At 41.8% G+C, this 72,089-nt stretch overlaps 2 protein-coding genes across 2 annotated transcripts; both read right to left on the reverse strand.

Annotated features, from left to right (window-relative positions):
* Nucleotides 1-5,185: 5,185 nt before the first annotated feature.
* Nucleotides 5,186-10,678, reverse strand: LOC139916842 (uncharacterized). The gene is made up of 6 exons (XM_071905853.2): nt 10,370-10,678; nt 9,909-10,016; nt 9,281-9,411; nt 8,329-8,490; nt 7,770-7,996; nt 5,186-5,634 (listed from the first exon to the last, which is right to left on the reverse strand). The coding sequence occupies exons 1-6, from the start codon at nt 10,434-10,436 to the stop codon at nt 5,532-5,534; spliced, it is 798 nt and encodes a 265-aa protein (XP_071761954.1). The 5' UTR covers nt 10,437-10,678; the 3' UTR covers nt 5,186-5,531.
* Nucleotides 10,679-13,690: 3,012 nt separating this feature from the next.
* On the reverse strand, nt 13,691-44,500 carry LOC139916841 (FERM and PDZ domain-containing protein 4-like). Its single transcript, XM_071905852.2, has 16 exons — nt 44,479-44,500; nt 43,205-43,355; nt 35,621-35,772; nt 32,144-32,246; nt 30,977-31,022; nt 29,721-29,825; nt 29,314-29,421; nt 26,226-26,357; nt 24,655-24,774; nt 23,969-24,105; nt 23,066-23,192; nt 21,027-21,116; nt 20,707-20,889; nt 20,380-20,518; nt 17,594-18,616; nt 13,691-17,046 (listed from the first exon to the last, which is right to left on the reverse strand). Exons 1-16 carry the CDS (start codon nt 44,498-44,500, stop codon nt 13,691-13,693), a joined length of 5,994 nt encoding a protein of 1,997 aa, XP_071761953.2.
* Nucleotides 44,501-72,089: the final 27,589 nt, after the last annotated feature.

The raw sequence follows: 72,089 nt of genomic DNA on the forward strand, positions 1-72,089 counted from the left end.
CATCAACAAGACTCGAGATATAGAGCTTCTCCAGTGACAATGAATTAGACGCTGTTTTAATAGACTCATATAATGTTTGACACCCTGACAAGTTTTACATCCTTGTAGTGCTCAGAGTTCTGAACCAGAAACACTGTGACGGTGTTCACAAAATCAGTCTCTTATTGTTGCTGTCCTGTAAAAACCGTTCACCTCCAAAATGTCAGCTTTTCAGGAGCTAGGACTCATTTTTTAACTTGACCGCCATGCAATTTTGAGTTTATCCAATGGGTTTTTAAAGGGTTTAATATGCACCGAGGGTTGTAGAATTCCCTCAACCCATAGAGGAGCATGTAGTCCTCCAACTGAAATAAAAAAATTAAGAAAACCAAATCGATATTAGAGGTTTCCACGTGACAGCAGCAATATTCATAAAGCGTCAGTCCTAAGGAGGTCCTCTTTTAGTCGACGTTTATTTCCTTTCGAAACAAGCCAAAGAAAACAATAAAAGGTACTTCTTCTTGAAGCTCTGAGAATACATTCCCCTCCAATCTCCCTACAACAGCTTTGTTCAGCCTCCTCAGGAAGTTACCGAAAGAACTGCACAGAGCGAGTGAGTCAGCGTTTGTACATGACTGGAATAGTCTTACACATCAACTCATCTTTTCCCATAGACATCTGTACTGACATTCAAACATCTGTCGCGACAACGCGGGCAAGCCGAGCTGAAAGAAAGCGAAAGAGAGCGTTTTGATGACATGTATCCAGAATGATAATGACGATTCCAAAAGACCCGCGGTGACAGAGCGGGTACCAAGGACGCCGATAAGGACGGCAAGGACGCAGCGTGCTGTCATGATACTGGAGACGACCTTTACAGTCTTGTAAGGCTGTGGGCTTGTATTGCTTGGAGAATGTGGAAGTATAAGCTCCTATATTGTTAGTATTTACACAAATGATGGCTTAAATGCACACATGCTATAAGTTGTATTGATTTTCCTGGCTCTAATCGTTTTCTATCTGTGACCTGGTCGCTCCCACCACACAGCTCCAGAAAAAAATTCACACCTTTAAAGGAAATACCACTAATTCTCAATATTCAAATATGTCTTTCCCATGCCCTTGAAATGTTCAGTTTGCTGCAGTGAATATTCACAACTGTCCGGGTTTAAACCAGGAGGGCTGTGGAATTCCCTGGGATGGGTTGTTGCAGTGCAACATCAAAAACCAAGGGCTGGAACAATTTGTTTTCATGTAAAACCTGCATTCAGTAAACCAGAAGGAGTGATGATTCCAAAATAGAACTTAAAGGAAAAATTCCACTGTTCTATATCATCAATCTGCAATGTTCAATGCATTCCAGGAGTTCTTTGGTAATTTACTTTGTCGTCTACTTTTACTTCAGTTAGTGATTTCCTACATTTCCCAGAATACCTTTTTGACAACCCCTCAAAAATGGAGCTGCATTCCCACTTTGAACTTGTTGCATTCAGCTGTGGGTAATATGAGTAGGTGGAGAGAGTGATAGCGATAGAGGAGCGAGAGTTTTTCCAGTCGGCCGTGCCCCTTATTCAAAATATAACATGCATTCTGGTCTATTGAGGCTGCTGTCTGTGGAGAAATTGGTCTCTCTGCCTCTTCTACGATTGATTTCTCTCTGTTTGGTTGTTAAACATCGGTGCAAAATGGAGAGTCTGGAAAGAAGCCCTCGCTCTTTGATTCTGAGTGATTGGCAGCAAAACCTGACGTTTACCATTGATGTTTTAGAAAGTTGAAAGTTGAAAGTTTTCTGCTTATCATTGTAGCTGTGTTGGAAATATCTCGCAGTGACATCAAGTAATCTATGTTTGGCCAGTTATAGAAAAATACACCACCAAACAACAACATGGGCCCAGAAATGCCTGTTTTTCAATGGTGTCAAAATGTTTTCAGGTGGATTTTTCTTTTAACATCGGAGAAAAACCCATTAGCCTGCATCTCTCATGTAATACAGATGATTAATGTATACTGAAAACATGGCTGACTAAATAACAAGACAATATGTAGGTTAATGAATGAACTGGATAGCTGTCTATGCTGCCGGTGGGGAGATAACAATGCAAAGACTGAAACCTTTGAGCAAAATAGTTATCCTTACATTCTCTCATTGGGCTAACTTCTAGTGAATGGAAGACTAGAGACATTACACTATTCTTTGATTTTGGAAAACTTCTTCTTGGGTTGTTTATAGTCTATGTGTAAAATACATAATCAGGCGCTCTTCAGAATGGGGCAACGATTATGCAGAGAAGCAAACAAACAAGTCTTTGTAGTAGGTATAGCTTGCTGATCTCGGAGCTGAACAACATCCAAGGCACAGGAGAGCTGCAGCATATTGGTAGTTTTTATCTTTGCCTAGCCGTGCCATAATAAAGGCTTTTTAACTTCTAGACCACTTCAGTGAGCCTCAGATGTCTCTTCAAGGTTGTTTTCTCTACAAGATCAGTACTTACTACTAAACAGACCTACGTGTTTGTTTAATTTTATGTATTCCTGATTTTGCGAAGGACCCCTTGGTACCCCTTAAAGGACCCCTGGGCATCCCTCGATCCCACTTCGGAAACCATTTGCATAGAGGACTAATCTTGGGTGGGAGCCAGATCATGCATTTATATGTGGGATAGCCTCTAGTGGTACTATTGAACATTTATAGAAGGAACAATTTCGCAGTGGTAATTTTTGACACCATTGCCATGAAATTTCTGTCATGTTCAGAGCTATCTAAGGAAGATCATTTGTTTTAAGGGCTCAAACAAACCCTCCATGGTATTACTCTTTCTTTCTTGAGACAACAAGAGGGTGCAGAGTGAGACAGAGACACAAAAGAGGCTCTGGATGGATTTGATCCTAGGCCAGCAGGGGAAGCCTACAGCACTGTACATGTGGGCTCAAATGTGGGGGTCCTCCTAACCACTAACCACTTTAATCCCATCTCCCATTCAGATTATAGCTTTGGTCCCCATGTAGGCTAATCTATAGGAGACAGCGGTTCATGTTAATATTGAGTTACCTTAGGCTGTAAAAAAAAATTGAATTTCTCAAATTGAGTTGCATTCCAATTACAGTGCACACTATTGCCTTTTTGACTTCCATTCTGTGTAATACTCTTACAGTAATCCTATAATAAAGTTTTAAAGGATACTGTGCAAACCTCACAGTAAAACTACAAGTCCCTATAGGAATGTTACAGAAATATTATATGACAGTGATACCATAGGAGAAAAATACCATAAAGGACAATAAGGTGACTTTAAACTCACTATTGAGTATAACAGACAGTAGAAGTCACAATATGAATATTACAGGAATATTACAGCAATTTGTTTAGGGTATTTCCTACAGAGAAACTGTACAGCAGGAAGTCTGCTGGTCAGCCAACAGCCTCTCACCCATCAGGCTCTCATTCATAAACTTAATGTTTGACTCCCAAATGGCATTTAAATATTCACTAGCTCAATATTCAGTCTACAGAGTACCATGGCAATAGCTGTGTTTTCAGCAGTATGCCATTTTTTCTCCAGTCAGACAGAAGCCTTACTTCAGTTACAGTGATCCTGGATGCAGGAAAATGGTGCAACATGGGCTCCACCTAGTGATATAACATGGTAACCTAAAACTACAGTCTGTAAGTACACACTCCAGGAATGGTCAGTCAGTCAATCAATATTTGATCAAATAAAAAATAAAAAAACCATGTTCAAATTAAGATAAACCATAAGCATTTGCATCTCTTTTAAGTTTTGAAAATAAATTCAGAAAAAGCCCAGTATTCACATTTACAGCAATTCATACTACAAAAAAAAAAAGGTCATCGAAGACAGATTGTATTTTGCAACTCTGAAATAAACCCAAGACCAGTAGAACAGCCATTTGCAATCTTATAAAAAAAAAACCTATCTAAATCTTACCCGTTATTATACGTCTTATGAAAAGCTGTATTGTGAGCAGACACATTGAGAGTTTCAACCAGTCCGTTATTCATTCATCCACTATGAGTTGCTGGGAAAGGACTCACCTATTTTACTGACACATAAGGGTTGGACACAGACTGTACAAGTGTAAAACGAGCAGCACATGCACCAAATGTAAAATGTGTCCTGACGCCTCTAAGTGTTAAGACGCACCTCTCTACGAAATTGTAGGTTCAAATCAAATCAAACTGACAACTTCTCCCTGAGCGGTTAAAGACCGTCTTGTGAGTTTCTATCTCCACAACTAATGTGTTAAAACAGCATGCATCTTGTCAAAGTGTCTTGAAATAGACCCTGAAATGCTACCTGCTCACTTATTGCAAGTCCTTCAGGGTTAGCCCATCACATATATGCCTAAAATGTAGGATTAAAAACAGTAACATGGAAAGCTGGCAGATGGAAAGTACATCTCAACTGTTTCAAGACTTAAAAATCCCTTTTCTACCAATCTCCTCCTCTTCCTCTACTACTAGTCCTTCCGAGACTGAAGTGAATATCATATAGGTGAAAACAATCTTTTCTTCTATTTCATTAAAAAAGCAGGCATTTGTGATATTTTGTGTGGACTGTATACAAAGATACAGGAAATACAAGTGAAGCAAACACACACTCAACAATAGATGCACAACCTCTGCAGTACAAAGTAATGACTTTATTTAAATTAGGGGTCTATTTTATCAAAATTTTCAAGTTTTCAGGTCAAACACCAACAGTGCAAACAGTAATGACAGAAAATACTCTCTAAAGACATATATACAAAACAGGTAGTACTAAGCAAAGATGAGAAAGGCCGCAGTTTCAAGTATTGTGAACAGTAACACACACAGACATACACACACACCCATATAAAGCAACAAGAAAAGGTCATTTCATTATTTGAATTCTTTTAACATTTCAATGGTCGATGCAAAAAGTTATTCTATACAAAATATATAACAAATATCTTAAATGTATCTGCCTGTAGCAACTGATAATGTAATATCTGGCGGATAGTGTAATAACCTTTAAAATATAATAAAATATCACTATAAATGGGTTGAAAATGCTATAAAATTATTGCTATTACGATTATTACTTAAGGGGTGTAACAATTTTTAACTGGATACAATAATGACTAATGCAATAACTCTATACTCTAATAATAATGTAATAATTCAAGTTATTTCATTAGTCAAGTCAAAAATGTTGCACCCCTTCTAAAGTAATAATTGCCTGTTAATGTACATCATGTGACATGATTACATTATCCAGCAAATTTTTTTTAATAACTTAAGTTTTATTGTATTTTTGACCCATTTAGATGGATGTTTTTATTACATTTTGATTACATTATCTGGCAGTTATTTTTTTATCGGTTGCTACACTGCCCTTTGATAACTTTGGAAGAATACTGTAGTGGTTTTTCTAAACAAACACTACCATGTAAAAATGTCTTTTTTGGCCCCTTATCCACACAAATCATTGAGTTCATCCATATAACCAATGAAGCACCGTGTTCACTGGGGATTGTAGCCAGCTGGTGAGATAGTGTTGTTCCTCATTTCATTGCGTGTCCATGGAGGAATCCTCGGCATGTCCCAGAATCCCCTGCAGCTCCTGAATACAGGGCCCGATGGCCTGACTGTGCACCTGAGCCATCTTCAACCTGGAGGGGGAAAGAGAGGAGCGAGTTGTAAGACAAGTTTCACCTTGGAGGTTCCTTGGTTATAATAAAGTTAGGAGCGCACCGATTAGGTTTTCTGGTGGTGATTCCAACTGCCGATTCTTGAAAAGCTTTTATCCAAACATACTAATTACATGTTAGTGTGGGCTTGATGACTGAAATGCGGCTTAGTCACCTATTGCCACTGGCAGCGCATGACATTACATACTGCAACAGCGGTATCATCATGTATCATATTTAGAAAAATTGGCAGATGGACGACATGCCTACTCTGCCAATGTGCTGCGGACTGACGCAAACTGACTCATACTATTTATAGCATACGTTTGACCGCTTTCCGGATCCGGCAGTTTAAATTATTTTTTTTTTGATCAGGTAGTTGAAACAGTGATACAGCCGCTCATACCTGACCGTTTAGAACATTTATCTGCAATAACTTGTATAAGTAAGAATGTAATAATTCAAGTTACTGCATTAGCCAAGATTCAGAATTCTCTTTCCCAATTCCAAAATGAATCAGCCTGTTCAGCAAACTCATCAGGCCAGCAGCAGCACTTTATTGCTCGGGTTGCTCTTCTTGCCTTTTTTTCCCCCACCCAGTCCTTTGTTTTTTTGCCTACTCCAACTTTACAGATGAAAACGGAAAAGAATCCCAACCTCGTTTCCCCTCAAAATGCCCAAACAACATTTTTAGTCATTTTGCTCCAGAATAGACTTATGCTGGTATCAATTTACTGATCAAAATGAACCCATTAGTCCCTGATGCATAGTTGTTTACACTACGTGAGTTTCACGCATTTAAAAAAAAAAACTTCCCCCCACTGGGCACATTACCACCTGCATCTCACTAGTGTGGCTTTGCACATTTAGCCTGTTTATGCACTGCTACATGCAGGACCTAACAGGCATTTCCACACTGTGGCTTGTGGTGTAGCCTATAATCCTCAACAACGTCAGCAAACTGGCTGTCTATGTTACCTATGAAAGACTGAAACATTAATGTGATTTGCTACTGGCTACCAGGCTGGCCAACTCATGAGTTTAGCCTCCAAGCTAACCTGCGTTGCCACCTGTTTTCAGCAATGCTAGCGCATACTGCTGCTATGTAGAACTAGCCAACAGCAAATTGTCATTAATGGAGTGCTTAATGGGCACAAAACTTTGGAATGTAAATACGCATTTGATCAAAGCTTTCCTTCCTCTCATTTACCTTGGCATAATGAGAGTGTCTATGTGAGATGAACAAAGGAATTGCACAGTAAAACAAGCACATGCAGTAGGCAGGCTTGCTAGAGCTGGGCAGGGGCGACAGGAGGCCTGCTGCGTGACATTATGAAATTGTCTATCGCCCATTGTCTAACATGCTTTGGCCTGGAAGGCTGTTTCAAAGTGTAGTTAAAGGTTCTATTCTGTATTTTAAGGTAACGACACTCAGTGGAGTAATTTGATATTAAAATGCATGCATATTAAGGAAAAATTGTCCAGGTTGCCAGGACTGCAATATGCCCAATACCCATGTGGAAATGTAAACACTGGGACTGTGAAAACTATAACCAACATATTGGAGAACCAATTTTGAGGCCCTATTCTAAATATCTCTGGCTGGTAAATGTCAGAATCCACCAACAACAATTGCCAGTGCATACATTTTCTATGCTGCCCTGTTTGTGAATGCAATATACTCTCAACTCTCCATGTAAAACACAAAGAGTGTACAGGCTCCATTTGTCCACAGTCCCGTTGAAGAGTAGAAATCTTATAAATTCTAATTTTGAAAACCCCAACTTGCATGCACTCTGCTGACAACAGTGAAAAATAAAAGCCCCGGCACCTGGTGGTTTCACACAATCAATAAAAACTCCATTTCAAATTCTTTCTACCCCTCCTCCTGGCATTTAACAAGGTAGGACAAAACTTCTTCAATTCAAGCAATTACCGTCTGTTCAGAGTTAAGTGTCTAACTCTGAGAGCGGCATTCTAGCTCAGCTCCTTGAAGTCACAGACTGCATATGCCTGACTCCTGCTGTGTTAGTACATTTTTCACCCCTCAATTCTTTGACCGCTGTTAATGTACCGTCTGGAAATACAGTACATGCCGTCAAAAACAGAATGGTTACCTTCTGAGCAGCTCGCGTCCTCTGCTGGGCTCTGGGCGGTAGTGCTGGAGAGCGGCGAGGCAGTGCGCTGCCAGAGTGCTGTAACACTGTTCCCTGAGAGCGTTGTGGCTCACCGTGTCCCACTGCGGCAGCTCGCTGGTGTAGCGCCACGCCATCAGTGCATGCTCCAACACAGAGTCCCACTCTTTGTTCCTGAGGAGTACTTGGCCCCACTCCTGGCACGAAACCTGAGGAGGAGGATAAGGAGGTGGGTGATCAGGATGGCACCAAACAAGACAAGACCAGGGGATCAAGGCAAACACTTGGCCCACAAAGAGGCATCTGTGAGGACGTTTTAAATATTTAGTCAGTCAGTGACCAAAATCCCCTGTAGCAAAAACAAGAAAGTCAGGGAGGGGTGACTGGAAGCTCCATTAGAAAAGGATGGGAAGGGTGTGACCAAACAGTAAAATACTAAAATCACTTCCCTGCTACTGAAAATTGACAGATTTCTGAAGGTTTCCAAACTTCCAGATAGCCACTATTTCCTCAAACATGTCATGACACCACTGGTACTCACTTCGAATGCCACCAGGTGAGGATATGCCTTTCTGTAACAGTGAGCGTCCCTGTTGGAGCCAAACCGCGAGTAGGGGATGGATCTGTAAACATTTGTCTTCTTCAGCTGCAGGTCTTCCTGGAGATACTTTAAGTCTGAGGTAAGGATTCTGGGCTCCTGGCTCTGGGGACAGACGATACGATACAGCACATCACACTTCATGTTGCATTACAGACAGTGGGCGCGCAGAGTTGAGTTGTGCACTTGTTCACATGCATGGTACATATAAGACAAGTAAAGCTGGGGGTTTAATTATGGTTACATCATCCAAACCATGCATCCCAAGACAAAAAAAGTTCCTTTGATTCAAACTTAAAGAAAGCATTTCCTCGAGTGTTTAATACTCACTCTAATCCTAATACTTATGCATGACGTGATATTGTCTCACCTGTTATTCATAGGTTATTGTGATGTGTCAAACCTTTTAACCAAAAGTGTTTCTGTGATTAAACCCCATTGTAGCTGCACTGGAAATATCTCAATGTGACGTGATGTTGTCTACGTTTGGCCAATTATCCGTGGAATAAGAAAAATACAACAAAAAGTGATACCCTTTGCCTGCACAAGAGGGCATTAACCCCACTCCACATGCTCTTTCCCATGAGTGCTGGAACGGCCGCAGACAAGCATGCTTCATGCCAATGCTATCAAGTGTGTTTGTTCAAAACCCAATTATGGCTATTATGCATTTTTTGCCTCAGAAAGCCAACACCACTTCAAGTTAGTGGAGAATTTGGCCCAAATTTGCCTCAGTTGTTGACAGAGGATACCAGCAGGAGGCTGCACTGCTCAACTTTCCCCCATTTAATACATTCAGTAACAATTATCCATTCAGACAATAGAGTTTTTGCATCCTCCTCATCTGTTACCCATGCTTGTTTCTTGCCTTGCAATGAAAAAATCCTGTTAATACCTGTTCAACTAAGATGAGGGATCTGATCAGCTGTACCAGCTGCTGTTTGGAGAGCGGGGTCTGGTGCTCCTCCATCTTCTCACACTGCTCCTCTAGCCTCCCACTCCACAACCCGCTGATGGAGGAGTCCACTGCAAAACACAAGGATGTGATGAGTACAATAATAGAGCACAGCAAGTAAGGGGGTGGGGGGGAACAGGCAAGATAATTAAACCAATCACTGGAACGCTGCATGTCCAAATAACTAAGCTAAATGGGATTAGCCATCAGCTTGTGAATGGCCATCTTTCCTCCACAAATGTTTCTCAGTAGGGAGGAAAGCTAAACAGTATTTATACCATGCAATAATAAAACTCTCCTTTGAAACAAATTGAAAGCTTTGAGGTGGGCTGACAGCTTCCCTACTATTCAATTGTAGAGGAAATAGGATTGTTCCAGGAGAAACGTCGTCTCCAGGTTGAAAATTATCCCTCCTCTCTCTCTCCCTCTCTCACACACTAATCATTCTAATGTAAGTGTCCTTTTTTCATTTCACATCAGCCTTTACTAAAGAGCTCCCTTTTGAAAACCAACCCTGCTGACAATTTGTCAGTGGGTAAATGGAAGATGGTTTGTTTTTTGTACTTACATGACTGCCCACGCCTCGAGCTTGCAGTTGTGCTTCTTCCTCTTGGGATGGGAGATGATGGGGCCAAGCGGGCGCTTAGAATTTCCAAATAGGACCTTCTCATCCGGGCTGAAACAACATGTTTGAGATTAGAACATTAAATTAGTACTTTGTCAAGTGTAACTCAGTCACAGTGGCTAATGTTACTGATTTTAATATTTCCTCTTGGTACAACGTTACACACAACTTTAAGCACACTTCATCCATTGCCTCTGAAAAGCATTTTGCTATATACACATGCCACCCCAACTTTTGATGCTCTTTTCCACACAACAATAACAGCTAACGTTAATCATATGCTAACTAACCTTGGAGGCGCGCACTTATTACTAGTGATAGCAAACTGGCGCCAGCTGCACGAACCAAAGAAAACACAACAAGCTACGGCGGTGGCCAAAATAGTCATCAAATTTCAGACCTACCTGCAATTTTGGGTTGCGGAGCAGGAATTTCCATCAAGGCACGTCGTGTTTGGCAGATGGCTGCCATTATAACCAAGCTATCTGGGTAAGATATGTAGCTAACTACCTGCTAAATTAGCCAGTGGAGCTACTGTTAGCTGAACTTTAAACCAAACTGGGTAGCCTATGCAACAATAAGTTTCCCTGGCTGCTACTGCTAACCAGGCAAGCAGTAGCTTCTTCAAACGCGCCAATGTAGTTTTCAAGCTCGCATATATCAAGTGCAACGACAAACTATTCGCATTAAACAAACTAAGCGCTACATAAAGTCCTTGCACTTGTGAACGCTGCTGGAGTGGGGGAAAGAAGTGGGCACAAACTTTTGTTCGCACCACCACCAACACAATGCTGATGAGGCGCGCGCGACACGAGTTGCCGCGCGGGCGTGGTTTGGTGCATCTGTCAACCTGATAGGTCTACGTAGGAGCATGCGTCAAACAGGCGCCCAATATGCAAATACTGAACACACTGAAAACACATACGCACACACATATATGTGTTTGTGCGCGCGCAGTCTTCTTTCAGGTTCTTTCAGAATCAGGTTTATTGCCAAGTAAGTTTTCACAATACAAGGAATTTGCCTTGGTATGTAGGTGCATACAATAAACATAAACATGGAGAAAAATAATAGGGATAGGTTAGGGTTAGGGGAGGGGGCAGGAGGAAATCCCTGACCTGGGCCTTTCACTCCTGTTTTTAGTATGGGGGAGGAGGAGGTACTGCAAGTCAAGAAAGTCAAGAAACATAAATAATACAGAATATGAAAAAAATATTATAAAAATATAATAAAAAATATGTGCAATATATCTGTTTTTTAAAGTGAAATGAAAAAGCTGTACAGTTTGTGCAGGAATGTGCAAAACACAACAAGTGTTTGTGTTGCCTTCATTCACAATAAATATTCACCTTGCATGGATAGATGTTTGATCCTTCTCAGACATACAGTATAAAGCTATTCAAGCGTACCATAGGGTCACCCAGGAAACTTATTTTGGAATGTGTTTAAACCCACCCTATATTCCTACTTTTTAAACATTTTTTATTATTACCTAACATCTTCTCAGGGCCATATAACAGACACACACAGACTTACTAGGCTGTATACTTACAGGCTTGGACTGCAGTACCATCTGCAGCCCCTCTGTTGTCATGGACCCTTGAACTGGTCAAGCAAGAAAGCACAGTATCACAGGGAAAAGGCACCTTGAACCGTCCTCTCTCCTGAGTGTACAGGCCTTGTACATGGTAGATTTCCAGGCAGTGGCCTTTCAGGTAGGTGAGCAAAACAACTGACAGTGATAAAAACGTATTGATTGAAGAAAAAAAATGTTGAAATAGCTGTATGTACTGGTTCAGTGCATAAGACTTGAAAAGTTGATGAGTTACCATGGAGAAAGCATTATTATTTCATGGATCGTTCTGACTTTGTGGGAGGTATGCACTCCCCACATAGGAACAGTGATCATTTCCATTAAAATTCTATTCATCTCCAGTGTACCACAGGACAAAGCTAGGGTAGAGAAGGAAGTATATTTTCCATCCTTTTTAAGTCTTGAACTTGATATTTAGATACTTGGGAATTGTGCAAAACTTCAATTCTTGTACTATTTTCATTCACTGTAAGTTTCTTACCTTTGAACTCCTGACGAGCCTCCCAACCAATAATGTGTGTGAAATTGATCTAATACAACATCCATAATAAATTGCCATGTTAAGAGCTTTTTGGTGATTATGAACAAGTTCTTTTTAAAAAAAATCTTATATAGCATCAGTGCTTTAGTGGAGTCCACTTCTTTGAGCAAGGCATCTAATGCTACTCTAGGAGCATACCTATATCTAGGAGTCTATACTATTTTATTAATAATCTAATATAGAATAATGTTTACAAAAATATCTCTTAGTATACACCAGTAGGCTACACACCATAGCTGTGGTACAAAGAAGCTTTGAAAACAAAGGAAACATGAAAAGAGACACACATTTATATGTAAAACGTTTTAATAGGTTGGTGGACTATTGAAAAAAATGAATTTAATGTTATTCTCAAGAGACATAAATGCATCTTGATACATGGTGTGGAATAATAAATCATTCAAGCACACAACTTATTCCAAAACAGATGATAATAAAACACAAAAACTTAAAAATAATTAGATATAATAATAACACAGTGCTCAATCTCAAATGTTCTTTAGAGCAGTGTTTCCAAGCCCGGTCCTCAAGTTCCTCCTGGCCTGCAAGTTTTAGTTCCAGCTCCAGCAGACCTGATTCATTAAGGACTTAATGCTGATTGGTTGAGCAGCAGAAACAGATCTACCTGAACAGAGCTATCATGAAAGCATGTAGCCCTTAATTGGATCAGGTGTGCAAGAGTAGAGCTGGAACAAAAACATGCTGGACAGGGGGTGCTTGAGGACTGGGTTGGGAAACACAAATATTTACTAAATTGTTTTGATACATATTTTTTGCTATTACTGTAGTTTCATATTTACGGCTTATTTATCTGTTAAAAATATTTCAAAATAATTTAAGTGTTACAATATGAAGCAGTACTAAATGCAGTGCAATTTTAGTGTCCCTGCAATTTTAACATTTGCAATAAATGTTCCTCTCAACGTCCCACAAACTGCATTGTAATGCAACAGGGTTGAAATCAGTTCACTTTATGTACAATCATTCAAAAAGTAAACTGTGATAGAATTTAGCATGTGATTTTAAACGATAGCAACCATCTCTTCAATGGACAGTGAGACAATTTTTTTTTACGATTTTTTTGAATTATAGTGAAACTGCACTTCAGAGTGAATTTAAAGTGAATTCACTCCAACCCCGTTCAGTGATATATCAAAGAGTAACTTAAGCACAATACTCCATGGCCTCCTCAAACTGCTACAGCAAATAATATATTCATATTGTATTATGTACATTTTATACATTTTTAAATAAGTTATATTATGCACAGGTAAAAGGTTATCTATTAGCTACATATCATATTACAAAGGTCTGTGACAGTATGGCTTTGCAAATGTACATTACAATATTGTCATCAGAAATTGCAAGTGCAGTCAGTGAAGATTGCCTTTCAACATCTTCCTCATCTTTTGAGTTAGAGTCTTATATAACTTTCACGTCTGACACTAAATTGATTTTGATATGGAAATAGTCCAGATCTTAAATAAGAAGAATCTGACTCTCATGAGCCTGAATCGAAAATAAAAAGATGCTTAAAGACAGACTTCTACTGACTCCGTAGGCTACACCAGAAAGTATAAGGAGTAGCCTCTACTTGCTAAGCAGCGTTTTAAGGGAGCGGGTGAGTGCGTTAGCGATGGCCGACATGGTGCTGGAGTGGCGGACCAGGGCTTTCACGCTGTGCTCTCCTGGTGCTCCCACGGTGGCCGCCTCAGCTGCTTTGAGCAGACAGATATAGTTCATCACGACCTCGTCGACCTTGGCCACCACCTCTCTCTGTTGGTGTGCGGCTGAGGCTCCGAGCCCCCGAACCAGACACATACAAGCTTCGCAGAGACAGCACAGCACCTGGAAGCTACAGGTTACGGCTAGCAGCATCTCTTCAGGACTACCGTGGGCCTGTGCCATCCTCCGGCATGCCCGGCCTAATTCTTTCGACTCAATAGAGAGGAGCTGCTTGTACTGGGGTAGGTCCTGGATCTGAGGCATCTGGACCCCGCGATCCCTGCGACCTACGCTGGATCGCACCAGTGCAATGAGCTCACTGGCGTCACGGCGGACATCTCCGAAGCCGGCGGGGAAGACGTACATGCGGTCCTTGAGCGCGTTGATGCGTGCCAGACGGTCACTGAAGCTCATGTTGTTGAGGACCTCTCCGTACAGCTGGTCCCCGACTGAATCCACTGCCGCACCACAGGGCAACACCGCTGATGCTGCGCCACCTTCAGTATCGATATCACTCCCGCCACGGCTCCGCCTGGGCCTCTCCCACTCAATCTCATCCTCTTCACCCTCACTCTTCCTCTTAAAGAAACAGTAGCTAAAAGGCCCGTTGCATCTCCAAGGACTGGTGTCCAGTTTTTGAGAGCCCTTCAAGTGTTTACTGTCTTTCTGCAGAGGAAACGCCACAGACGCCCTTCTACTGTCTCCCCTGCTGCCTGTGGACCAGCATGTGGTGTGGGAGGACACAGACCCCTGGGAGTAGCTCTTGGAGAGCCGCTTCCTCGTTGGCCTCCGTTGCACTTTGGTCTCACCTTGTTGGGCCGCAGATGGTGACAAGGGCTGCTGGCTTCGGCTTCGGCAGGGCTTGTCAAACAGAACCTCCACACTACCAGAACCAGCAGTCACGTTGCTGGAGCTCCGCCTGAGTTCCCGGCCCCGCTGGAGGCTGTTGCTGAAGGGATCTGTCTGTGGCAGAGTTGGGGTGACCGCCTGAATGTGGTTCTGATTCTGCCGGTACTGGATGGAATGGATGGAATCCTGTTTCGGCAGGGTACTTGAGTTGCCGAAGCTGGTGTTGCCTTGCACTGATAGAGACAACGGAGGTGGAGGTGGTGGAGGAGGAGGTGGAGGAGGTGGAGATTGCAGGTTGGGGGTTGGAGACGTGATGCAAGCTCTATGGCCAGTGGACGCCTGCCTGGTAAAAGCTGAAGGGTGGTCTCCCCTTCCCAGCGAGATGGTGTTGAGTTCCGCTCGTTGGCCGGCTAAACTGGGGGCAGCAGAGAAACAGAGAGAATCATTAGGGCGAGGATGAGGAGACTGGCGGACTGCATGCTTTGGCCTCAGGTCAGACTTCAACCAGTCCTCTGTGCTGCCACTGGTCTGGCTTTTCGACCGAGGTGGGGGACGGTTGGCGGTACCCCCGCCCTCACGGTTGACACTGCTCTCTCTCTTACACAGCAACAGGAAGCGCTCTGGGTCCATGATAAGCTCACTCTCCAGGCCAGAAAAGGAGCTCCTCCTCTCAGTGCCAGGCGGCCTCACCTCTAGACTGTCGTTTGGTCTCTGAGCATGCAAATCAGGACTCCTCTTGAGTTTGGCAGGAAGCGTGGCTGAGTGATATGGCCGGGGGTTTTTATTTGCCAGCAGCAAGGTGGCCGTATTGGGGTTGACTAAATTGGGGCTTAGGAAGGGGGATGACATGGAGGAAGGCATGCAGGGGCACCGGCCAATGGTGTTCCCCCTATTCTTAACCATCTCCACCAGCTGGGGGTTGCTAGTGATGTAGCGCCTGCTGTCCTTTTTTACTGCCCCTCCCATGCCTGCACTGTGCAGCTTCCCTCCCTGATGCATCTGACTGACTGTCAGGTAGTTAATCAGCTGCCTATAGGCCTCACTGCCTTCCTTCTGGTTCAGTCCCCTCAAACAGGCCTGTTGCTTAGCATGCAGATCATTGTGGAGCCTCCTGGTTGCTGTACCTGTGGTTTCTTTATGCTTAGATGGTGTAGTGGAGGAGGGGCGGCCGGGTTCAGCCCCAACAGCAGGAGGGTGGATGTTGGGCAGCATCTTCCGTAGGAGCGCTGGGTCTGCGTGCGGATGGAGGTCTTTACCCTGAACGTTGTGGCCAGGGATGCTGTGGGGGATTCCAGGCTTGTTATCTTCGTAGTTGAGCACCCTGAGCAGTGAGGAGGAGGAGCTGGAAAGCGGGTGCCGTTGGAGATGATGGTGTTTTGACTCAACTGTGCCAGGGCCAAGTGGTGAGTCAGTTGGGGTGGCACAGGCGCTACTGTTCGTGCTGCCACCAGCGTCCAGCGATGAGCACAGAGAACCCTGTAGTGAACTTTGGGCTTCTCCTTGTAAACTTGAAATCCTTTTTGCTAGATGATATTCACACAGCCGAGCCACGCTCTGCTGCCTCGAAATAGGCTGATGGTCACTTTGTATGTCTGACCCCTGGTCTGACCCCCCTGATCGGGGTTTTTTGGTTGGGGACAGCAATGATGCCACCACCAGGTGTTCATCTTGCTCAACAGCAGAAGCTCCATTATCTGCGGCGCCCTCCCCCAACTCGCCAACTTCTAACAGATGGTCAGAGGTAGAGGAGGGAGGGCGAGGGATACTGTGGTGACCTCGGGGCAGACTGTTCACCCCAAGGCCCTCAGCTACAGAATTCTCTGCCAAAAGAGAATTCTGTCTTCTTTGACTTTCCCCTCGCTCGCAGAATGAAGTGCGCTGTTCCATGTCAAGATGGCCGCTGCTGCCGCCACTCCCACCCCGGTGTCCTTCTCTTGTACTGAAGGTGTTATACTTCCCATTGGAGTCCGCAGACTTTTTATGATGTTTGCCTCCGGGAGCGGTGGAGCTGGGGCGCTGGACAGTGGAGAAGAGGTTAGTCTGGGACCTCACCTCTATGCTATCTGGCCCTGATGACGTAGGGTCCAACTGGGGGCTCCGTCTTGGAGGTACCGCTGGAGGCTGAAGGTGTCGCGAAGGACTACGGGGTTTCTTCTGCACAGTTCCTCCTGTACTGGGTGAGACAGGGAATTCTGTTTTCTCCTCAAGTAAAGGTTGGTACCCTTCCCTTGTGGCCACCAGAAGACGCATGTGGCTCTCGTTGAGCCTGTGAGCAGCAGCCAGTTCAGACACTTCAGTCATCTCGGACGAGTTGGTCTCATTGCCTGAATCTGAGGAGGACTCAGCACTGAAGTCACGAGATATCAAAACACCTAGAAGATAAGAGATAAAAAGTTAAAAAGTTGATTGCTGTAAAAAGTGTACATGAAAAAGGCTTTGAAGCTGGACTTGATATCTAAATTGAAATAGATACTGCTTCTTAATTTGATATGTACCAAAACAGAAACCACAAAAGAACATGGCAGCCAGACCATACAAAACACAACACAGTACAACACAGCACAATGCAACAACACAACACAACATAACAGCACTGAATACATTTTACATTAATGAGCGGGGGGAATAGAACAGTGGTATAACAACTCGGGATCAAATGAGTAGGGGGTTATAATCCAATAATTTTTAGCTTTATATGGCTTTATGTAGCTTTAAATGAACACAAATGAAATCCTGTTTTTTATTTGTCTAAATCATATGAAATGTGTTTTTAAAAGATTCAAACACCCTGCCTACATTGGGAGGACAGGGGCACAGATTTTATCTGGGAGAAACCACTGGTAAAGAATACATGTAAATGCTGTTGGTCAAACAACACTCATATGCATCATGTGGTGCTTGCATTAGTATGCAACAGACCTGGATTGTTACCGTGGGGCTGCGGCCGGGGAGGCCTCTGTTCAGAGACAGACAGAGCCTCCAGCGCCTGCAGAGTGTTGACCACTGCATTATCCAGCCTCCTCTCGCCTCCCCTGCTACCTTCCCCTTCCTCGTGTGTTGGTACGGCATCAATTAACGACACCGGGATATCATCATTGTCCCGCGTGCTTAATGGCCTTCCCTCGGGTGCCGTGTCCTCATCTGAGCTGTCCCGAAAGCCCGGCGGTGGAGCGGCGATTGCAAGGTTGAGCGTCTGCAACAGAGTGTCATCATCATCATCATCAAGGCCGTCGTCTCCCTCCGGGGGAGGCAGTGACGTCAGGTCGATGATATCATCGGTAGAACCAGAAAGTGTGAGGAAGGTGGCCTTGCTGGCAGCGGTGGCTAGCACTCCTCCCTGGTTACCATGGTTACCACTGTTTCCGTTGCCACCACCTCTCTCGTCGCCCACTGGTGTCCCCCCAGTGGAGTCTTCCTCATCGTCCTCATCCTCTGCGTCGTCCGTCGTGTCAGCGTAACACAGGTCTCTTAGCAGTGGCTCTTCACCACACTCCTCGCCGCCAATGTTACTGTAGACATGCGGGCGACCGCTGTACTGGAACGCCACCCCGTCTTGTGGCCGAAAGTCCATGTTGTTGTGCAAGTAGGGAGGTCTGTGCTCGGGTACATCGGGGCTCTCCAACAGTCTTTCGTAGCCTAAGTTCTTAGGGTGGTTCAGAGGTGGGTCCCCCCCAAAAATGAACGACACTTTGGCGCTCCGAGGCGAGTCCTGAGGTTTGTGTCTGGTGGAGGGGGGAGGAGGAGGGGGTAAAGGACTTCTCCTCGCCCCGAGGTCTCTGTCAGGGTGTTGGGGTTCATGGAAGTAAGGGGAGATGCTGTTTTCTCTCTGCCCGTTGTCCGAATAGTGAGAGTCCCTGTTGTAGACTTCTCCCTGGCTGGGTGACGGCTCCTCGCTGTCCCCCAGAGACGTGCTGTATGGCCACTCCAGGACACGATCCTGACCTGAAGACAGCAGGAGAGGAAGTTTTATTTATATTACTGTATGTGTTTTATATCCTATGGCAATGACAATTCAAAGGAAGGGCCTACTATTCACTAGGCATTTGAGTGCTCTAGTTCAGGATATTCTAAGTTTTACGATGCACTGCAAAAATATCCCACTTCAGTCATTTAATCTAGTCTTGAGTCTAGAGAAAATTTTATTTTTCTTAAAACAAGTAAAAAAAGCTGCCAATTCCACTTGTTTCCAATGCAAATCAACTTCTTTCAAGAGTGTTATTTGGAGTGATCTGCCTTATTTGCCTTGTTTCAAGATATTGAAAGGAGGATCAAGATACTGACATTTGTGTCTAAAACAAAATCCTGAAACAAGTGAAACTGTAGGAAAAGACTGGAATGTTCTCACCCAATTAGCAGAATATTTCACTTGTTTTAGGAAAAAGATTTTAAGACTGGTCACTTTTTGCAGTGTGGTAAAATGATGGCAAATGAACCAACTACAAACACAGCATAGCTGACAACAGCTTTTGATGTTTCATTATGTATTAAGAATAAAATGATTATACAGTTGTTTTGGTGTATTTCCACTCACTGCATGTAGTATGATATAGTGTAGTATGAGTTCTCAGACAAAGACTTAATAGATAATTATTTGATGCATGAAATACTCTATTTTTGATTATTTTATGCTATTTAATATTTATTCTTGCCAGATCATCTGCCCTTCAGACATAATTTTATTAAACTGAAATGAAGAGTGAGCAACAGCAGCAAATAATGCAAGATATTCTTGGAAAGACTAAGAGCAATTAAGAGCAAACACTAAAAGGAAATGAACAAATGGTTTAATTTCAATGAGTAGCCATTTAAAAATGCATTACATGAGATTGCATAAGAACTTTGCAAGGTGTCTGCTTATCTATGTAAGGTATCTGCATGTTTTAAATCTGCAGTGATATATTAATGGCCAAGAGGTGGGGCAGCTGGACAGTTTTAAGTTCCTGGGAACAACAATCTCCTCTCTGAAATGGGAGGCCAACTTTATCTGCATAATCAAGAAAGCACACCAGATACATTTCTTTTTAAGATAACTAAGGAAGTTTGGAGTGTCGAGAGTGGGGATGCTTCAGTTTTACAGACTCACCTTCTCAATAACAGTCTGGCACAGCAACTCTACTGCTCAACTCAGCGAAAAGGACTGCAAATTTTATATGACCCCACACACCCAGCCAACCCCCTTCCTGAACCCTTCCACTCAGGGAAAAGACTCAAGAGTATTAACACCAGAACATCTAGTTTTAGAAACAGTACATACCCTGAAACAGTCTGAATTTTAAATGCACTTTACTACACAAGACACAAGTCTGTGCAATAGAGTTAGTTTCTTCAAATGTACCTGGCACTTTTAAATTTATTTATTTTTATTTTTGAATTTTCAAGTTGTTAATGCACTTCATGCACTTGAGTGTATGCACCTTTCCATTCTATATTGTGGGATACTGAAGGAGTGGAATGATAGTTTTATGTTACCTGTGATTGATGTCTTGTCTTTTTTGTGTATGATGTTCTGTGAGCGCACTAGACAAATTCCTAACAACTGCAAGTTAATGTGGCAATAAAGCATTGAACTTGCATTTTAGTATAATTGAATGGTGTCAGTGGTCTTGACTTGTTTTTTCATGAATATCGTTCTGTCTTGACACATACACACGTGCACACAACACAAACACCCACACACACACTCTCCATTGTTAATAGTAACCCACCAGCCTCGTCCCCTCCAGTGCTGTTGCAGTGGGCCATGCTGAAGATAGACCTCCTTGAGTCCACTAGGAGGCGATAGTAGCCTGCTGTTAGACAGGCCAGGTTCATTGCATCACTGGACTCCATGATCAGCGTGATGGGCTACTCAAGAAGGAAAGGAGGGAGGGAAGGAAGGAAGGAGGGAGGGAAAGAAAGAAAGAAAGAAAGAAAGAAAGAAAAATAAAGAATGATGGCATAATTTGTATGGGACATAATACTGTTTGGTTGCAATGCTGAACTGCACTCTTGAGATTGGTCGGTGTGTTTTTTCCAGACAGCGCTGTGCTCACCCTGACATCCAGGACGTGCAGCTCCAGTCGTACGTTGGTCTCGTCCTCAGTGAGGATCTCGATGCGGTTGACGTGGCTGAAGTCGGCCAGCAGGGCCACTAGGTTGGTGCGGGCGTTGATCACATGACTGATGCCGTAACGCGGGCCCACCAACAGCATCACCTCTGTCTGTTTCTCGCCTTGCTACAGGTGTGTGTGTGAGAGAGAGAAAGTCATCCAAAAACAGCCTTTTCAGACTTTTGCCTTGTCCTCACAAGAGATCTTAGCAGTAAGTTCATAGTCAAACTTATACAAGTCATTTCCAAAACTGATGTGCTTACCAACAGTATTGATTTGAACTCTCTCCCTCCGTAGAGTCTGAGTTCACTGAGGTATCTCAGGTAATGCACCTTGGCCTGCAAAGCAGTCAACTGCAGAGAGAAATGAAACGCATTTGTAAGACATCCAAAACTAAATCACATCAACATGTAGAAGCATTTGACTTCTAAAGTCAGGATTTAAAGCATAACTCCAGCCATGTTTGACCTGGACCAATTTTCACTTCATATTCCATCATACCAATCGATTCTGACCAAAATCTCATGAATTGCTTCACTATAGAGCTACTTCTGTCTTGAATGTCATTAGGATAATCAACCTCCCATTGAATCGGACCACAAGATCTCCAGAAGGCACAACAGTAAGTTGTAGCATCCCATATCTAACTGTCTCTATACCCAATTCTCAATACTGATCAGAACTATACACAACACAGCTACACTCCCTAGACATTGTACCTACTCTTTGGATTATACTGAATCCACAATCTCATTCCAGTAATATCTCATCTCACCATCAGTTTCAGTAACAATAGGCTAATGGGACGGCTGACCCTGCTGACTGGAAACAGACGTTTTCATTAAAAAATAATTTAGTTTTATATAAAATCTTTGCCTCAATCTTTCCACGAAAAAAACGGAATGAGTCTGAGCAGCTTCTTTGATGTAGGCTGAGCGAGAACTTGGAGGCTGTAATGAGGAGGCACCGACTTTCTGAATTGAGCGATTGCATTTCAGTTAGTTGATATTGCTTGGCTGTATTTCTCTCTAATGAATAGGCTGGATATCAGCTGTCAGTCTTTGAATACAAATTATTTGCCAACTCATCACACTGCTCAGGCTTGAAGGGAAGAGATCGATCAGAAATGCCAACAATCATCAGATTGTCTGTCATGATAAATGTGTTCCCATAGCCCATTATGTTATCTATGTATATTTTATCACATGTCAGACCCCCAGTCACTCTAACTGGCAAAGCTGTCCATCTCCACCGCCTAAAAATGTTTCATCTGTCTATTCCCATGTATTTTTCCAAGTGATGTAGTGGTAAATAAAAAGGTGAAACTACGCTCTCCAGTTGGTGATCATTATGGCATCAACGGCATCACAGCTACCAATGTAAACACAGATTAATTATATTTTCAGAAAAGCAATACAATTGTTTCCTTAAAAGACCATTTACTCATATAACTTAGGTCAGTGTGATACTACTTACTATGATGTTTACCTCATAAAGATTTATTTATGTCAGCCTATAAAGGTGGGTAAACTTTAACCCTCCACTGATTATCAGTGGAGACCATTTACTCATATAACTTAGGTCAGTGTGATACTACTTACTATGATGTTTACCTCATAAAGATTTATTTATGTCAGCCTATAAAGGTGGGTAAACTTTAACCCTCCACTGATTACTAGCTACAGCACCAATGGTATTGCAGCAATAGGTGGGACACACAGCAATGCGACTTAGTAATTGGGTGCTGATGGCTGATGTCGCCCAAAAGTTCAGCTGCAGTCAATTTTTCATTGTTGCATACTGAAGTGTTGGGTTCTTGCTTCTATCAATGACTCTGAGACAGCATGGCTTTTCTTCTTACAAGAAATTATTTTATTTTCTGTCATCATCTTTGGTCACTTTGGTCAGGACCAGTGGCTGCTTGCACTGTGAAACAATTTCATAAAGAGCTAGTTCAGCTGGAGCTGGACCAGCAGTCCTAGTTCGGGACATGTTGTGTGTGTGAATGTGAATATATTCTATTCTGCCCACAGATTGGACACTGCATATTGCTCGTTACTCGCATTAGCATTCGAGGTGTAGCTCGGCAAAGGGTCTTGGGTTGACAAGGGTGAGAAACTTTACAAGGTTGAGCTTGGCAGCGATGCTATTTTAGGATATTGCATCATAGAGAGAGAGAGAGAGAGAGAGAGAGAGAGAGAGAGACAGAGAGAGAGAGAGAGATAATGTGTGTGTGTGTGTGTGTGTGTATGTGGAAGGAGTTTATTAACAAGGGCAAAGAAAGACAATGAGTGCTGGTTACTTTTTTCCCCGGAGGCACGAGGTTCTGGTTGGTTTTGAGGATGTGCGTCAGAGCCTTCTTTATGTTTTTCTCCTTCATGCTGGACAGCACCGCGGGGGGCAGGAACAGAGGCAGACCCCACTCCTTTCTGCGGAGAGGAGACACATTTCGGGGATAAAGTCACCCTCGGAGAAGTACTTCCACCAGACCCGGGTCAAAGACTCGCAATCAATTTGAAGCATTTGGGTGGGGTTTGGTCTCAGTTAAGCTGCTGGTAATGGAAATGTACGCAGAATTGACTTTCAGGAGGAGACGTCTCCCTCGGGAACGTGCTTCTCCACAGTGATTCCTGATAACATAATGTCCTTATGTTAAATCTCACAATTTTGGCTTGCAAATATGTCTTTATCCTATGCTGCACTGTGCATTTTAGCAGCAGCTTTGTTTCTAATACTATTCAGACTGTCTTTTGTTACCTTTACTTTCCTAGCAAAGGTTTGCTGAGCCTGCTGTTTTTCAGCAACTACCTTCTTCTCGTTGATACAGTTAAACACATTCATACCTGCATGGGATCTGCCTACTGAGACCACTTCTTTCTTTCTATTGGCCCTGAGCAGCTCCACTACAGCAGTAGTATATTCACAACAGGTCTTCAAACTCTAGGTTACCACTGTCTAAGCGTTGTTGTAATACAGTCTGTTTATGCAAGGAGGGGAAAATAGGACAATAATCACATCTATCCTAGGACAAACTTTCCTACCTCGACCCTTCAAACTTTGCAAAGTCAGTCTACCCTTCATTATTGATAGAGCAGCTCCGAGCGCTACATCGGTTTAACATTACAGATAATGTTAGCAGAGTCAGAAACGCACACATACCCAGACACTCACACGTACTCACACTCAAACACACACACAAACTTACTGGATGTATTTGAGCGAGACCTTCTGGCTCTGTCTGGTTGTCATGGTGAGGATGTACATCTGCAGCGCGGCCAATCGGAGTGCGGCGTCGTACTTCAGCTCCGGGCCGAACCGCTCCAACACCACATCGTTACAACTCTACGGAGACCAGGAAGGATAGTCTCGTAAGAACCCCCATGTCAATTTGACCATGCCAACTGCATTTCATCTGTCCATGGGGCAATTCAAGAAGCAGTGCTTCCCTGCTGAGTTGAAATAAGTTGCTCTCAACCTTTTTGGCTTGAGATTAATTCAAACCGGACTTGCTAGAGCAAAATGGTGAACTCTGACAACAAAGGGTTAGATTTCCTCCTCTCAGACTATTGACTAATTATTGTAGGAAGCCTACGGGTATGCAATATTCATAATTTTAGAGGAAGTAATTTATATAAGCATGATAATTTATTTGTAAATGAGTAAATGTTTTTCACTGTAAGGATACAGTCTCTATCCTTTTATGCCATTTTGTCCACCACCAAAAATCATTTGACAATCATCTGGTGGGTCCGACTCCCCCCCCCCAGGGTTGAGACCCACTGAATAATTGTATTTATTTATTGATTCAGGATCCTGTTTCATGATAGTCGTCAAGCTACAGTCTGCAGTAAAAGTTAGTTTGAAGCCTGTGCTAGCAGCACTGCTGCTCACCTGTACGTAGAGGTATTCAAACGCCACAGCGTCTCTCCGGAGCAGCTCCACCGGGTCCCTGGGCACAAAGCTGATTCTAAAGAAACACTTCATCTTGTCAGAGCCGGGCCTCTGGGTCACCTGGAGTCACACAGGAGGGAGACAGAGACAGAGAGAGAAATATATATAGAGAGAAAGGCAGTCAAGAAAGTCAACAAAATGATGCTCTAAGAAAAAAGAAGAAAATATTTGATATCCACAAGAACTAGCAGTAGTAGTAGGAGTAGTGGCAGTAGTATTAGTAGTAGTAGAAGGACTGATGGTAGTAGTAGTAGTAGTAGTAGTAGTAGTAAAATGACAAATAGTAGTAGTAGTAGTAGCAGTAGTATTAGCAGTAATAGTAGTGGGAATAGTAGTAGTAGTAGTTGTAGCAACAGTATCAGTCATAGTAATAGGAGTAGTAGTAGTAGTAGTTGGACCAGCAGTAGTAGTAATGGTAGTAGCAGTAGTAGTAGTAGTAGTAGTGGGAGTAGTAGTAATAGTAGCAGTAGTAGTATTTGTGGGAGGAGTAGTAGTTGTAACAACAGTATCAGTAGTAGTAGTGGTAGTAGTAGTAGTGGGACCAGTAGTAGTAAGTGTAGCAGTAGTAGTAGTAATGGTAGTAGTAGTGGGAGTGGGAGTAGTAGTAGTTCAGTCAGAAACTACATACAATCGCCCACAATCACAGCATTGATTAATAATAATAAGGAAGGGAATGGGGTGGCAGAGGGAGTAAGCAGGCACACCCATTAACAGCAGTGTGTAGCAGGTAGGAACGTAGTAGAAGTAGCAGTAGTGGTAGTATGGTGGTGGTAGTAGTAGTAGTAGAGTAAGTAGTAGTAGTGGGAGTGGTAGTAATAATAGTAGTAGTAGTAGTAGAAGTATCCAAATAAGTGTCATTTTACCATTTTATAACCTAAAGGCATGATTGTGCAACGCCTCAGCAATACTCCAGAAAGAACCAACTTGTTGTTGTGGCTGTGCATATATACTGTGGCTGTGAATATATTTTTACAAAGCAGGCGTCTGTGCATCTTATTCTATTCCTCATTCAAAGCAAAACCTCAAGACCAGCATCATCTCTTAAATATTGATAATTTAACATAATATTAAATGTTTTATCAAGGGTGTTAGAAAACGTCGTTTCTTTCAAATATGCACCTGCCATTGTGCGCGCCACGTACAGAGCTTCAGATCTGAACTGTGCGGTGTGAATATTAAAATTGTCCTCTTGTGATCTCACATCCTCATTAGAATGTAGCGGGCACTGTGTATAAGTGTGTGTGAGTGTATGGGTGAGTGTGTGTGTGTGTGTGTATGGGAGTGTGTGTGGGAGGGTAGGTGTAATGTGAGCTGTCGCCCCTGCTGTGCCAGTTCTGATAAATGACACTGGGGTCTAGATGCTGCTTGAATACTGAGCAGGAATGTGTGTGTGTGTGTATAAGTTTGTGTGTGTGAGACCGAGAGGGAGATGGGAAGAGAGACAGAGAGAGAGCAAAAGAGGGAGATGGAAACAGAGAAACAGGAGGAAACAGAGAGATTTTTATTCCTACCTGAGTAAGCATCTCCTGTTCATGCAGGAGAAGCAGTCTGCTTCCAGAGCCTTCCGTCTGCTGCTCCAGCATGAGGGAGAAGTGCTCGATGCATTTGATTGACAGCTTCTCTTGGAGGGTCAGGATCACGTCCTGGAGACAAAACCAACAAAAAAGAAAATCAGAACTTCATAAGCATAGTGGCCTGCTGTAGCTCAGTGGGGATGATAGTGAGTCCCAAATATGAAAAAGTACGGTTAAAAGTCGGTATCATGTATGATCTTTGTGCAGACTGAACGCTATTTGAAGTATTTAGAGACAACTCTAACATATATATACATATACCTATATACACTACCAATGAAAAATTTGGACACACTTGATTGAATGTTCTATGTTTTTCATGATCTTAAAGCCATTTTGATCTAAAGGCTTTTGCTTAAATACTTGAAATGTGTTTCTTAGACAAATATAAATAGTGAAGTTGATCCTATGTATGAATTTCTTTCCAAAGATTTTGCCTTTCCATCAAGGCAAAGGGCGGCTACTTTAAAGATCTAAAATAGAAGAAGAAGTTTTGATTTGTTTAACACTTTTTTGGTCACTGCATAATTCCATTTGTGTTATTTCATAGTTTTGATGTCTTTACTATTATTCTAAAATGTGGAAAATAGTAAAAATAAAGAAAAATGTGCTGTGTCCAAATGTTTGACTGGTAGTGTATATGTACATACAGAGTGATTTTAACAATGTAACAGGAATAGCATGATATCAACACTGCTAGAGTAAGGGGTTTGATTCCCGCTGGGGCCACCCATACGCAATATATGCAATAAAATGGCATAAGTTATGATAATGCAAAAAAGGAGCGGAGAATCCCCCTGTAACCTTGAATATGTCGTCTATTCTGACAAGAATTTCTTCTAACAATTTACGTTACAGCTCCCTTTGCCCCAGGTGTAATTGTGTAGCAAAATTTGACATAGTAGGGTGTGTTGCTGCCAACAGGCCTGTCACTCATCTGATCACTCATTTTACACGAGGTACCGCGGAACGTGTCTTTTTCAGATACACCTCCTGGATAAACAGCTACATAGCTCCCTACAAGTATGCATCCATACAAGGGCGTAGAATTGGGTAGGGACGGTAGGGACGTGTCCCTACCAATATCAAGCAACTCTGAAATGTCCCTAGCAATTATTTTGATTGACAATAAACGTTGTTTTGTCCGTCAGTGTCTAGTCAATGTTAACAGATCGCGTTCTCTACTACGAGTCCCGCTGCATTGGTGTAGTGCATTGGTGTCCCGTGTCGGCATAGCAACGGACGCTGTAACGAAACTTTAGTATAACAGCTGTTTTAGAATGTCATTGCGTCACCCGGACCATTTTTGCAGCCCGGATAAAAATTGGTGTGACACCGCCTCCCTAACCCCCCAAAAAAATCACTGATTGGCTTTGCCATTTCTTGCTAACGTATGAAATGCTGTGGGCTGTGTACAAGAAGAGCCAAAGCTCCGCCTACCGGCGAGCATGCAAGTGAAGACTCCATCCTATTTTATATTAGTAACAGTTGTGTTTAGCCATTACAGTTAGTTTATTTAAGTACCGCGTCGCGTGCGTCAGTGACGAGTGACGACCGTAAGTAGCCTACATACTATCCATGTGTTTAGTACTTTCATAGACGTATTCATACTTGAACTGAACAGGGAGAATCTAAAAGTCCAACTAGCCATGTTCCGGTCCAAAAACACTTTCAAATCTAGTGCTGAAGTGGCTAATATCATGAGAGGAATGGCAGTTGAAGTAAGAGGCCTGTTTGATTAATTTGAAACCCTTGTTAGGCTGCTTTTAGTCATCCCAGTCTCATCAGCTGAGGCTGAAAGAAGTTTCAGTGCATTGAGGAGATTGAAAACGTGGCTCAGAACAACAATGTCACAAGTGAGATTGAACAATGCTGCTGTGTGCCACATTGATAACATTGATGTAAAACAAATATGCCAACAGTTCATCTCTGTTAATGACAGCCGTAGGCATGTGTTTGGCTCCTTCAAATAGTAGTAAGGCAGTGGACACTCAGCTGTTTGTATGTAGGGTTTGGATATAGTTTACAATATCTTATTATTATTTATTTTTTAAAAATGTAAATACATGTTTATAGATCATTGGTTTGAATAGGCAACAGTACAGTACCTGCCTTAAAACAAAATGTGCTCTTCAAAGTCCCATTCAGCTGGCAAATTTGAGTAAAGGATTCATTAATGTGCTACACCCCTGTGTCTGTGTGTCTGTTAATGAGTGTGTTGGCTACCATAACTATCTATAAATTAAGGCTCTAGATGACATGAAATGGCGGTCAGAAGTCTATCATAAATGCAAAACGCCTCAGCTTTTGTGTCCCTACCAATGTCAAAATCAAACCTATGCCCTTACATCCATAGACTCATAAACTATAGATGGTTGCAAAAGTAAGCTTGTGCCTGAAAGTTCACCAGTTTGAACCCCACACTCCATCGAAACAAGTCATTTAGTCTCGTATTGAGCCTTAAAATCGTCTTTTCCTTAAAACAACGGAAAAAATCTGTCAATACGGTGAGAGAATTTCTTGAAACAAATTGATTTCCATTGGAAACAAGTGAAATTGTCTTCACTCTTTGGCAGGTTTTTTTCACTTATTTTAAGAAAAAACAGTATTTTACAACCCAATATTAAACTAAATTACATGTTAAATAACTTGTTCATCGCAGTGCAGCTGAGAAATATTTGGGCATGGGAAGTGAACAAGCTCTCCTGCTCCATAAACAACAGAGCGGGAGCCACCCAGTGGATTACTGTGGTTGTACTGGGCCGCTCCCAGCTGTAAATGTGCCCAGAATGTTCACAACACTGCTGTGAATAAGAATATCTTCCTCGCCAACTTGCCTGAAAGTGATACTGAATTTCAAGGTTTAGTGTGTTTGCAGCAAGACACATTCATTCGCTCCCTAAATTAATTTCTCCCTTTGTAATTATAGGTGCAGCGGAGGCTTCTAATTTTGTAGGAAGTGTCAAGTGTGCCTTAAGGGGGGTGAAACGCGCGTGCACACACACACACACACACACACACACACCTTGATAGAGGTACTGCTGTCGAAGCGAAAAGACTTGGTCTGCCCGTTCTCCAGGTAGACCTTCAGGACATTTGGCATGAACAGCAGAGAATTGTCCTTCACCGAGTTCTGCAGAGGAGAAATAAGATCAGACCTTCTCTTCATTCTGAGCGTTTATATTCATTTTCATGCAGTACCAGATGGGTGAGGTTAAACACATAAGGGCAGTAGCAGGTAAACTGTCAATCACAGTAAATTATACTTGACTAACACTTTTCTGTGATTGTCTTGGCTCTCTGACACCCGTTGCATTGTCCTATGTGGCAAATGGCAACCATCTGGCGTTTGCTATATAGGTCAATACATAAGCGTGTGTGTGTGTGTGTGTGTGTGTGTGTGTGTGTGTGAGAGAGAGAGAGAGAACTTACTGGAACCTGGCCGTTGATAATGACCTCCTCTGCAAAGCGCACTTTGACCGGATTGGACTTGAGCTTGGCTTTTTTGGCTGCACTGATGAACGCTGATTTAGGGGACTAAGAGGCAACCGTCCAGAGAGAGAGAGAGAGAGAGAGAGAGAGATGGAGGGAGAGAGAGGAAGAAAGAGATAAAGAGAGGCAGGGAGGGGAGAGATAGAGGGAGAGAGAGAGAGACAGTAAGAGAGAGATAAAGAGAAGCATAAACACACAAACAAAAATAAAGAAAAAGACAGTTAAGAGAGGGTTACAGTACATTACAAACATTTGTGGCTTAAAAGAGCTACGTGTAGCAGTTTAACATCAATAAATCATTACCACATTAATTCTGAGACATTAGTATAATTACTGTAAACAAACAAGACCATTGCTGAGAAGACTGGCAGCCTCTACCGGACTCCACACTGCATTTTTTACCATCAGGTCGGATTTGGCAGGAAATCTGCTGGATTGTTTTACGGCACAAATGAAGCGAAAGCTTTCAGAGTTTCTCTCCGTGGCAGATGATGGACAGAGTGAAAGGCTCACTTCCAAAATAACATCCAGCATGTTTATCCTCTTCAGCAAAGCCAAAGAGAAAACCTTTTATCGAACAAGCAACATTCTCTTGGTGACAGGGAGCAACAGGGTTTATGGGAAATGTGGTCTTTACTTTGAGAAACACTAACAATAGCACTGGCATGAGAAAGAGGCTACCAATCAACTCCACCATGGTCTCATTTTTTACAGTGATTATACCAAGGTATCACAATTCATCTGACAATGATATATTAATGTTTAACAATGCTATATGCAGCACCGTTAAATATACAAACACCATGCATGAATGGTAAAAATTTTAGTGTTATGTACAGAAGACCCAGATAAAGAAGGCAAAGGAGCCAAATGTAACGGATACAAAACATTCTATTTAGGGCATATAAATAGAGCAACAAATCACATATACACAGTAAATACTGTAACTACTGCAAACATGGGTCGCATTGCAATTTCAAATAGTTTTCAGCGTTTGTATTCATCTTCCTGGAGCAGAATAAAAGTGCCATAAAATATGGACTTTCAATTGAGCACATTTTTCTGCTAATGATAATTTATCTGGCATGATCCAATTTGTCCTGATGCAGTAAACCCCATCTGGTGCTCCAAGTGCATTAAAACAAAAAAACTTGGTTATTTGCGGCTACAGTTTAACCCAGAGCCGATCTACTCACAGGATACGGTTGGACAACAGTCAACATGATGGATTCTTTGCAGCTCCTGGAGCGAGAAGACAACAAATCACACAGTCAACAAAGTCAGCAAAAAACAACAATCACAGTGAACAATGGCAGATAAACAACAGGAACTTGATTAGCTTGGATGAAATGGAATGAGATGCCCCCGGCAATCACAACTCGTAAGCGCACGGAATTGCAGACACACACACACACACACACACACACACGTGTGCGCGCACAGACACTCACACCTTATTATTCATTTAAAAATCATGTGACAGCGCTTCCTGTGGACCGAAACGTCATTTCAGTATAATTTTTGCAGTGTGCACTGAAACAGTAAACAGCTTATAATTTTATTCTGTTATTCTGAATATTACTCCATTTGTTTGTTGCATAGAACTCTATTAATTATGCATGATGCAGACAAATCTGGGTGGAAAGCATTACTAATATGCAATGAAAATACTCAAACAGGTCACAGTTGAGCAATATTTGTTAGGCGTGTTCTGTTTATTAAAAAACTCGCTTTTCACATAGCCCTCTATGTTTTACACAAAGACAAATTAAAAGACAAAGAAACAATAAATTATAATCTAATTGATAAAACATCACATTATTTCTTCAGGCCAAAGTTCTGCGACCGTTTTGGACAACAGGTGACTGATGTTCATTGTTCAACAGTTTTGTGAAAATATTGATCAGATGATAACTTTGACCATGTTTCATAATATTTTTTTCTTAGCTGGCAGTGATTGTTTCTGCTACAACCAGTGATCAATCTCCCATTTCAAATGTTTCAAAATGGTTGCAGATATTATTAATGACACAGCTCAAAGTTACAGCCTGTAGACTGGAATAAAAAGTTGATTTATCTTTATGTTCTACAGATTTTTGAAGTCATCACATAATGTTACCTTACCTTGATACATGAGTCTGAAACTCAAACTCACCAAATAATGATAAAGCCTTTATGCTCAATAATGACTTATTAGATTAGAAATAAGAAGACTTTTCTAGCATAAGATTCCCAGTTTTTGTATTTTAAGTAAAACCCACCTGCTGATTTGATTCAATTGAGGGATTTGAAACCGAGACTGGAGTAATAGATTCAAATTTGTTGCTGATAGATTATAACGTCCCCGAGGTTTTAGTTTGTACCTGACGAGGTCGATGACTCGTTCTCTAGGAGCCGAACTGACAGCCTCATCATTGATCATGATGATCTCATCACCTGGGATCAGCTTCCCCTCTGATGGACCGCCTGCACACACACACACACACACACACACACACACACACACACACACACACAAGAGAAAGTGATTGTGTCAAGGTTATTTTGTCTAAAAGCACCATAGGGTACTTTGGAACTCGCATAAGTTTGATTTTCTGTACTTTCTGCTCTATCTCCTTTGATCACACACACACACACACACACACACACACACCAGCCGCTCTATCGAAGCAGCATGTGTTTGTGTGTGTTTGTGTGCAGCAAGATAGATTGAAAATAGTTGTTGTCCTGACATCTGCCTACGGCCGTACTGATCACACTAATTGTTTCAGTCTGTTAGCCAAAGATAGTGTGTGAATGAATCAATGGAGGGAGGGGTGAATGGAAGTGCTGTACATCACAGTGGAGCGGGGAGAACCTGTGAAGTGCGAGCATGTGTGTGTGAATGTGTGTGCACGCATGTGTGTGTGTGACTGTGTCGGTATGTGGGTAATTTATAAACTGATCTACAAATGCGTGTGTGTGTGTGTGTGCGTCCCCTGATGCATGTAATGTGCGCTGAGTAAGAATCAATCTATTGCAGTGTCCTCATGCATTTATATTCCCTCACTTGGCCAAAGGCTGTAAATAGAATATTCATTAATTCAATTGTCTGCTCGGAATTCAATGCTGATTGATTATCGAGATGCCTAATCACTCTCCTTCTAAGGAGCCACTGCAACTGACAGTGGATAGGAGGAGGAGGAGGAGGAGGGATGTGGTGATATTTTAAGACCGCTAGCAGCCATGTCACTGTTGGTGTATTTGAGCTCACAGATTCCTAGCTATACCTCCAATGGTGTTGAAGCAATAGGCAGGACTGGTGATGTAGTGGCACTGTAAATGAAAAGGTGGGTATGATATGATATTATACAATACAATACGATATGATATGATGCGATACAATATGATACAATACAATACGATGCTATACGATACGATATATGATACAATATACGATGCGCTACAATAGAATGCGCTATGATATACGATATACGATACGATGCGATACGATACCATACGATATATGATACGATACGCTACATACGATACGCTACATACGATACGATATACAATGCACGATACATGATACACGATACACGATACACGATACACGATACACGATACATGATACGATTCGATACAATGCACTACAATACGATACAATACGGCACTTTAGTGTCCCCTTTATTGTGGGGAAATTTGCCTTGGACTCATAGTGCTGCTGGTTCTCACACAACAAAAGAATACAAATCAACAACACAAATTATTGCCCAAACAGAGGGCATAGCATTAAAATAATAAGACATGACATCCATCCACACATCAAGACATAAACATAGAGAAATACATATATTCACTGTGGCCTAGTTGGTGATTATCATGAGGCAGACAACCACCAACATAAACTACAGCAGCTGATTTCACTGGTTAGTGCACCTTCAACCAGAGTGGGAGCGACTAATGAGTGAAACCACCTGATGTAGTGATTGGTTGGAAGGAAAACCTCTTGGTCCTACATGGCACATGACTGGATACTATGATGTATATTATGAATTTATCTCGTTAAAGGATAATACCATTGTTTTTTTTTTAAGTTTGTGCCAATCGTCTTGGTTGCCCTTCTCCTTTACATTCTTCCTGCTGATGTCTGCACACAGTCAGCATAGTTGGAAATATCAGGGCTTTTCCTCCGTTCAGAAGAAGCCATTTGCTGCCACTTATTTTAGTAAAGTATGAAAAACAACTTCCACAGACTTGGAAATTGCCAGAGCGAGATAATCCGTCACAGTCAACATGAAGCCTTAATTTGGTTTTGTCCCAGTCTGTTTTATCTTTATTTCATTGTCCCCGAGTGTGCCCAAGTTGAGTGTTTTTATATGAATTTTTGCATTATGTTACCCTCTGCTTACTGTCAATCACCTGACACCCACAGGAAGAAATGGAAGCCCCTGCCAAGAAATAATCCCTCAAAAACCTGTTGCCTTACAAACGTTATTGTCACATCCATGTCTTCTTATCTTTTTGTAGCCGGGACAGCAGTTAATTTCAAGCCAGGTTTGACGCCATAAACTTTGTGAATGAATGAAGGTTTCTCGTGCTTCAGCCTAACCCACAGGGGGACCGTTCTCAGAGCAGCAGAAGAATGTCTCTGGGCAGCTTACCCAAAGAAGGCAGTGGAGTACAGTGACAGACGCAGTCGAAACTTTAGTCCTGTAGTCTTTCAAATAAAAGTTGGAGGGAACTGAGAAGCTTTGAATGGCTGTAAATAACTTCTCATCCATTTTGCACCTTCCAGTCGGGAACCATTGTTCATGAAATGAGATCACATCAGTCGAAGCTACACAAATCTGATTGGCTGATGACAGCGAAAGGTTCAGCCATAGCCAACATTTCTTGGCTGACAAGCTTGCTGAGTGTCCCTGGTTGTTCAATTCTATGGGAAATTAATGGACTTCTAGAGACTTGTTGATCGTGCTGTAAATATAAAATGTAACACTGGCCAACTTGCCTAAGGTTGTGGAAAATGACTCCAGGCAGCTGGTTTGTGGAGTTACTTGGCATGATGACACAGAAGCACGTTTGGTGACACCGCTTGACACGACAGAAAGCAGCCAGAGCTATAGCCACACAACCAGTACGACTCATGGTTTTGGTGGACATATTTCTTTTACAAGTCGAGCTGCACTAAGACAAATTCCTATCAACTCTATTGACATGGCAGTAAAGTATTGAATCTTTTTTAAATGTAAGGAATGATGAGTCAGTGAACATGAACACGAAACTATGCTTCAGCATCATACTTTTTGTTCTGTCACAGTTTTATTCTGTTCTTTTATCCTTTTGTGCCATGCTTGGCAGCCAGCATGACCAGTCTCTGCTTTGAGAATCTACAATAGCTTTTCTAAACCTTTTGTGCAGCTGACATTGGTCAGTGTTCAGACATTTTTCCTGCTGTAAATACTAGGTTGGAGGAGAAATTTACAGGTGATGGATAAAGTCCTGCTTGAAGCTGATTAGCTTTTGCTTTACAGCGTTGGGTCAATTTCTTGCTCAAGTGAAAAATGTCAACTCAAGTTCAACACCTCTTTGACTGAAGAGTGAAGTTGCATCTACTTCGCTCTGTTTGCCTCCTTCCATTGAGTTTGCATGCATTCACACTGCCTTGAATTCTGTTTTTCTTTTCTTTTTTTGTGTGTTTGTTCTAAAAAGGGTAAGACCCATGTGAAGCCTGACATGATGACAAAAAGTGGAAGACATTCTGAGATCGGGCAAAGCATTTTGGGATAGGCAGGCAGGGTAATCTACCTCCTTGCTCCACACACACACACACACACACACACACACACACACAAACCTACCTGGCGTGACAGAGCGGACCACCACAGGTTTCTCGCTGCCAGCCACAAAGCCGAAGCCCAGGACGGGGTCTCGTCTCATCTCCACCAGGCGCGGGGCGGGGGGGACCCCATCCAGACGCACCTCCTCCAGGGAGCTGCTCTGGGACACTTGGCTGAAAAAAACACCGGAGAGGAGGGACACAGTGAGGAACAGAGCGCCAGCAAAAAGCCATTTTTCTAGATACGGAGCAACAGCCTCATTTGACTCTTTTGACTTTGTCCTTGATTCAATTACAGTTCGGGCATTTGGCTGACTCTCTTCATCCAGAGCGACCTGCAGTGAGTCAGCAGAGAGGGGTTCACTTCGACAAGACAGGTGGCTGTTAATGGACACACTGGCTGTCGCGGGGATCAAACTCGTGACCTCATGGTTAAGGGAGGGTCTCTCTAACCACCGGGCCACTTTGTCGATTCCAGCAGATTCCATTGTGCGATAATTTTGAAGAATATGATAAAAATCACATTATAATTAGATCTTAGAAACTTCATGAATGCTGGCCTAGGATTCTAGTGATAGTTCCAGTTACGTGTGTGTGTGTGTGTGTGTGTGTGTGTGTGTGTGTGTGTGTGACTTTCCCTTTAAACTAGAAATGACTCTTGACAAAACTCGTAAAACTATATACAGGAGAGCCTCAAACTTACAAGGAGACTGGAGCAGATTTCCACCCTGAGGGTTTCAATAAATGACAGAGGGCCCTTTTTCATTTTCATTTTTCATTTTGTTTTCATTGTGTTCAAGTGCCTTTGCCAATCCTTTGAGCTACATCAGATCTTGACTTAATTGAAGTTCATAGGCATCTTAAAGGTATATTAACAATTAGTCAAACGAACTAGGATCCTCTCTTTTACTTCTTTCCTTTATGGCAAATACCTGAGACTGAAGATTTTTGTTTGTGTGTGTGTGTGCATATTTTATGTTAACTGTCCATATAATTTATCGAGGGGGGGTGTAGGCAGATAAGCAGATATTTTCCCTCATAATTTCCCTAACAAGGTTGATAATTTTAATGTTTTTTTTTGCACCCTCAAATCACCACCTGCTTGCAACACATTTGGTATCAGAGCAATATCAATATTTGGCCTGCCTGTTATATACTTGACAGTTAAAAGCTATGATCCCTAAATGATTTCACCTATTAAATCCACTTCAGTCATGAAATGTAGATGAGGAGGAGACAGTTTAAATAAGGACTCTGAAGCGTTGAGATAATTGAGGCATGATTTGTAGAAAAAGGGGTTGCGAGTAGATATTGAGCAAGTGTTACATCTTGAATATTCACTGTACATATTAATCATAGCAGTGGCATTTCCCCAGTACTCAGGAAAGATCAGATTAATGGAAATGAGATGCCAAAGGAAACCTGCATCATAGATATAGATATAGAAACTAGATATCATGCATGTGACACATCAGGCCCTTAGAGATTGTTGGAAAAGTACTGATTTAGGAACGGTCAGGTCACACAATAACAAGAGGAGAAGAAGAAAGACCTTCATTTATAGAACACTTATCAAAATACAGTTACAACGTTCTTTGCACAATAAGAAGATAATCATCGTGACTCGACTTCATAATCTGTAGACTTTTACTTTCATCTAAGAGTCAAATTGGGCCCAGATCGCCGCTGCTCTTCTGAGACATTTAATGAATGCAGGACCTGGGCTTTCATTTATAAATGGCTCTTATGCATACAATTTGGTGCTAATGACCAAATCCGAGCCAAAGCGGTGATTTATGAACAGTTGATCTTAGTGCTAAAATCAGTGAGTTAACGGTGATTTATTCCAAGTTTTATGCGATCTATCAAAAGCTAAAAATGAATGTCTAAAAAAGGAATTTAGGTCAGAGGAGTGCGCAGTTTACATACAAACACACATCATTTCTGAGTTTTGAAGTCCTCAGAATTCAAACAGGTAACTTTTGCTGCCATTTGGGGACCAGCATGCCTAGCGCAGCTTTATGGTTAATTTAGGAATTTCAGCTTATTCTACTGTACTTGCTGCAAGTCACTCTGGATAAGAGCATCAGTAAAATGTAAATGTACCATATCAAACTTAACTACAGTTGAACCTTATTTCTTTTCTGAACCTCAGATGTCTGAATGCGCTCACACTCTCTCTCTCTCTCTCTCTCTCTCTCTCTCTCTCTCTCTCTCTCTCTCTCTCTCTCTCTCTCTCTCTCTCCTGTAAATGCTTTCTTGGCAGCCGCTCCTTTCTCTCTGAACATAAAGTCCAGCACAGGGTGTCTATTGTCAACTGGCCAACATCCATCCTCTTTTTCTCTCTGTCTCTGCTGTCCACACAGCAGGGCCTACATGGATTTCTCTCTCTCCTCCACACCCCACCTCCATCCCAACACACACACACACACACACACACACACACACACACACACACACACACACACACACACACACACACACTGTCTTCAATGTCTTAGCCTTCACTCCTGATATGGTGTGGGACTACATGGTTTTGCAACCCTTTCACAAATCTATCTCTCTCTTTTATTCTATCTAAAATACCATTTTCAAATGCCCCGACCTGCATGGCTTTGCCCATAGTTATATATGTAGTTACTACAATATACCTACGGCTTTGCCTAAATCTGCCCCGATGATGAAGCATGTTCCAACAATCCGGGATGCGACCTGATCTCCAACCAATCCGGATCAGTCTCCACAATCCTGCCTTCTTTTCCTCTGTGGTTCTCCCTTTTCCTCTTTCGCTTTCTCATTCCCATTCTCTCTCTCATTACTGCGTTGCTCTGTATCGTACATACGGCGCTGAAATCTCAAACTAAATCTGTCCGTAATGAAGCGTGTGCCAATCCGGGATGTGGGCTCATCTCCCCTATTAGGATCGGTGGGGTTTAATCCCCCGGGAGGGCAGACCTAGGAGCTGGGGGGGCAGGACAAAGCTGAACGCGAAAGGTCAAATGCCGGTGCTGCCACAGTAGACACGAGAGAATGAAAAACATGCAAAAACGCAGCAAAAATGACAATCTTACCAAGTCATTTAGTCTTATATGCAATCCAGGAGGGAAACTGCTTGGAATGCATAAAGGAAATGTATTTATCGCAAAAAATCGTGTTAGAAAGCTGTGGAACACGTATCACTGGCTTAATGCACACTTAATGCACACAATTCCTCTTCCTCAGGCGGCAGGAAGAGTAGACTTGAAACGTGTTGCCAAGTGTGCATTAAGGCAGTGATAAGTGTTCCACAGCTTTCTAACACAATTTTTTGCAATATTAAGCTGGAATAAATACATTTGCTTACTTTCTGCATTACAAATGGTTTCCAATTATTTTTCCAAAAGTACAATTATCTTGCCCCATTTTTTCACTTGTTTTAAGAAAGATGCAATTTCAATACTAGTTTAAAGTGGTAATCTGCAAGTTTTTTTTAAAGTTTTTTTTTATTTTGGCAACATCTTTGGTGCTAAGTGCTCATTGCTGTGGTGTTTCTGCACTGCTCTTCCCACAGATCACCTGTCAATCAAACAGTGTGTCCAGTACTGTGATGTCTGCTTCCTTGGATTTTTTGTTGGTGAAGTTTGAGTTCACCAACAGAAACCAACCCAGTTCTTCTATTTATTCGCTTTATCCGCTGCTGCTGCCAGAAACGTAAAACGCATCATTTTTTCCCCCTCGGGTGTTTAGAACTTTCATGAACTGGCTATAGGTTGAATCACTATTGTGCAGGTTTAAAATGTTGCAGATTATTGCTTTAAATGACTTAAGATAGATATTTTGTCAGCACACTTTAGAAAAATCTTCCCAATCTCTCTCTCTCTCTCTGTCTTTATGTTTACTTAGAGTACTTAACCACATACACACAAGCATGTGAGAGCACGAACATGCACACACTCACTGCAAAAATATCCACTTAATCTGCAGTTCAGTCTTAAACTTCTTAAAATAAGTGAAACTAAATGACACTTGATTATTCTGCCTTTTCTCACGATATTGAAACTTGTTCCTAGAATGTTCCTGAAACAAGTAAACCAGTACTGGAAACGAGAAAAGTTAGCTCACTCCAGGCAGAAATTTCCGCTTGTTTTAAGAAAAATATGATTTTAAGACTGAACATATGACTAAACAACCTGTAAAGATGGTCATTTTTTACACTACTCACGCACACACTTACACAAACACTCACACACACACATGCAGTCTCATTACACACACATCTCAGAGATCTCAAACGTGACATACACTGAATGTACAAAATATTAGGAACATCTTCCTGATATTTAGCTGGATTCCCTATTTTACTTCATGAAAAGAGTAAGATCCCTAATATTTTGTGCATTCATTTTAATTCCCATGTTTGAATGCAGACTGTCGTATTCAGTAAAACCTGCTAGATTAAGTTAGGTGAGGTTAGGGGAACAATCTATCCAATATAGCTAAACCAATCATTCGCTTTACTCACTCCGCCTCTCTTCCCGTCTCTCTTTCCTCTCTCTGTCTCTGTCTCACTCTCCTAGAAATCCAATTGTGATGCTCTATCTGGATAACTGTGTCACCTCTTCTTAAGCCAACAGCTTTTCTCTGGGAACAAAGCCACAGAGCCAGAGCTTGTTGCCCTCGTCATGTTTGACTCCCTTCTCATGAGGAGAGGGGAGAATTTAATGGGGGGGAACAGGGAAGGAGAGGAAAGGACCTAGAAGGACGGGAAAGGAGAGGAGGAGAGGAAAGGAAAGGAAAGGAGGAGAGGAAGTGAGAGGAAAGGACAGGACAGGACAGGACAGGACAGGACAGGAGAGGAAAGGAAAGGAAAGGAAAGGATAGGACAGGACAGGAAAGGAAAGGAAAGGAAGGGAAAGGAAAGGACAGGAAAGGAAAGGAAAGGACAGGAGGAGAGGAGGTAAGGGGAAAGGAAAGGACAGGAAAGGAAAGGAAAGGACAGGAGGAGAGGAGGTAAGGGGAAAGGAAAGGACAGGAAAGGAAAGGAAAGGACAGGAGGAAAGGAGGTAAGGGGAAAGGAAAGGAAAGGACAGGGGGAGAGGAGGTGAGAGGAAAGGAAAGGAAAGGAGTAGAGGAGACAAGAGGAAAGGAGAGGAGATGACAGGGAAGGAAAGAAGAGGAATTGAGGAGACGAGATGAGAAGAAAGAAAAGGAAAAGGAAAGGAATGGAAAGGAAAGGAGGAGAGGAGATAAGAGGAAGGGAAAGGAAAGAAAAGGAAAGGAGTAGAGGAGACAAGAGGAAAGGAAAGGAAGGAAAAGGAAAGGGAAGGAAAGGAAGAGTGGAGAGCAGAGAGGTGGGGAAAACAGAAAATAATCCTAATGAGCTCAATCAACCGCTTCAATAATGTCTGGTAGAGAGAAAGAGAGAAAGAGGGAAAGGCAAGGAGAGAGGAAATGGAAACGGGGAGCTCTGCCAAAACTATTATTTTCAACAAGTCATTTAATTGAATTCAAGTCAGTCTTAAAATCTAATTTTACATCATACAAGCGAAAAAACCTGCGAGTTGGGTGAGGAAATTTGACAGCTTTCCAGTGGAGTTTCACCTATTTCAATCTTGAATCCTGGATCTATGTCATTTCAAGATACTGGCATTGGGTTCAGCAGAATTATTTAAATGAGAGAAACTGCACCAAAAATAACTCAAGCTATCCTACCACAATGTCAGATATTTGAAACTTGTTTTTGAGGTAAAAAAAAAAAAAAAAAAGATTTCAAGACTTGAATACGAGATTAAATGAATATTTTTTTTATAGCGAGAATAAAGAGGATTGAGGAGAGAGAGACATTAAAGGTGGGTTGGGAAGGTGGAAGACTTATGTGGTGTGTGTGTGTGTGTGTGTGTGTGCTGGCAAGCCATAAACCCTCTCTTGAGAAGCCGGGTTTCCCCAAAAGCACGTTACAAAGCTTTTGGGAACTCCATTAAAAACCTATTTCCGAAGTACAGTGCTTCGCCGCTTAAGCAGCAGCTGGCATATCACAATATAACGTGCTGCGCTTGTCCGCCGAAGCCAAGAGAATCAGCGTTTTGAAAGCAGAGACCAAGGGAATTGGTGTCAAGGAGGCGAGCGGGAGGGCGAAAAGGAGAGCAGGGGATAGAGGAGAAGAGAAAATAGGAGGGGATGATGGAGGAGGAGAAGAGAGGGGGCATATAGGAGTGAGGAGAGGAGAGCGGGGAGAAAAGATGGAAAACGATTGGCAAACATGGAGAGGGAGAAGAGGTCGCAAGAGGAGATGCAGCGAGGAGAAAGGAGGGGAAAAAAGAAGGGAGGAAGCGTAGAGGCTAGGAGAGGAGGAGAACGGGAAGGAGGGGAAGACAGGAGAGTAGAGGAGGGGAGAGGAGGAGAGGAGAGAGAAGGAAGGGAAAGCAGAAATTGAGAATATAGAGGAGAAAAGAGGAAAAGAGAGAGGGAGAGCAGATGAGAAGAGGCAAGGAGGGTGGAAAGGAAGGGGGAGAGGAGGAGCGGGGAAAAGAGAGAATCTGTAAAAGTGGAGAGGAAAGGATGAGTGAATGTAAGAATGGGGAATGAGATAGATAGCAGGGGAGGAGAGTGGTGGAAATGAGAGAGAAAGGTGGTGGAGAGAGGAGGAGAATACAAATAAGGAGAGTAGGAAACAAGAGGAGGAGAGGTAACATAAATGCGTCCATTTGCAGAAATCAGTTATTGGACACGCCCCAATCCGATGTGCTTCTTCCCGCTTTCCTACACAATTTGGATGACGAATTTCACAGTCAGTCCGCAGTATGTAAACAGCTTCATCAATGCATATGCCAATTTTTGCAACAAACAACATATTAGGATGCACAAAGTTCACTGGATGCTCTGCTTATCGAAATCATACACACATCCGCCATTCGGAGATACGGCTAATTCTGTTTTCCCGGCTCCTGAGCCTTGGATCGGCACTCCAGCACCGCATCCCCGTCTTGTCAACAGCTAGTCATGGAAGACAGGGGAAGTGATGCCAGGAAAAAAGGCCAAAACAATAACAGGCATCGCGCATTAGCAGCGACCGGAGCTCGGCCGGGGCGTTTCGATAATGGACATCAGAGGTTTTATGTGCCGCATTGTTAATCAACCACCACACACAAAAACAAGTAGGTGACATAAACGAACAGATACGTGGTTTTAGAAGCACTTTGATATTGATAATGAGCGGGTGTGCTTGTGGTGATGCTGGCAAAACTGATGGGCTTACTGGAAAGACTGCGTTCAGTAATGGTTCGTGACTTTATACGGGGAAGAGAAGACAGATGAAGAGCAGAGGGGAGGCGAGGAGGAGGAGGAGGATCAGTATTCCGGTGCAATCCGCTGCTGATACAGCGGGTGAGCATATGTGACGTGGTGGGAATGAACACACCATACAGAGTGGGAATGGCTCTTGAAAACACTATGCTGATGTATGGAAGGTTTTCTGGTGACATCACACACATGGAAGTCCTTCTCCACTGGACTGTCCTGACTGAAAGATTTGCGACACCTCTATGGGAACTGTAGCTGTGTGATTGTGCATGCTGGTGCATACACATACCGACATTTAAGTGCATGCCAAGTGTGTGATCGTACGTACTTGGTGAGGTAGTCCCGTGGCTCCCTGGCGGTGTTCATGCTGTCCCAGCTGTAGGGGGGGCCCTGTAAACCCCCCCAGGAGCCTGGGCCGGGGGGCGGCCAGCCCGACGCTTTGTTCTTATGGCTGAAACACAAAGAAAGGAAAACGTAAGCTTTTGATCATTATCATACCAAGAGGTTCGTGTTTTGTCAGTCCACTGCAAAATAAATGTCCATCATAAAAAAGTCATTTAGTCTGAAATTCAGTCTCAAATACGATTTTTCTTAAAACAAGAAAAAAAAGTCTCAATGGGGTGAAACATTTCCACTTATGTCCAATGCAGTTTTATTTTTTGTATGAATATTCGAGAAACAAGGGTCAATATAGCTTGAATTAAGAAGAATAAGGCAGGTAAGACAAATCATTAGTATCTGCTACAGGAAAGGCAAGAAGATAAATTGAGGAGACAAGAAGAAAGGAAAGGAAAGGAAAGGAAATGAGACGAAAGGAAAGGAAATGAGACGAGGGGAAAGGAAAGGAAACAAGCTGATTTTAAGACTCAACACTAGATCAAATGGCTAGTTAAGATGGATATTTTTTGCAGTGTGGACGTAATTGCAGCAAGGCTTGAGATTGATTAGAAGGTACTGTATATATGCCAGATGAGTGACTACAGGTCGAGATCATAATTCACAGATAAAGACCACAGTATCCGTATCTACTTATTTCAAGAGCTGAAAAATTTAAGAAAGAACCAAAGATGAATTCTCTTTTTCCTTTCTGACTAATGACACTCAAGAGAACCACTGTACAGCTATGGATAGGTCCTTCTCAGTCCAATTAGTGTGCCTTCTTGTCTCTCGGTGTGTGGCCTGCAGTGCTGCAGTGTGAGATAGCGCTGCTTAGCGCAATCGACCACAGTCAAATAATGGCTCGCCAGCTCGGCAGATAGGCAATCAATGGCTGTATGCTCTGCAAAAACGTACGAGCGCGGGGAGGAAAAACCACTGATGTGACAGCTGATTGGCTTATTGCAGATTACGTTAACAATGTCATTGAGGATTTCAGGAGAGCGGGGATAGAGAGAGAGAGAGACAGAGAGGAGAAACACAAAGACCAGACAGAGTGCCTCCAATGCGCCACTTGAAAGCAATGTGCATTATGCAAAAAGAAAAAAAAAAAATCATCTCCTAGTCAATGAGAATTGAGCATATCATCATCGCATTGCTATAACTTTGTTTAAGTGAATCGCCCTCCTCTGTAATGAACCATATCGCTGACATTCAGCCTCCAACCTTGTGAATCAACCATCCACATCGCGAGAGGCGAGGCTGAGTTATGCTGCCGAAGCCGAGCCTCTCTGGTCTCGCTCTGAAATATGCTGGAGTGGGCTAGTGCATGCTCTGTTTGAGTAATCGTGCGCAGGTCATAAAGCACGCATCCCATAATTCTCCACAGGAATAATCAGGAATATAAAACGTATCATCAAGGCAGAGAAATACCACTCACTTGAAGCATCCAAATATGTTATTCTCATGTTTGATTTGTACTGGAGAACATTTACTACTTTCTCTCAGTCATAAACCATACAGAAGAGCTTACTCTGCTGACCTCAAATCTGTGATAGCACACTGATATACAGCTACAACAACAATGAATGAGGAAAGATAAAAAAAAGGGGTGACTAACAATATTTTCTGGGGAAAAAGGGACATTTTACATTCTTGGTAAACACCATTAATAGTATTTCAGTGCAAAAAATCACACTAATATTCTATGAGACAGCATAGTTAGACGTCCAATGGTGATGTCCTATGCTGTACATCACTAAGGTCTGAATTTAAGCTCTCTAGCTTTGCAAAAGAGTTCAAAATTACAGATGGGGTTGTCATCAGTCATATGAATAGCAAATTCTTAATATACAAATTCTTAAAATAGGCAATAGTCCATTGTAAATGCATACTAGATAAGGACGTCATCACTGTAACAATCCAATGGATCCATTCCCATATTGTGTCGTCGATGGGTTGTATACATCAGTCAGTCATCTCATAGCTTGTGGAGTGTGAAAAAGTAAAATTGTCCTCATATGATTCAATGAAAAAAGATTAGAACATCAGCGCAGGCTTCACTAGAACCTACAGTATAATCATTACCACAGTGTGGCAATATAGTGTGTTGAAGCTGCTTAGTCAGCTGTCATTGTGAAAAACAAAAAAATGAGCCCTTGAATAAAATAGACACATGTTGTGGTTATGTCTATCAAAATGGTCGCTGTTGATCGATCCAGTCATCGTTGCATTTTAAAGAGTAAGTGTAACACTGATCCAATGCCTCAATGTGCTCCAATCAATCCATCCAGACTGTATAGATCTTTACCATCAAGTTGTCATGGAGATGACAGCCAGTAAGCCTTTTTCCAATTAACACAAGAAAATATGAATTATTGTAACATCTCAAGAAATGTTACATCTCCACTCTGTGACACAGCTAGCTTCCATCCATGCAAACTCTTTAGATACTTAGACACCCTTGTTTCTCAGTGTAAAAGAAAAACAGCTGGTATTTAAATCATCCATAGAAACAATAGATCCATAGATCCATTTCAACATGTTGATGGCTTTAACTCATCCAGATTCTGTTGCAATCCACTGATTTTAGACAGACAATCCTGCTTCTCATGAGCTTTAGTCGTCCGAAGGATAAAATAGATCCACTGCCACTTCAAAATCCCAATCAGAGTCGTAGAGAAAATGCACAGGAATTCGTACGTTGTGGCGTTAGCGGCTGTCCAGAGTGTGCAGACGTCCAGCGTTCAGACAGACACTCATCTGTTTGTCATTGTGCTGCTGCTGAGAGCAGCTTTGGTCCGAACTGAACTAAACTGCCGTGGCCTCGCCTCCTTCATCCCATAATCCCCCTCATCACAGAGAAAACAAATCCACGCCGTGTGTGTTTGTGTGTGTGTTTGTGTGTGTGTGGGAGAGAGAGAGAGAGAATGATAGGGAGAGAGAGGGTGTGTGTGTGTGTGTGCATGTATGTATGAGTGTGTGCTGTGTGTGTGTGTGCGCAGAGTAAGAGGATTTTCAGAGAGCGACAACGTGTATGGAAACACCACTCCATCCCCGAGCTGCAGCCTCACAGCTGGGAGGAGAAAGAGAAACTGCTCCTTAAAGTTAACCTGGATAGGATCTATAATATATCGCCATTCAATTAACTGTGTTACACTGCCAAAAATTTACATTTTCTAGAAACAAGTGCCAAAATATTGAAACAAGGCAGGATAAAACAGATGATTGCACTAACGACAAGAAAATGACACTTAATTTGAGAAAATTCCTAAAACAATCTGATTTGCATTAGAGACAAGTGCAATTATCTGGTCCGATTCGCACATTTTTTCACTTGTTTAAAGAAAAATAAGACTTTAAGACCCATTACTATACTAAATGACATGTTAAGATGGATGTTCTCTGCAGTGTGATGGCCCCTTCCTTCCAAGCTGCTTTCTATCAGCATTATCTCCCTTTACTTTTCAGTGTTCGTGGGGATTCGAGCTCAAGTGCTCTCAAATTGGACTAAATGAGAGCACAAAGCAGATCATTTCTTCACACCCAATCCATCACAGCTAATTTTACAGCGGCGTGTTCATGGCGGAAACCCTACAGGCAGCATCTTGAAAAAGCCATCCTCCGTTCTCATGGGTTTGACTGGGCTGGTTCAGGCTTCTAGCTTGTCTTGTTCTTTTTTTTCTTCAGTATTTTCTTGCTATTTTATATAATAGGAAAGCAGATGGTGACTGACTCAGTAGGATCTCTGTGCAGAAAGTTACAATCATACACAGATCACAACACAGAAAGCGCAGTAGCTAGAAATGTGACCCCTGACTTCACACTGGATTCATGCATTAAAATGAAGGCAGTGTGCTTGATGAACTATGCAACACAGTTTTTGCCCCAGCTGATACGGCACAAACTCATGCTCATGCTGTGTTGACACAATGCTCCTTCCCCCTGTTTCCCTCCTGTTTGATGCTTTTCCCTTTAAAAATCTCAGGAATCCAAATATATGCATTCAAAAGAGGGCTGCGGGCGGGCTTTGTTCTCGAGGGCGCCTTTGCTGAAAAGGCCACTGTATTGACTTCAAAAAGTACTTTTTCTTTCAAAATGATCAATTCATCCTCCTTTGAAAAAAAAACCTTTACCTCCAGGGATCAATTTCTCTTAGTCATTTCTACTACTGAGCAGAAAGTGAACTCAGAAAAGTAGAGAAAAAGTAGTAACACAAACTCAATCAACTTCTCGTTGTTTCTTTGACAAAATGTAGCGGAAATACGCATTTTCCGGTGGAAAGAAAGAGCATGATTAAATGCAAAATGCCAAATGATGCTTTCACATTTTGTAGTTTGCATGACGTACAAAACTACACCTCAAACACAGCATCAAACTGGCACTTAGTATGAAATGTGACATCCATAAAAACCCAATACGTTAGCCTAGAGACATGCCAAACCACTTAAAAGCTAACTGATGATCACAGCAACTTATTGTCTTTTTAATGTCTGCAACTTCAGTATTTTATACATTTTCTGACAAGTTGACAGTAGAGAGAGAGAGACAGAGAGTTTGCAACAACAGAAAGACGCAGAATTTAAAGTCATGCAGGTGTGGTTAAATTAGCAGACAAAACACCAAGACTCCCTGTTTGTTGGGTTTGTTATTTAGTTTTGGATAGGCCACCAGACAGTACGTTTTGTTGTATTTCAGTGTTTTTGACTAAATTAGAATGCCGATACTTGTTTCCCCTGTAACACTTCCCCAGCCAGATTGATCTGTCATGGCCGGTCCTTCATAGCCTGCCATTACAGACATCGATTCCCTCATTCTTTTCATTAGGTTGCTGAAAACACTAAGAGCAAAGATTGGCTCGCGGCGATGCGCTGCACGATGGGCCTCAGCCTTCTGCATCAGCTCCGTCAGTGTGTGAGGGAAAATGAGTTAGAGAGTGAGAGACAGACAGAATGACAGGAAGACAGTTTGTGTACATCAGGCATCATAACTAAAACAAGGCGGTGAAATCATTGTCACTCTTCATAGTTCACCCAGTTACTGACACATACTGTATAACACACTAACCACACACATCTACAGGCTCTAAATATATCATTTATTCTCCATATGTGTAATACATTTGGCTGCAATAATGATGTGTTTGCTGTCATTGTAAACAAATATTACTTGTTTTTTGTTGGCCATTGTTCAGTGTTAAAGCTGTAGGCTACGAGAAGCAAGTCTGATTTAGAGATCAGAGGAGTGCTGTCCATGGTAGACACACAACTCTCCCAAACCACTTTTCTATTTCTTTCTTTCCCTTTTCCTGGTTGGTTGTAGCGTTGGGACTAAACAATTATTACTGAGGAGACCAGGTGCGCATTGGAGCGATGGATTGCCAGGACTTGAATCCTATTTGTGCAGTCAACTGCAGTCTGGACTGAACCCAGAAGTCTGCGACCTGCTAGTCTACTCGCTTATTGTGGACCAATGATGTTTTCACTGTTGACACTTAAATGTTAGGGAGTGAGCAAAGCCCTGGACATCCCATGAATAGTTTGCTTCATGTTACAGTGACTGTTTGTGGTATGGGTGGAGCAGTGGCTTTCTCTTATATTGATTTTGTTTATAAGCTAGTAAGATTACAGTGGCTTTCACAAAAGCCATCGGCAGTAGTTACATGTCCAATGACAAACATAGAGTATTAGTCATTTTAGTTTGGTCTAGGGACCTGAGTTGTAGGTAAGGGGACCCTAGTTTGGGTCCCAACCCCAAGGTTGGAAACCCTGTGCCAGTCTCTTGCTGAGTGCCACTTCAAAGAGAAATCAGGAGCAGAGGGGGTGTGGAGGTCAGTGGCATATTTTTACTCTGACCTTTATTCACACACATTTTAAATGTGTAATTTGAATCAACTGAATTAAATTATAATCAAAACAAGATTAAGATATTGCAGAGGTTCAGCATGGTTTAAGGGCATTTAAAGCAAATCTCTGCCAAAGGCCGGCTACCTATTACTGCTGAGACAGAAAATAATTTTGTTTGGCCTTTTTGCTTTGTTAAGGCCACACACACACACACACACACACACACACACACACACACTTGCACGCACGCACGCACACACTAAATCTGCTAAACCCCCTCAAGATCTTTATCCAGACTGAATTTGCACAAAAGGCGAAGAGCTTTCCCAAGATACTTTAGCCTACATTATGACAATGCTTAAAACAGCCAGTAGCGTAACCCCCCCCCCCCCCCCCCCCCCGCCTTAGTCTCCTTGCCAACTCTCGCCCCTTTACACTCTAAAGAACAACTAGGCTAATTCACCCTCAACCACAAATCTATGGAATCTTTTTTATTTTTGCAAGCTCAGCTGCTGAGTGTCCTGCATACTGGTGGTGCTGGGAACAGATAACCCCTCTCAGGATGTGAGGACATGCAGGTTAAGTGCTGGGTGGAGCCATTCCAAATTCCAGTTTGAAATACACAGATAAAATGTAAATCAGGGTTTGGGTCAATTCCCTCTCAATTCGCTCACTTCAAAATGAGAACTGAAACTACAGTTTGTAGTAAAGTCTTCATTCTCAATTATTTCTTTATAGAATGATATGAGGACTTTTGATGGAAAAAATTATTTTTGAGTGTTAAAGAAAATCCACATCCAGAATTGATTAGAAATTAAATGATTTCAGTGCCAAACCTAATGTAAATGTGCATTTTTTTTGGCTTACTTGTTCTGATCTCTACCATAAAGGCTATATTATTCATAGGTATTCCACCTTTAGGCACATCACATGGCACAAAGTAGGCTGTGCATGCAAAGAGCCTGCTATTTACTTAATGTGATTTCCCACTACTAGACATGCAAAGATAAACCAAAAGCTCTTCATGTAAAAGTCCACAATTTGCCTAAAGTGATTCTTAGCATGCATGTTTCAGGAATGCATCCTCCTTCAAACTCAGCCAGAAGCTCCATTAAAAAGAAAAAGACTATTCCCAATGTGAGCTAAGCGAACATGAAGTTTAAACTCTGCAGTTAGAATAATGGAAGTGGAATAAAGTTGTGTATTACTTTCCTGTTTTGTGCCTTAAAACAATATCCCATTGTGCCATAAAGTGTATACAGTGAATTTCCCACAAAATCCAACCCATTGGCACACAATGTAAAATGCATGCAGAGGCTGACAATCTTTTCTGTGATGGTATCATTTGTTTATGCTAATAGTAATGTCTCAAATTAATGTAGTAACGATTTATTGATGTTTAAATGCTACATCTGCTGTAGCACCTTTAAGGATGTTTGTACAGTAGATGTATGTTAGATACAGCTCAATTTGACTGGATTTGCGCTGTTGTCAGTACTATAGGATTGTTCAATTGAGCATTGATCTGTCACTAGAAATGTCCTAATTGACCCACTAATGAAGTTCCACAGCTACAATCATTGTGCTCATTACTGTTCCTAGTTAACACACTGTTAGCTCCTAGCAAGACAACTCAAGCCATCGCCTGACCTTCCTTCCCTCCAATCCACATCCTCTCACCTCCCTCTCTGCTGCTTTCTCTTTTTTTCCCTCTATTTCTCTCTCTCGCTCTCTCTCTCGCTCTCTCTCTCTCTCCATGGCTTTGTGCTGTTCATAAATGAAACATCGGCGCATGTTGTTAAAAGTTGCCCTGGAAGTGCTCTCACTTTATATAGCTTTACTATCTCAAGACAACATGCTTTGGCTCTCAGTGCATTTAACATGCACACACACACACACACACACACACACACACACACACACACACACACACACACACACACACACACACACGCGCGCACACACACAGTTTCATTTTAATGTAACCCACTGAACAAGGAGCTCCATTCTGCATGCTCTCTGAACATCTTGCCTAGTGAAGATGTTTGCTAAACAAGCGATGTGGAATAGATAACCATAAAAAAAACCCGCAAGACTTGTGAAGTGTTTCCAGCAGACGCTTTGCAAACACTTCACAATGAAGAGCCAGAAAAATAATTGAATGCAATGAAAAAAAAATGTTATCCTTTCATCCATCCATCTGAAACTGAGGAACTGACACATTTAGCATTTAAAGACCACATTCAGCTTTCCTCTCACTACAACCTTTCGTAGCAGTGAGTCTTCAGGACCTTGGACAGTTCAACAGGAGCTCAGCAAAGGGAGGAAGGTTTTACGTGAAGAGCAATTCAAACAACAGTCAGTCATTCGTAAAGCCATACAGGTTACAAGCATACAAGGTCCTGATGAAAAACTGAAAAACGAATGAAATTCTATAGAAAGTGTGCTCCAACATGCCATATATCTCTTTTGGGGAAAACATATTATCTGAAGTTGGTCAGTCAATATCTCTATTATACAGAATCTAGTCAGTAAAAGTGTTTGTCAATCAAGGACCTAATAAGTGATTAGCATGTTGATTTTTGTGTCGTCATTTCATGAGAAGAGGTCATTTTCTTTCAAATGGTGTATATTTCATTTTGATGTATTGCACTTTATGTTTTCAATGCTCCTACAGTATACTGTCAGTGCCATTGCACTCAGAGTTTTTACCCTCTCCTCTTGCATCTGGTTCAGGCTGCCAAGACCCGACCAACAAATGCAATAAATTGTTTTTTTTACCATTTGCTATCACACTGCTAAATCCATAGTCTATCAGCATTAACTGCAGAAGTAGTCAGGCACTTGAATGTAGACTGCGATTCTGTTCTTTTATAGCTGCAGGTAAATGTTGCATTCGTCTTATTGCACTGTGCTGCATTGTGTGCTACAGTCTTTCCGCTGCAAATGAAGTGTCCTCCAGGATCATAATAAAGACCGAACTGTACTTGCGCTGATTAGTGGGATTTGGCTCTTCGTACACTCAAGAGATGAAACTCTCCGCTCCGTACAAACACTGGATCTATAAAATCCGGGCTTGATGATGTGGAGCCCGGCCAACAGCGTGTGAGATGATGGAAGCAATTAAAAGCTCGCCATACAAAGCGACTCCTTAAGGAGAAATTTAAAAAAAAGTAGGATAAACAGTTATTTCATTGTGGCTTTCATTCAGTCCCGCCATCTGTAATTGCGCTCAGTCCACTTCAGGACCACGGACAGCTCTCTGCCTGTATGCATGAATGTGAATGCGGATTTTCAGTGTCAGTGTGGTGCAAAGGGGTGAGGATGATGTATGAACTGTCTGCCCACACACACACATGCACATACATGACACACACAAACACAAAGACGCGTCAGGGTTATGGCATTAACTATGCTGCCAGGTCCATCAATCACAGCTGTCCAGCCTGATTGAACCTCAGGCCGCCGCTCCCTTATTTCACAGCAAATCTCCCACTGTCGCTGCGGCCAACACATCATCAGTATTACCTCAGATATACATTACACCGGTCTTTGTAAACATTTCATCACTTATTTTTCATCTGGCAAAGGAATATGAGGACTTTGCCGCTATCTGGTGCTGAGTCCCAACCCCCTCCTCCCTTCTTTTATTATCTCTTCCTCGTTCACTCCTCTCTCTCTCTTGCAGTCTCTCTCTCTCTCTCATACACACACACACACACACACACACACACACACACACACACATGCACACGCAGTGTACTAGGCTGGAACTGGGCACACCCTGTCCTTTCCCAATGCAGACATTTGGACTATTCCACGGGCTGCTGGCCAGACTCTTGACCATAGCAAAAACATCCACTCCCTACACACACACACACACCCACACACACACACGTCTCTCTTCAATGACTGCATCTTTAGGCCTCATGAAGAGCTGTAAGCCTCCCTCTGCACTTAAGCGCGCTGAGGCAAAAGCATGAGTGTGGCGAAACTCTCTGTCTCTGTCAAATAGAAGTAAATAGAAGTAGTTAATACTTGCAAATAGGACCATTTAGACGTGAATATCTGCATGTTGCCCTTGGGGGAGCCAGTAAGTCAAAGCTTTGATTGACTGACAGGACGGCCTAGTGGGATGAAAATGGCGGAGCTGAAACAAAGATCAATAGGTAGCATGACCCTCACCATACAGCGGGAGGTCTTGCTTGTGCAGCAGGGAGTATTGCTTTGTTTTGCTATATTAGCTTTGTCTTCTTGTGATATGCTATAGAGGACAACTTATTTGTTGCATTTACTTGTGTTTCGTGGTTGGTTTGAGCCACAGTGACTTACTATACGTACCTTGAAAACAGTATTTTGTAAGGAAGAGCCCACTAGAAATCTAACCTAGGATGGATCACAGTTTTTTTGCATAATGAGAATGAATTGCATCATGGCAAAGGATCATCATGGAAAGGAGTCTATGAACCAGGTGAAACAGAAATAGTTTGGATCTTGGGCTATTGCCATAACATCAGCAAATTGTAGCCGCTGCTAATTCTAAATGAAAGTTAGAAGGGCAAAAAGAAGCCGACATGAGCATCCTAAGAAGAAAACTAGCTGGATAGGACAAGACAAATGCCTTGCACTGTATCAGGACAAGAAGGTATTCTGTATATTTTATGACAGTGATGCAATTTCTTATTCTGACTACATGCTTTTCACCTTAAGTCAACCAGAGAATATTCTCTCTTGCTTTTAGTTCACCCGTGTCTGCAGCCTGTCACTGTGTGATACGCTGTTAGTTTCCACTGTATCTGCAGAAGCAGACCTAAATGACTTTACGGTTTGCAACCTTTGCGGCGCTGCGGCACGCCTCTGTGGGACACAACAATCCACAGCGCGCCACTTCATTGATTCTTTGTAAATGTCACATAAAGCCCTGTGGAATCAAGTGGCAGCAAATACAAAGGGCAGCTAAGCAAGTCCTAAATTGTGTTTTGGAAGAAATCTGATGATTGGCTGTTTTAATTATGTTTTTAAGAAATGCCTCTATGCGGTCACAGAATCGACAATCTTTACATTTGGAGTTTGGTGCCAACAGTGTGCCACAACACAGCAACTGCATTTCTGTTATTGTATTCTACTTGATGACATCCAGACTGAAAGAAAAGGAGAGAGTAAAACTACTGTATTTCAAATCTTAGGACTAGAGTCATTTGATTTGTTGCAGAATAAAATAATCTGGCTACTTCTCACCTGAACTGTGAAGTGACTTTCTAATGGATGTACTGTCAATCGTCCATGTAGAATGCATATATGCACAATAGAAATATGTATACCTTACTTTCTATAATATGTCTTCCACTGTCCCTTTGCACATTTCTGTAAATTGGCAACTATGGCAAATAAAATGATTCTGATTCTGTCTCTGATCCTTTCATCAAAATTTTCATTTATCAGAGCAGAAGAACATAATAATGAGATACTGCAATTCCGTTGCAACCTGCACCTGTTGGCTGTCCATTTATGGATCAAAGAATAAGCTCAAACTGACAACTTAAAGACCAATAACTCTCTGTACTGATTGTAGGATCAAAGGGATGGCTCCCCAGACAAAACTAGAGACAATTACTAGAGGTTTAAGTTTCTCTATTTGTGATAAAGGAAGTGCTTGATGGTCTCAGAGAGGCCAGTGATACCCTGTCAAACCCTGCTTCTAAAGAATAGATTGTAGAGGAGATGCAGTGGATTTAGTAAAGGCATCATTACACCTTGCAGACTCAAGCCAGGTGGAGTTTTTGGGGTCTTGAAGTTCAAAGAGTTCATGAAGCAATTTTGAAAATCTCTTCCTCAAGGTTTGCTCACATATAGTATTTTTACTCTTTCCACCTTAAAGGCATCTTAACACTCTTATCAAATAAATGTATTGCTTTGCTACAGGTAAAGGACTCATTTCATATTGTGGAAGTATTACAGTTTTTTACCTTCATCACTAAGCATTCTGTGTTTACACCACAAACGTGAACGAATGATGAATTTGAAAGTCATTTTTTAGCTGTCACACCCTGCCAGTCCTTGTAGATCTCTTAAAACCAGTGTGAGTTTGCTTCGGCTTTCTGTGTCTGAGCCTTTTACTCTTGTTGTTTACTTTTGGATCAAGGACTGGGACTTTAACCGAGGTCACGCCAACGGGGAGTTTCATTACCATTGGCTTTCCGGTTGGTTGATTGTACTAGCGTGATGTAATGGCGACCATGCATTGACTATCTCCATCTGTGTGGTTCAAGTCATTTGGAAAGGTTAAAGGTTTTGTGTGTGTGTGTGTGTGTGTGTGCGTATCTGCTCGCAACGTGTGAAAAACGCCATAGCTGATGAGTGTGTGTACACTATTAAATACACAAACTTCTATGATACGCTCGACCAAGTTCATTTGCCGCTCGGTACGTTCAGTCCATGTCACAACACACACACACACACACACACGCACACTCACACACATTTACGTTACAGCAGGCGGGAACATCTGCACCAAACATCGAAGCATAATTCCGCCAGCTAAAAATACCACACCAGAACAAGCGTAGCTAAATGCTCGCTAAATAAGATTACACAGAAGGATGCCGATCATTAAGGATGAATAGGAAACACTCATGCTTATGTCTCACGTCTTGAATCGTAGTGTTATTGGAATCAAAATCTCTGTAGTACATTTGCAGTTGCAGTCAAAAAAAAAAAGAAAAAAGTGGGGAAGGATGTGTCAGATAAGCATGTTGCAACACTGACAGGTTCCTTAGCTGTTTCCTGCGGCACTTTGAGACGTGATGCAGTGAAAGACATCACACCTTAAAGAATTTAAAAGAATGTGCTATTCCAGTATTCAGTGGGGAAACGTCTAACCTAGAACCTAAACCTTTGTGTTTTTCCCAAACAGTGCTCCGGCTACACAACACGGGAATTACAATATGTACTTAGAATCATTTGCGGATTGGTGCCTGACTCTTAAAACAATCATGCAAGTCACTGTACACCAGACCAAACATTTTCCACACACAGCATTTTTCTGCCAACCATGGCTATAAGCGTAAAGATAGCGCTTTTCAATCACACACACTATTAAAATACTGTTTTACATGCACAGTGGTTCACCTGTTTATTCCAAAGATAACAATTCAATTTTGTTTGGCCTAAAATATTTAAATATAATGCTTGCTGCATCCAGAAAGTTGCTCAAAGAGTGATCTGAAAGCATGGTTACTACAGCTCTGGCTCTTGGCTTTTTCTGTGAGAATTCAATTTTGCTAATGTAATTTCAGACTGAGATTTTGACTTTTGACCTCGGTATTCAACATGTGAATGCTCATGTTTACACACACACACTCCAACAGACCCGCACCCACAAGTGCTGGGGTTGACAACTGGTGATTGTGGGATATGCGCCGACATTTTGCAACCTTTATCCGAGCAGCTCCCGTCAGCCTGAACATGTATGCACGCGCGAGTGTGTGAGTGCATGTGTGTATTTGTATGCACGTGCATGTGTAAGTGTGTGTGTGTGTGTAGGTATATATTTGGCATGTTTGGCTGAGTGGCTCTGAGTATACAGTGGCACAATCTCTCTTAAGTATTATGTGATAGTATCTGGAGCAGAACTAATCGCTCCACTGGCTTCTTCAGCTAGCTGATGTAAAGTGTCACAACTGAATTCAGTGTGTGGGGTCGTCCATCAGCCTTCAGTCATCTTGTACTTTGGTCCAGGACTCACTTGAGACTACATGGGGTTGAATCCATTAAACAACCTCTTGAACTCCATACATGTAGGGCTATATAATGTATATACTTGCTAGTTGCATTAGCAAATGTCACACTTGAACTACCTTCCACAGGCCATGTTGTGATGTGTTGTGATGTGTATTGCAGCTGTTGTTGTATGTTGCACACTAATGTTCGTTTCATATCCTGGGTGAGGCAAAAGACTATTTTCCTCCTTGTGTGGGCAGTAAAATTGTATTCTATTCTATTCTGTGCTCATCTGTGCATATGGTATGCTATAATCTAGTGTCAACATCCCTAGTCGCACATAGCTGCTACCTGCATCATTTTGTGAAACTGTTACTTAAATATCTTCCTGATATCATTGCAAAACAGTTTCCAAAGATGTTTTAATATGAATTTTTGTCATGCCATAATATCCTGATGTTATGTGATGTGATGCTATGTGGTCATGTCATGTCATGTCATGTCATGTCATGTCATGTCATGTCATGTCATGTTATGTTATGTTATGTTAACTTATCATATAACATGCTTGGAAGTCCAGATAGGTGCAGTTTTCCACAACTTTTCCATAACTTTGACAACTTATGTGACACTGTCTCTGTCCTGATGTGGTAAACACCAAGTCAGATAAAACAAGTGATCCAGGTCTCTCACCAAAACCACTCGACAGAAATACAACACAAATCCATGCAAGAAAACAAAACTCCTCAGCTTGAGCAATTCCATATAAAGGATAAATAACAAGGACTCATTTGCCCTACATCTTCTTTTCTCACTTATTTGATTTATTTGTGCCACATCGCTGTCGCCTCGCTGTTTCAAACCTCGCCCAGAATCAGAGTGAGAGAATGAGACAGAATATAAGCATGTAGGCAAAGAAGTAAGAAAGAAAGAAGGAGATATTTTTAACCTCCCTTGTGTCCCACCACCACCACACAGAAAACGGTTCCCTATGCAGTCTAAAATGGAGCCAAACTGATAAATTATTGAATATGCACTTGGAGGGATGTACGGTATGGTTGTATTTTTCAAACATCTCCACAAACTGACCACAGTCATTCTACACCATGTGATGATGGAACATACACTATGTATACTATAGTTCCAAAAATAAACCTTGCTGCATCAGCAATACTGAGTTAATGGCATTTCATTTTTAAAATGTATAAATCCACAGGCCATGTAATAAAACCCACTATGCTAAAGTGTTAGCATGGAGCATGGAGCATGGAAGCAAATGATCTACCAGGGATACGTGGCTGATTTTGCTGTCCCATGTTCTCATCACTTAACAACTAAGTTGGCCAATGGGCCAATCTCTGAGATCAAGATGATACCTTTGGGGTCTTCAGCTGTTCAAAGTATCAAACAATCAATAATCAATTGACCAATGAATGGGTTGCTCAAATCGAGAGCGTTTCCAATCTATTCCATGTTCTATTGCAAATGTCTATTACAGCAAGTCATTTGACTTCAGTGACAATCTGCCAATGAGGTGAGACAATTTCACTTGTTTCCAGTGCAGATCACCTTCCACTCAAATTTGACTGATGTGACTCATTTGAAGATCTCACTCATTTTAAGAAAAGTTTTGAACCACATGAAACTGCCTTGGAAGTGAAATTATTTCACATCAATTGTAAAATTATTAATTTATTTTGAGGAAAAAAAGACATTTTAAGACAATACAACATTAAATGGCTTGTTGAGATGGACATTTTTCACGCAGCAGTCCTGTGAAGGGGAAAGAGAAGGCTGCAACAACAAACACTAACTCTGGGAATTGAACCTATGCATCATTATAAAGCACGAGTGTTATCCATTTAGGCAGAAAAGCCCTATGTATCATTAAATAATGCAATAAGCACTACTCTAACCGTCTAACCAAGGCTTCTAAGCAAAATACATGAAACATGAAAGTGCTAACAGCGCCTCAGAGGAACACATGCTGTATGTCAAATTCACATATACAGAACATGTGACACAAACCCTCATGGACAAAAACTAAATGTGAGTGTCACTGTTTGCGTCTGGCATATCACCTCTGAAATTCCATTCGATTGCAGTTTGATAATCAAAGTGTAAGTGGGAGCTGAGTGCTCGCTCCGAAGGCTAATTGTTTTTGCCAGGCAGAGATGAGGGAAGGAAGTTAGGATCTGAATTGAACAGGAAAGAAAATGGGTTTGCCTCATTTGCATAATTGATCAAATTTGGTCTGTCGTCAAAGGGGAGCAGAGAGTATGAGTCATAATGCGCATCGCTACCGTCTTCCATCGCTATCTGCCGCGAGAGACGACCGGAATTATGTAAAGTAAATGCGGTAATCATAACATAACAAAATATCAGTGTTCACCAGGAAATGAATTCCTGCAGAAGACACTGGTAAGAATGCATCGCAGATGAAAAGATTCCATTTCAGAGTTGGTAACTTTTATCAAATAAGCATTGTGAGATAACAGCCACGTTCTTCTGCCTGCTTGAAATGAATCTCGCTACTGTGGCTCGGCATTACATGGGAAAAAAAAAAAAAGGCAAAGAAGCCTCTGAACAAAATATGCCCTTGCTCCTTGAAGGCGGCCATGTCTAGTGTGATTTCAACATCCTGATGCGATACAGTCGGCTAAAACCATAAAGGCCACAATCCAAGAGATGAATCAGATCTATGAAGCAGGCAACACTAGGGATGACCTGGCAAAATGAGTCCTACAAGCTCATTCTATATATCAGAGTTAGGCAGATAGACAGATAGGTGGATGGATGCATATGGATAGACTGGTAAGGGAGGGAGAGATGTGCGCTGTGATTTCATCCACTGAATGAAACAGCAGCCGACAGAAGCCGACCATGTGTGTTCGCCCTGCCAGCCCCCCCTGCAGTGATCACCAACCAAATCCCTTAGGAGGATTATCCAGACTCAAATCAAGAAAATCGTGCAACTTTAAGGGTTGCAGGGAGAGAGAGAGAGAGAGAGAAAGAGAAAGAGAGAGAGAGAGAGGCTTGCCCTGTAGGCCGATTGGTTTTACTCTCCTGTCTCAGATTTGTGGTTTTTGACATATGTGCTCTGTGCAGCTACGCTTCCACCTAAGTAACTGTGGATTCATGGTGAAAACACAAGTGACCACAAACATAAATAGCTGTTCAGACGTTTGACTCCTACAATGCTGTTAAATCATAAAACATATCAAATGTAATCCAGCCTCATTTTTAAAAAAACAAAACAATCTTTCACACACATTTTGTGCGTTTATGGAAAAGTCAATCGCTTCATTATATTCTTTGAAATGATTGTATAATGGTATCGCAGTTAGAGCCGAAGAACATTTGAGGTAATGAGGCCCCTGGCTTTTACTCAACATCGAAAATCGGCAGAGGAGCCACAACTTGTCAGATGGATCTGAATACAATGGGACTTTCAGATGTCTCCCCTCTGAAGTAGCAGCATGCATCGGCACAAAGCAGAAGGCAATTTGGCACGCATTACTGTAATCTGATATTCATAACACAAACAAGCCCTGCTGGCTACTTTTGCTGCCAAACGCAGACACAGTCAGACAGTAAAGCCAAGATATTCCCACACTACGAATGCTGATCTAGGTTCCGTCTTCGTTTTTCAGACCCGCTGATTGAAACGGACAGGAGGGATTGGGTTAATGTTCCTGAAACAGGGCCAGTTGTGTCATGGCAAAGTGCTTTACTTCAACAACTAGAGTAAAAACAACAAACACAAACAGACAGATCACTGACCTATTACACCCAGCCCCCTAAGGTTGGTTTTCCATCATTAATCATACAATGGATGATTTATTAGGAGCATTAGAAGGTGATGAATGATCCACATTTTCCCATTAAAGTTTATGGAGCAAATTTGGCTTGTGCTCCGTCTGCAAACAGAAGGCTCCGAAATTCTATTATGACAGCTCATAGATACACAAAGGCCATCTGGGTTCTAACAGGGTGCAGCTAACTTGCCAGTGATGCAAACAGTCTCTCTTGGTGCCCCTTAGCATTACAACATTATTAATTCTCACCATTTTACAGTCTGTTGACAGCAGACGCGGCCAAATGTGTAAAAGTCGGCATGGCTAACTTGACGAGAAGGGCGATGAGGATAAGGGCGAAGGGTTCTCAGGAGGGCAAGATTCTTGGAAAATGAGTGGAGGGGAACCACTTCTCGTGCGAAATGGAAACCATTTATTCAAATTAACAGTCACAAAAATGAAAAATGTGTTAATATGACTATGCAATACATGCACACTTCAGGCAACACATTTTGAGCAGATGCACTCTTTGTAAAACTGCGGCAATGGCTTTGCAAAGAGGCATTTTGTGGGATATATGCATTTGTATCATTATGCAAAGTATGAATGCTCTGCTTTATAGAATACTCTTTGAAATGACTGTACAATGGAGTCTAGCTAAAAGTCAGTTAAAGAATACTTTTGTAAATGAGGCTCCAGGTCCCAATAACAGTTCAACTCTGTTCCATTCAAAGGAACTTAAAGTAATCAGACGGGTATAGCTGAAGCAGAATCACTAGTGATGCAGAATCACAGCTCCACACAGCCTTTTATGGATTCTGAATGTTAACAGCATGCCTCACGGGCATTAGGAGCACTGGAGTGCAAAGGGCCTTGGTTTTCTTTTTTACTTAGTTCATTCGGTAATTGAGCAGTAGCCTCGCATTCTTATTTCCAAATTACTTTTTGGAATTTCTGCTTCATTAGTGCACAGTGAGCAGAGACAGGACAGACGGGAGAGAGGGAAGGGATGACATGGTACAAGGGTGAGTTGGAGAAATGCCATCCAGTTCAGTTTTGTTGGAAATCCCAGTTGGAAAATAAAACATGATTGAACCACATGGCGATATACAGACGGGCCAAAGTCAATTAGTATTGATAGTACACTGGATATAATTTTTAGCGTTTGGTTTAACCTGCAGCAGATGTGTGGGGTTAATAGCATCAGGATCGTTCAGAGAGTGCCAGGTAACTTATCAATCACAAATGTCACCATGAACTGAACTCCCATTACTTTTACTTCCTGTAAGTAAATAAAGCTGCCTTTCTCTCCCTGGCTGATATCCCATTGGTTTAGACTTTTGAATGACCCTTCACTGTGATATGTCCCGCCCCAACATTCTATTTTAACAAGAAATACATCAAATCAAGGAAGTAAACATTCCATTTCATGGGGTTCTTCAACACTGAAAGTTCAGCTGCTGATGATGAATACTCATTTGCTTACATGTTAATCTTACATGTTTTATCCCCTTTTTTATTCACACTCTTTACCGCTGACTATAGGCATAGTCAGGTGTCTTGTCAAATCCAAAAGTTTTCGGATGACACTGCCCTCGTGGGTTTACTTAACCAAGGCAATGACCTGGCCTACAAAAGAGAGGTTGAATCATTTGTCAGCTGGTGTGATGCAAATTTTTTAAAACTGAATGTTGGGAAGACCAAAGAGTTAATTATTGATTTCAGAAGGAAGAAGGAGGAGGTCTTCCTAGTGATAATTAAGGGTCAGCAGATAGAAATTGTCCGGTCTTACAAATATCTCAGTGTCTACCTGGACAGTAAATTAAACTGGAAAAAGAATACTGAGGTTGTATTCAAGAAGGCTCAGTGAAGACCATTATTCTTGAGGAAGCTTAGATCCTTTGATATTAGCAAGAAGTTTCTTCATGTTTTTTATCAGCGAATCTTAGCTAATGTCCTCTTTTATGCTGTGCTCTGCTGGGGGGAGTAGCATCACTGCGGATGATAAAAACAGGATCAATAAGATGATCAGAAAGGCTGGCTCAGTGATTGGCCTTACCCCAGACTCACTTGAGGTCACTGTAGAAAAGAGAACAAGGGCCAAACTAAAAACGGTTCTATATTTTGAAGGCCATCCATTACACAGTGTTTTTAATGGACTCAGGAGCTCTTTCAGTGAGCGACTAGTGATGCCTCAGTGCTCTACTGAACGACTCAGAAGGTCTTTTGTTCCAGCAGCGGTCAGATTTTTTAATGAGCACTTTTAGATGTGGTCTAGATCCATAGCACCTTTCAGCTGTTAATCATGTCTCAAATGGCTTTTTATGGTGTTATTTATTTGTTGTGTACTGTGAATGCAATGTCTATATTGTTTGTTGTCTGTATGAGCTGATTTGGTGGCAAATGAGTTTCCCCACTGGGGATTAATAAAACTGTCTAATCTAATCTAATCTAATCTAATGTTAAAACTTTATGTAGATCAATGCTGCTGAAATGGTATCCTGAAATTGAGTGGTATTCCCCTTTAACTGTCCAAATGTAATCTTTTAAAGTTGATCCAGTCTGTGTGAAATTTGGGTGGTGGTGAGATGAACTGAACATTTCTTTCTTTCTTTCTTTCTTTCTTTCTTTCTTTCTCTGAGAAAGAGTGGAAGATGCACTCCAGATGCTAGCCGGACTGTATGTGTAGGTTTAAAAGATTTGTCGTGAGCCATGTTTAGCGGGCTTAGCGATGTGACCCCACTCGAGTCAGGGATCATCCGAACGTGTGTGTGTGTGGGCATGTGTATCTGCACATGGGATCGTGCATGCATGCATGTGTGTGTGTGTGTGTGTGTGAGTGAGATGCCACAGGCCGTGCGCGGGGTGAGTGGCATCTAACATCACAGTGATCAGGGATTGTTGTGCACTGAGCTCTTCATTATTGCTGCAGCCCCTACTTACTGTCTTAAGTCTTCTCACAGTTTCCTCATATCCAGGCCTGAGGTCAACTCAATTCAACTGGTTCAGCATGGAAAATGAAACTGCTGCACTGGATAATGATGGAGAATTCTCGCTAATTTGCTTCACTCAATACAGGATATGTTAACATCTTTAAGAAAAACATTGCTTTAATCATTGCATTTTAAAGAAAACAACATTTTCACTTGGTTTAATTGAATTTACCCCATCCATCTCTTTCCATAGAGACAACCATTGTAAGTTTGTGGTCAATTCAACTGCAATTCAGTCACTTCAACAAGCGGATTTTCTTCAAAATTCAAAATGTCACTGGACATCTTTTACCATAACCATTTTCACATAAAATATATAATTAAATCGTAGAAAACTGACACTGTAAGTAAATTGCAGCATCAATTTGCATTTTATATTGAGTTGAAAGTGAGTTGAACCTGACCCTGCTGGCAACATATTGAGCATTATTGATGAGCTATATTGCCTTTAGCAGTGACGGAGATTTACAACTGCACAAAACACGATCCATTCATCATTCAGTTGGCTGTAAGAAATACAAATTTAAATACTTTGTCCTAATTGATGGCAAAAAATAGGGCGTCTTAGTGGCTAAACACACATAATAACCACAATGTTTTGGGTTTGAATCTGGCCTAGAGCCTTTACCATGTCATCTCCCCCTCTCTCTCCCAGTCTTTTCTATCTCTACTTTCAACTGCCTAACAAAGGCAAAAATTATTTTCAAAGAAATAATGTTGGCCTTGTCTGTTTCATTGGTTTCTGTTAAGGCCATATCATTCTCTCACTCCCTCCCCCCTCTTCTGTCTCTGCATTTCTGTCTCCATCTCTCTTCTTTTGAAAGCCAGCCTGAATGTGAGTTTTCAATATTTGCCATTTGCGGGACTTAAAAATATTTGGAAGGCTTTGGGCCTGAGGATGTGCTTTGTACGGTTGTGGAGGATAAACTTATTTTCCTCCTTTCTTTATCTTGGTCAGCTCTTTCTTCATCCTTTACTCTTTGTGATTGTTTCTACCCCTCCTTTCTTTTTCTATCTCTCTCCCTTTCCTTCCCTACACCTTTCCACAGTCACTGTTTTTACACTTGTCACTGTCCATCTTTAGTAGCAGTAATACTTTATTGATCCCACCGAGGGAAATTCCTTAATCACTCAAACGCCACAAGTAATACGCAGAAAAAAACCACACAATCAAGACCCAACCTGCTCACACAGAAATAACAGAGTACATAAGTAACACACAGTAACATACAGCAAATAACAATTACTGCCTCTGCTATTGGGGTATCAAAGTAAGAGAAGATAGATACAAATCGATTCTGTTCATTGTCATACACATCAGCACAAACACATTACTTCTCTTCTCTTGTTCATCTTGTTCTTCGAGTTTGTCAAGCGTCTTACTAGCCTTTCTTAATCTCTCAGGTGCAAAAGTTATTCAAGAGTGCAAGAGTCTTAAAACTTTGGGTCTAAGTGGCCTAAATGACTGGGCGGTACATTCCTAGACTATTCCAAGTAGACACCTTGAAAATGGCTCTCACTCACTGCAAAAATTGGTTACTTTAGCAAGTGAATTCATTTTCCAGTGGGGTGAGACAATTTCACCTATTACACCTGGAATTTTCTTCAAACAAGAGACGTTATCTTGACATATGTGGAGTGATACTGCCTTATTCCAACATATCTTCACTTCTTTTAAGAAAATTGAACATCAAGTGGGAAAAAATGAGGGGAAAACAGATGAAAACGCTCTCGAAATAAGTGAAGATATTATCCCACTTGTTAAGTGCACTTTCTTGTTCACACTGTATTTACTGACCTCAGACACGTACTTTTTAGCTTTTGCAAGCACACAAGCATGCAAGCAGACACACATGCAAACAGGCACACGCGCACACACACACACACACACACACACACACACACACACATCCTGGTACTTCTATTCTTATGAAGACCTTCCATTGACTACATGAATTCCTTAACCCCCCCTAACTCAAATCTAGCCCTTTGAAGAAGTGAGGGGCAAAATTGACCTCACTTTGTAAAAATGTTCTCATTCAAGGTCTAAAATTCAAACTGGTTCTCACAAGAATAGAAGTAGAAGCACACACACACATACACACACACACACACACACACACACACACACACACACACACACACACACTCACACTCACCCTGACAGCTTTGCCATCTTGGAGAAGCCAAACACGTCCATGTGGTCCCGCTACAGAGTTCTGCGTCCCAAAGCTCAGGCGCTCCACATCGGCATTCTAATCCACATCCAGATCCCAATCCCAATCCAGAAAACCCAGGGAAAACCAGCTTCAACCCGGATCCATATCAAAGAGTCAACGCAAGCCTTTTGAACGCAGGATTCACAATTTGGCAACGCTGCCTAAGAAAATAACAAACTCAAATGGCAGCAACGATCACCCCTGTTGCTTGCCCCAACCGGTGCGCAGTCAATCCAATTCCCTCTCTTCCCAGAATGCTGCGTTCTTAAGTGATGAGAAAGACAGTGAGGGTCAACCCCCCCCCCTCTCCTCCTCCTCCTCCTCCTCTCTCCCTGGGACGAGTCAGCCCTTTCTGCTGCTCTCCACCTGGCTTGGTTGGGCTGCGATGAGCCCCCTATGTGTGCTCTCCATTGCAGCGCTTGGAGAAGTGCCGCGATCGTAGCCGCGGTGAGCAGAGAAGAAGAGGAGGAGGGAGGGGGAGGGAGAGTGAGGGGGGAGGGGGAGTGAGAGGAGAGGGGAGGGGCGGGGCGGGGGGCGGCTGAAGGAAGGAGGGAGGGACGGAGCCAATGGATGACGGATGCTCTCTGGCAACCGCTGATCAGGGCTGGAAGTCGCCCCGCCGAGAAGAGAGAGAGGAGGATGGAGGAGGATAGGGGAGATGGAATAAAGAAGGGGGAAGTGCTCACTGACTAAAGGAAAGCAAGAATGAAAGATACAGGGAGGGCAGAAGGCAGAAGAGAGGGATAGTGCTGGGTTGGAAAGAGAGAGAGAGAGAGAGAGAGAGAGAGAGAATGGTGATGGGCAGAGGAAAGCTGACTCTGCAGAAAGGAATGCTGGTGGGAGCAAGACCCTGTCTCTCAGTTCTGTTTTTGCTGCTAAGTGAGCCTCCATGCGCGCACGTACGCACACACGCACACACACACACACACACCACCATCATGCATTACTCTACTAGACCAAAGACCACCTCTTTGATACTCCTCCAGAATTAACATTTGGCTTTGCATCAGTTTTCAGTCTGAAAGTGCGATCCCTACAGTAGTTTTTAATCACAATAAAACAAAGGGAGCTGGACAAACTGACATCAACAGTGACTGCATCTTCCCTAATGGATAAACAAGCAGTAATCCTGACGAACAATATAGATTAAAGTTGTGCTTTGCACACATGGGTTTGCCTGCGCTGCAAAAATGTCCATCCAACAAGTCACTTACTCCATTATTGACTCCATTAAATGTTGTTTTCTTTAAAACTTGAAAAAGTGAACAAAATCTTGCCAATGGGGTGAGATAATTCAACTTGCTTCCAAAGCAGTTTCCTCTGTTTTGAGAATTTTCCTGAAACATTGAAACAAATAACAATATCTTGAAGTAAGGCAAATCAATCCACTAATCACTTCACTTCATTCAGGAAATTCTTAAAACAAGTTGATTTGTATTGAAAACAAATGAATTATCTCACCACACTAATAGTTTATTCCCTTGTTTTAAGAAATATGAGTTTAAGACTCAATACCAGACAAATGACTTATTGAGATTGACATTTTTTTGCCGTCTGCACATTGTTTCTGAGAAGACCAACGAAAGACCTTCTGCCTCTCGCTCTCTCTCTCTCTCTCTCTCTCTCTCTCTCTCTCTCTCTCTCACACACTGTCTCACTCTCTCATAAACACATACAAACACATGTACAATTCACATGTATGTATCCACACACTCTGGATAGTCTGTCTCTCTAATTTTCTGCTCTCTCCCACCCCCGCTCTCATACATACACACACAACCACACATTCCTTCAGACAGCCTGTCATCAACCCCTGACACTCAGTGTGTGTGTGTGCGCATGTGCGCAGATGGCTAAGCCTTAACAAGATGCTGCTCCTGCTGGGTGTGTGCCAGGGGGGCCAAGGACGAACCGCAAACGAACCTCAGTGGTGATGATAAACTTTAATTGAACGCAAAACAGCGGAAAACTATGTTTAGCATACCATGCAATACAATTTGACTCAATTGTGCGTGCAATGAAAAGCAATTTCTTTTTCACTTCTCCTCTGTACAAAGCCATGGAATTATATGTTTTTATAATGTGTTTTAATCAACTATATCCTATGCAATGCAAAATCATAACTGAAGGATCCAATCTATGACAAAAAACTGTTTTTACACAAAAGGCTTCCATTTCTGTGATTGCTCATGTAACATGCAGCTTGAGTGCAAAAACTAACACTTTTTTGTGTGTTTTGGAATCAGCTCTCACGTCTTGGAGCTACTATCCTAATAACCTATGGATAGTGTAATAATTTGCCAAAATGTAATAAAAATGTCCCTCTAAATTGGTCAAAAACATCACATTATTACATTAACTGGCAATTATTACTTCATAAGGGGTGTAGCATATTTCTAACAGATGATGTAATAATAACATTGATTAAAAGCAGTAACTTGAGTTATTCCATTCTTATTACTCTTACAGTTTATTAGTTTTATAGTCAATGTTATTATTACATCATCATTTAAAAACACCCACTATGAAGTAATAATTGCCATCTTTATTATCCATGAATTTTTAACATTTAATTAAGGTTTCAGCCCGTTTAGAGGGACATTTTATTACATTTTGACAAGTTATTACATTATGCTTCAGATATTACAGTATCAGTTGCTACAGGCCTGTGCCATTTTAAAGAATGAGGAAATAACACAAACTAATGTGGTACATTGTTCATAGAATCCCATCCAAGCCAGCGTCATGATATAAGCAATGCTTACTTATGAATTTGTCTGTCCCCACTGAATTTGTCTGTCAGCAGACTGTAAAATGGTGATAATTACTTAATTGAATTGTGACGGTTGCATAAATGTGCAATTTACAGTTCCACAGTTGCCAGATCATGTCATCTGCAGTGGGAAGACATATGAAATGAATGAAATGGAAGCAAGTGTCCTCAAGTTGAACACCACTCGATTTAAGAATTCATAAGGTTATTCCAATGGTCTAGGACAGTCCAATCAATATTTATGAACATGAAAAACTCTCTAGGGAGCAGACCCAGACTTACACTTAATGACATTTTAAGTTTGAGTCTTAGTTCTCTCATTTTTGGATTTCGAGAGAGAGTTGTCCCTGTCCACGAATCTTGCCCGGGCCGCCCTAGGCCAGAGGAAAAACACAAATTAAATCTGAAATTTAGTGGTGGGTCCTGTGGAAATTTATGTTTTGTTTTTGTGTTTCTGGGAATCAAAGGCACTGAGTGTGTCCCTTGTTCTGAGAGCAAAGCAGCAATAGCAGAAAGCAGCAGTTTTACGTCAGGCAGTGGCAAAGGCAGCTTTGATGCAAAAAGACTCTTTGATGACCGTATTCTTCCCTCAGGCTCACACATGTACACACACACACACACACACACACACACACACACACACACACACACATCAAACGTGCTTTGAGGGTGGCAAGATATAAAAGGCCTCCTTGCCCTCTCATAATCTCACACTGGTTTGGTCACATCCCATCTCAGGACATAGATACACAAATGAATAAAGTGAATAAAGGCCCCATTTCTGTCAGTACATTCAATTTCCTGTCGGCATTTCTGACAAATAGAAGTTATTTTGATGTATCTAGGCTTATTTATCACCAGGATTTTTCTGATACCAGTACCATTTTTTTTATAATTCAAGTCTGATCCCGGCTCTAAAATGATGCGATTTCTTTCAATACCGTTCCTGTTGAATAAAGGGGAATTTCATAAAGCAACAGCAGACATTTTTTCAGAATAACAATAATAATAATATTTCTACATGTCATCCACTATATTTTCACAGACAAAATGTGAAGAAACTAGAAGAAACCTTGAGTATACATTGTAAAAATCTATCATTTTGCCATAAAATTTCAAATGTTGCTGTTTTTTTTGTCAAGAAGAGCAGAGAACAACAATATGGAAGACAGCCAGCAAGAGAACTGCGGTGCTTTCGTCATTTCATCAAATACACATATATGACGTAACACGCTAACAAACAACAAACATGCAGGAGAGCCAGAATAACAGTTTTTTTATACAACAGTTAGTTCCGGTTGAGTAATTTGATTGGACAAGAGGCATTCCATGAGTGCTGATATACAGTATAACAGCACTGGGACGCTTTACTGTATGTATCACTCCGCTTCACAGGTGTTCTAATGTAACCTTGATTAGGCTGCGTTCACATGGTTCGCACTTCTAGCAGACAATACAGTGTTGTGCAACAAACAAATGCTTACCAGATATTCCCAATACACGGCTACACAAAACTCTAACTTCATTCACACCTAGTAGTGACAGTGCAAATATGGATACACTTGACCTTCATTATGAACGGTCGTCAGAGGAGGACGATTGGGAAGAAAGTAAGCTGAAATCGTCTGTGCTAAGTAGCTAGCTAGCCTGCAGTCGGGAAACTTTTTTTGGAGACGAATAAAAGACAAAAATCATCTGTTGTCTCAAATTACCATTACTTGATGAATAGCTTTGATTATACAACTGTTGTGGCGGACTCTATAGACATTATTCACCATAATCTGTGGTTTGAGTATGTTTAACACACGCAGTTATATTGTGTGCTTCTCAGGGTTAAGGAGACACGGTCCCTTTAAGAAAGTCTGGTTTTCTGAGTCTGACGTCAGCTCGGCGTAATGTTGTGTTTTTGAGCGCGAGGTAAATGGTCTTGCTCTGTGGGTTAAAAATAAATGACACACGAGTTGGTGTAGTCAACGAGAGAAGTTGTCCGTCTCTGCATTTCTGCCACCTCTACACTGTTGTATAAAAGCAATATCACACTCGAGGTCGTGCTGTCGTACTGAATATCAGCACGGCTGTGATTCGGTCGGCACTCCCTCTCATGTGATGTTGCTTAAGTATGTTTTCCACTGTCCCTTTGCACTGTATGTGAGGTACATACAAATGCTGTGTATTCAATGATGGAAAAGTGGATGCATTATGTTTTTTGCATATAAATAAAGTTACTCTCAATACTAAAATTGCACTATTTTGTAAGCTCAAGATAGCTCATATCTCATTCTGAAATGAGATTCCTCACATGTCCCTGCACTGAAGTCACCGACAGATTCCTGTACATTTATTGTCATTCTGATATGCATCAGCCTTCTTTTTCTGGCAAAAGCAGGAAAGATAGCAATCCAATTCACTTCACCGCACGCAATGAAGCTGGAATACTAACGGAATTAATAATCTATCTTTCTGCACCCATGAAATTTAAAAGGATGGTTTATTAAAGGAGTCTGCATTCCTAACTCTTTGAGTGGGGTGCGTTTAGGTCATGGAGGACCTGAACTTCCTAGCTGGTGATTTATTTCAACACTTCACTGACTCCACCTCAAGTGACTTGCTCAATCCATTCAAATTTAAGTGATTTTCTGAAAGTGTTCCATCTCAAATAGTGACGCAGGATTATTTCAATCAGTCACAATGACGTAGAAGTAGAGTTGTACACTTGTTTCACAGTTTTCAATTAGCAGGGATCAATCATTCCTTTTACTTTGCCCCGTAAACAGAAAAACTAGACTAAACTAAACTAAATTTGGAGTCATTGCATGACTGAAGAGACTGTGAAAGGATCAGACATCACACACATAATAACTGGCATTCATAGATTTCTTCATCTTGTGTCGTAGAGGCACACACTTGAAAACGAGTTGAATTTGGGGAAAACACACTTCAAGACTGGTCCTACGCAACCCTCCAATCTTTTGAAAAAACACAAGGTCTCCTGCTGCTGCAGCACACAACCAAAACAAAAATGGAGGTAGAGCATCTTTCTTTCCACAATTCCTGTACTTTTTTCCTTTTCTTGCACTCAACTCTCATCGGCGATTGTAGGTCATACAACAGAAGGACGCCAACACTTAAAAATCAAGAATGTTTAACATGTTTGAAATAATCGTGATGGTCTCGAGTGGAATGAGAGGCAAAAAGGTGAAACTCTTTAACCCTCAAACAATACAAGATCATCAGTGCTGACTGTCCACTGCGACTGGGGCAAACCATGGTTATAATAAGCCTAAAAGTCATGTAGTGCATCTCCAGCATGACTCTTTCAAAATTTGAAAATGTACAGACTGTTGGTGGGAACACTGGGGGTCGGAGTTGGTTGTGGTGGGGGGGCTTTTAAAGTAATAATCTGACATTTTTATGCAAATAAATGTCCATTTTGATACTCTCTATTGCTGATTGATACAACACAATAGTGATTCAACCTATAGCCAGTTCAT

Source organism: Centroberyx gerrardi, chromosome 21 (genome assembly GCF_048128805.1).
Source record: "Centroberyx gerrardi isolate f3 chromosome 21, fCenGer3.hap1.cur.20231027, whole genome shotgun sequence".
Lineage (NCBI taxonomy): Eukaryota > Metazoa > Chordata > Actinopteri > Beryciformes > Berycidae > Centroberyx > Centroberyx gerrardi.

Bases quoted from the DNA above. Each gene is read 5' to 3' on its own strand.
- LOC139916842 (XM_071905853.2), bottom strand. From the start codon at position 10,436: ATGGCAGCCATCTGCCAAACACGACGTGCCTTGATGGAAATTCCTGCT. The intron at 7,997-8,328 runs GTGAGTACCAGT...CCTCCTCCTCAG, and splicing joins CTCACCTGGTGGCATTCGAA to GTTTCGTGCCAGGAGTGGGG. The intron at 5,635-7,769 runs GTAACCATTCTG...TTCCCCCTCCAG, and splicing joins GGACGCGAGCTGCTCAGAAG to GTTGAAGATGGCTCAGGTGC.
- LOC139916841 (XM_071905852.2), bottom strand. From the start codon at position 44,500: ATGTGGATGGTTGATTCACAAG. The intron at 35,773-43,204 runs GTACGTACGATC...TGTTTTTTTCAG, and splicing joins CCACGGGACTACCTCACCAA to CCAAGTGTCCCAGAGCAGCT. The intron at 20,519-20,706 runs GTGAGCACAGCG...CTTCTTGAGTAG, and splicing joins TGCACGTCCTGGATGTCAGG to CCCATCACGCTGATCATGGA.